Genomic DNA, 72,089 nt, shown 5'->3' with positions numbered 1-72,089 from the left:
TCCTTATTGAAACTTGTTGGAGAATTAAAAATTTTCGCTCGGGCAAAATACCGTTTTCCTTCTTTTTTCAAGGATCTTCTTTAGGGCGACTCTGACATCTTTATTCCTCAGGCTGTAGATCAGGGGGTTCAACATGGGCACAATGATGGTATAAAACACAGAGGACACTTTCCCTTGGTCCATGGAGCTCACAGATGACGGCTGCAGGTACATGAATGCAGCAGATCCAAAGAAGACAACAACAGCTGAGATGTGAGAGCTGCAGGTGCTGAAGGCTTTGGACCTGCCCTCAGTGGAGCGGATGTGGAGGATGCTAGAGAGGATGAAGATGTAGGAGGCAAGGATCGTCAGGCTGGGGACAAGGATATTAACTGCACTGAAGCACAAAACTACCACCTCGTTGATATAAGTACTGGAGCAGGAGAGCTCCAATAGTGGGAAGAGATCACAGAAGTAATGGTTGATTCTATCAGCCTTGCAAAAAAGCACTCTTAGCATGCAGCCTGTGTGAGCTGTGGCACCAGTCAAGCCCATGATATACACCCCACCTACCAGCCAGGAACAGACCTGATAAGACATGATGACATTGTAAAGCAATGGGTTACAGATGGCAACATAGCGATCATAGGCCATTGCAGCCAACATGTGACATTCTGATATAACAAAAACAAGGAAGAAGTAAAGCTGAGTCATGCAGCCTTCATAGGAGATAAAATTCCGCTCTGTCACAAAGTTCATCAGCATTTTGGGAGTAACGACAGTGGAATGGCAGAGATCAATGAAGGACAAGCTACTGAGGAAGTAATACATGGGCGTGTGCAGGTGAGCACTGAGCCCTATCAGCATGATCATGCCCAGGTTCCCCACCACCGTGACCGCATAGATTCCTAGGAAGAGGAAGAAAAGGGGCAGTTGGAGTTCTGGTTTCTCTGTTAGCCCAGCAAGGATGAAATCAGTCACTGTGGAGTGATTTCCTGCTCCCATTTTCCTCTGGGAATTTTATGTAGAAAGAGAAGAAGAAAATTTGTGGTAGATATTTATTATCCTATTGCGTAATGTAGTATGAAACAAAATCTGTCTTTTCAACCAGGTAGGTCCAGTTCGATGTCTGTCCGTGATCTCTATGTTAGTGCTTAAAGACATGGATGGATCTAGAGAGTATAAGACTGAGTGAAATAAGCCAGTCAGAGAAAAGACAAATACCATATGATTTCACTTATATGTGGAATTTACAAAACAAATGAACAAAGGGAAAAAATGAGAGTCAAATCAAAAGCAAACTCTTAACTATAGAGAATAAACAGACAACAGAAGGGGAGGTAGGTGGGGGATGGATGAAATAGGAGAAGGAGATTAAAAGTAAATTTATCTTAACGAGCACTGAATTATATATGGAATTGTTGAATCACTATATTGTACACTTGAAATTAATATAACACTGTTACACCAGAATTTAAAAAGATAATAAAGTGGGTCTTAGTATTGCCCAGTCCATGAACATCCAAAGAACTTTTTTGTTAACTTTGTTATAAAAATCTCCATGATTTGTTTTTGTTTTTGTTTTTTTACTCTCAGCTCTTATGCAGAACAAATACTAGTATGCCTGGTTTGCATATTAGGTAACCGAGGGTTATAATGGTTGGATATTTGCTTATCCTTAAGTATGTAATAAGTAAATGATCAAGGATATGATGTAAGACCTGTCTCTCTCACCTTCCCTATCTCATTTTAGCTACTTATGTCTGCCCCCCTATCGCTGTCTCTTTGTCATATCAGAGAAGCCAATTAATGTGAAGGAAAAAATTATGTTAAGTACTACAATAGTGCATTGACAACTGGTCCAGTCTAGACTCCCTGTAGTACCTTGTATCCTATACTCCCTGAGTACCTTGACTATGGGCACCTCTTCAAAAATACGGAAATAGTGGCTCTGAAAGTAACTGGAGAGCTAACAATAAGTCTATCATCAATTTGAATTCCACATCCAGGAAGGACATAAGATTTCTAATGAGGATTTCAGAAATCTGAAACATTGAAGCCCAAATTAATGTATTCCAAAAACATTTATAGAATATTCAGTGTGAGCTAAGTGTTGTGTATGATTTGATGTGGTCTGTGACCTTTGGAACTTATTTTCTGGGGAAACAGAGCTGCAGAATGTCAATCTTGCAGGATACATTATATAACAACAATGTGCACATTGTCTTGCTGTCTTTGTACTCCACTTTGAACCAGAGCTTTTAAGAGCACTCCTTCAGGGGCACAAGAAACCAGAGCAGAAAGAATATGTATATCTTTCTGTCTCTGGAATATAGGTTTGGAAAAAAAACTGATGATTTGCGGCAGAGTATGCTGTGATGATTGTTCCATCTCCAAAAGAAAGAGATGCCATCACAAATTATTCATGTATCAAAAACAAGGGTATGCATATTTAGATGAAACTTAAAAGGCTTACGATAGCCAAATTATGGAAACAGCCCAAGTTCCAAATATATATACTATATATATATAGTATACTATATATAATAATATATATACTAGTATATACTAATATATACTAATATATATACTACGTATAATATACTAATATATGTAAAAAAATCACATAACATGAAATATGTCATGTCATCAGTTTAAGTGTACAATTCAGTAGTGTTATATATGTTCCCATTGTTTTGAAACAGATCCTCAGAATTTTTTCATCCTGTAAATCTGAAACTCTATATCCATTAAACAAATCCCCTTTTCTCCCTCTCCCTCAGGCCCCAGTAACTCCTATTCTACTCTATTTCTATGAATTTAATTACTTTAGATATCTTCCATAAGTGTAATCATACAACATTTATATTTTTGTGACTGGCTTATTACACTTAACATAATGCCCTAAAGATTTCTCAGACATAAATTATTTAAAGGGCCACCTTGATTTAAAAAAAAATAAGAGGTTATGATGCAATTTGAAGAGCGTATGCTCTGTCAAAAAACATTGTTTTATTTTTTAAATAACCTCAGCAGCATCCATAAAAAACAACACAACTAGCATCATCCTTAATGATGAAAGATTGAATATTATTCCCTAAGATGAGGAACATGGCAAAGATGGCCATCCTACCACTTCTTCTCAGCCTTATACTGAAGATTCTATCAACAGCAATCAAGGAAGACAATGGAATAAAAGACATCCACATTAGAAAGAAAGAAATAAAACTGTCTCTATTCACAGATTATATGATGTAACATATAGAAAATCTTAAGGACTTTATTTTAAAAACCTTAGAAATAATTAACAAGTTCAGCAAGGTTGAAAAATATATCAACATATAATGCTCAATTGTATTTCTACACACTAGCAATAAATAATCCAGAAAAAAATCCATTTGTAATAGCAACAAAAATAATAAAATACTTGGGAACAAATTAAACAAAGAAACACAAGACACATACACTGGAAATTACAAAACATTTTTTGAAAAAAATTAAGGAAGACCTACGTAAATGAAAAGACATTCCATGTTAATGAATCAAAAACCTTAATATTAAGATGTCAATACTCCCCAAATTGATCTATAGATTCAATGCAATCTCTATCAACATCTTAGCTATTTTTGCAGATATTAACCAGCTCTTCCTAGAATTCATGTGGAAATATAAAGGATTCAGAATAGCCAAAAAAAAAAGAGGGGGGAGAACCCCTGGGTGGCTCAGTGATTTAGCTCCTGTCTTTTGCCCAGGGCCTGATCCTGGAGTCCCAGGATTGAGTCCCGCATCGGGCTCCCTGCATGGAGCCTGCTTCTCCCTCTGCCTGTATCTCTGCTTCTCTCTCTCTGTGTGTGTGTGTGTGTGTGTCTCTCATGAATAAATAAATAAAATGTTAAAAAAAAACTGGAAAAAGAGGAACAAAGTTGGAGTACTCAGACTTCCTAATTTGAAACCTTGCTACAAAGCTACAGTAATTAAGCTGATGTGTTGCTGACATAAAAATGGACATAATGGACATGTAGATCAAAGAAATTGAAATTAGAGTTAAGAAATGAACACATACATCTGTGGTGAATTGATTTTGACAAGGATAACAAGACAATTCAATAGGGAAAGAATATTTTCAACAAATGGCTATTCAATAACTGGTTAGCCACATGCAGAAGAATGCAGTCAGATCCCTTCCTCACAACATACACAAAAATTAATTCAAAATAGGTCTGAGACCTAAATATAAGAGCTAAAACCATAACAATCTTTTTTCTTTTTTTTTTTTTTTTAGTAGGCTCCATATCCAGTGCAGAGACCAACACAGGGCTTGAACTCACAACCCTGAGATCAAAACCTGAGCTGAGATCAAGAGTAAGACACTTAACTGACTGAGCTACCCACTCAGGTGCCCCTGAAACTATAACACTCTTAAAAAAATATAGGAATCGGTTTTTGTGCCCTTGGAATGGGCAATATTTTCTTAGATAAGACATCAAAAGCACAAATAACTATAGAAAAAATAAATAATGTCATAAACACTTGTATTTCAACAATATCATCCAGGAAGATGAAAAGACAACCAACAGATGGGAGAAAATATCTGCAAGTCACATATCTAACAACTTGTACCCCAAAAATATAAAAATTCTTACAACTCAGCAATAAAAAGACTACACAATTTTAAAATAAGCAGAGGATTTGAGTAGATATTTTTCCAAAGAAGATACACAAATGACCAATAGGCACCTGAAAAGAGGTTCACCATCATTTGTCATTAGGGAACTGCAAATCCAAACTACAGTGAGATAACACCTCATACGCATTAGAATGGCTATATTCGAAAAGACAGACAGTAACATTTAGTGGTAAGGATCTGGAGAAATTGGAACCCTCATATAGTGCTGGTGGGATTGCAAAATGATACAGCTGCTTAGAAAACCAGTTCAGCAGTTCCGGAAAGAGTTAAACATAAAGTTTAACATATGACCCACAGTTCACATACTCATAAAAATTGAAAACTAATGTTCACATAGAAATTTATGCATGAATGCTAAGCAATATTACTTTTAATAATCAAAAACGGAAAACTATCCAAATGTCTATCAAATGATGAGTAGGTAAACAATGATGAGTGGATACGCATAAAGTGGAAAAGTATTCCACAATAAGAAGTAATAAAGTTTTGAGTCATGCCACATCATAGATGAACCTGAGAACATTATGGAGAGTGAAAGAGACACAAAAGGCCACATACTGTATTATTCCATTTATATGAAGTGTCTAGGAAAGGTAAATTTATGTAGAAAGAAAGTAGTTTAGTATCCTCCTGGGGCTGGGAGCAGGGAAGAAAGGAAGTGACTCCTGATGAGCACAGACCTTTATTCTGGGGGTGGTGGAGGGGGCTGAAATAATAAAGATGTTCTGTAGGACGTGGTGATGGTCATTCAGCTCTATGAATATAATAAAACCACTGATTTGTACACATTGCATGGGTGAATTTTGTGGTGTGTGAATTACATCAGTAAAGCTTTTATAAACAAGTAAAACAACCACAACAAAATAATAATAATATCATACTTACTTTTCAAAATATTCCACCACCATCTGCTAATTTGCCATGGCCTTCCAAGCCTTCCCCCCTGTAGGTTATGCCAGTGTATGTCTCTTTATTTATGCCAAATATGCCCATTAAATGTTTCTTCAAACAGTGAGATCTTTTCTTTCTCTCCAAAAAATTGTGCAATATTGGCTCAAAAATTATAACTATATTTTACAATTATAATATTCTCTTTCTGATTACAGATTAAAGAAATATACTCTATTTAAAATGCTTTCTCCTTTATCTTATGTCTTCATTAGACAAAAAATCGACAAGTACAAAAAAAGTAAGCCTGAAATACCCAGGAGACTTAAGTGAGGTACCCAGTGATTTGCTGCTGCCTGGTATCTGCCTTCCTTTTACTCCCAGATAACCAGAAAGTTTGCCATCTCCAGCAGAAACCAACCATCCCTGGCTCTGGGTCAATTCTATATCTTACTGTGAGGAATTTAAGTATGTCTAATGCACAAAACTGTCAACTCATGATCAAGCCAAACCTATTGCCAGTTTCATAAACCCCAAATGGCAGTCTCCCCCCCATTATCTTTTACAAAATCCCAATTATTTATTTTAATCCATCCTCTATTTTTTCCTTACTTGTAATAAAGGGGCTGAGTTGGGGTGTCCTTCCATATTTCTGACTCTTTACAACTGTTTCTCCTGTACTCCTAGCCCTTCACAAAAGTGACCCACTAAAAACTTTTGGCCATCACAGATGTTCCATTATACCTTGTCTAATTTTTATAATTTTTACTGTGAGTATTAAGCTCTTCTAATGGGTGACCAACTCCCTCTGCAATGTGACTCTGACACATGATCAGAGTTTCCATTATTTCCTGCTACCTGTCTGTTTGAAGGCCCATAACTGAAACCCCTAGAGAATTCCCAACATTGCATCAATGGTCTTCCCTTTTCTTAGTCTAATCTATCTTAGAGATGAAGGGGTCCTGAGGAAAACATCAAAACAGTTTAGGAAATGAAAAAAAATGTTGAGTTCTTAAAATAGAAATGTTATGATTTATAGCCAGAATAAGATCATTAAGGTAGCCCAGATTTTTTTCTTTAGTTTTACTAGATTAATAGACAAAAAAAAAGTCAGTCCTAGATTATCTTGATTTTTAAAGTGTTTGCTAAATTTCTTGTGATGGTCTATGGACATGACAAAGTTATGTGTAGTAGGTAAAAATACAGAACAAACATCATAGTTCCATGAACTCAATGAACATCTAAAGATTAATGACAAAGTGAGAAATTTTAAGTTCTTATTCCATAAGACTGTATACTTAGTCTTGTCTTGAAAAACATTCTATCAATAACTTGGATGATGCCATAGAAGACATTACGGAATTCAGAGATAATGTTAACATAGATAAGACTAATAAAGACTTGTATAATGATAATAATCTAAGAAGAGAATGTTAGGTTGTGAATCTAGGCTGATATTAAAATGAATTTAGAAATCTTGCTATTTGCAGTACATGGATAGAGCTAGAGAGTGTTATGCTAAGTGAAATAAGCCAGTTGAAGAAATACAAATACCATGATTTCAGTCATATGTGGTATGTGTTCACTCATATGTGGTGTAGTGTATGTGTGTTTAAGAAACAAAACAAACAAGCATAGAGGGAAAAAGAGGGAGGCAAACCAGAAAACAGACTCAACTATAGAGAACAAACTGATGGTTACCAGATGGGAGGTGGGGGGGGTGAGTGAAATAGGTGTTGGGGAATAAGGAGTGCACTTGTGATGAGCACCTGGTGTTGTATAGAAGTGTTGAATGGCTATAGCGTACAGCTGACACTAAGATTACAATGTAGGTTAGCTAACTGGAATTTATAAGCATAAAGTTTGTTGTGAGCACTCAGGTTAGAGAGATGAATGGGATAAAGTTCCTGCTCTTCAGAATGTTACAGTGTAGAAGTGGGGAGGCAGACAAGGCAATGTGATTAATACATGATTGCACAAGTCTTACAGGAACACAGTGAATGTGGTGCTAACCCCAAATGGGAGTCCAGGAAGGCTTCCAAAAGAAACCTGAATCTTAAAGGATAAGTAGGAATAAGCCAGGTCTGCAAACATTCAAAATTGGGAACCATTGGCCTTGTGTTGAAAAGATCAGGATCAAAAGACAAAACACCTAAGAATGCTATTTAAATAAAAGGAACATAGAAATCTAAAATGAGCAAAGTGATAGTCACACAAGATAAACTTCATCTGGTAAATTGTGTTGAATTCTGAGGGCAGTATTTCATTATGGCAATTTATAAACTATAGTATAAAATCTGAAGATTTGGATCAAAATAATTTGCACCAAGTGGCTACATGACTAGTAACAGGAATTGGAATCAAATTTCTTGTATGTTACTTTAAAGGGAAGAGCTATGGCCAGTGAACTACCTGTTTTAACATCAAATATCTCTCTAACCATCTAAATGTGCCTGAAAGTGGTATGGGTTGAATTATGAAAAAGCTAATTTTCTTTTTTTTTTAATTGGAGTTCAATTTGCCAACATATAGCATAACACCCAGTGCTCATCCCATCAAGTGCCCCCCTCAGTGCCCGTCACCCAGTCACCCCCCACTCCCGACCCACCTCCCTTTCGACCACCCCTTGCTCGTTTCCCAGAGTTAGAGGTCTCTCATGTTCTGTCTCCCTCTCTGGTATTTCCCACTCATTTTTTTCTCCTTTCCCCTTTATTCCCTTTCACTATGTTTTATATTCCCCATATGAATGAGACCACATAATGTTTGTCCTTCTCCGATTGACTTATTTCACTCAGCATAATACCCTCCGGTTCCATCCACATCGAAGCAAATGGTGGGTATTTGTCGTTTCTAATGGCTGAGGAATATTCCGTTGTATACGTAGACCATATCTTCTTTATCCATTCATTGAAAAAGCTAATTTTCTGTCTTTGGATGTGTGATAGCAAAAGATGTGTTATAGCAAAAGAGTAACCATGTTCTAGAAGCTTTAGGAAATTCCTATAATGTGAGAAAGCTAGACTCCTTCAACATTCTGGGATTAAAATTCCTACAATATATAGAATTCAGATACTCACCCTTTACTTGGAAACCTTAGTCTGGGTTATATGTACTATTTAGACCAAGTATCCTCTAAGGGAAATAACTCTTGAGAATCACAGTAGAGGCTGTTCAAAATAGAAATTTCTGGGCTCTCTTCTACTTAGGGGATCTCAATTACTGAGAAGTTCACATAAGTATTATGTATCAAAAACCATGGTTCCCTACTGTAGCTTCCTCATAATGCTACCAGAGCCACTCGCCAAAGTGACTTGTTTTTACCTAGGGTAATATATAAGTAATAGCATCAAAAATATATACACAGAAGCTCCCGTGAGACTTCCTTTCACCAGGGATAAGTTACTGGGGCACAGAAGCAATTAAAATTTGCTTTCTAAAAATTTTTTTGTTGATGCTTTCATTAGTTCCCATATGTATAATATTCTCTCTCAGTGTAGGAATAGTAGACAGTCATTTGGTTAAGAGCTAGAAATTAAAGCTTTGCATACATTGACCTAGAAAGTCTTTATGACAACAGCTTCCTACCTGAATATAATTTCTGAAATATTTGAAATCATGATTTTAATTTTTTGCTGCTAAAGTTTGGAGAAATAGTTAAATATGTACAATTATTAGTGGTGGCTGTTCTTTATAGTTTTCAAAATACCATATTTTTGTGTCCATAAATCATTGTTAGTGATGATAATAGCCAGGATTTATTTATTGAATACTTAACCACGTACAATTCTCATCTTGTTACTTTTACTAATTTATTCATTTTTCACAACAGCTCAGTGTAAAAGATAATATTAGGCTGAATCAGGTAGCAATTTCGTATGATTCAACCTCACAATATATTTAATACTTTAAAAATAAGGAATCTGAAGCAAGAAAAATTAAGTCATTTGTCCAAACTTACCAACACAGTAAAAAAGAAAGTGGGCATCACCAGGACATGATTAACAAGAACATCATTATACAGTGATATAGCATCCCTATATAGTTTAGACAGGAACAGATAAAAAATGGTAGGGATGTGGACTTAGTAAAACTTTGAAAAAGAAAAGGGGGTTGGTGAAATGTGAATGCTTAGTGTAGTTGCAGCAAATAAACTAATGTTTAGAATAATTTTCCTAGAAATTCCTTTGAGGTTGTAGGCTTTAGAGGTATAGGGTTAGAACTTAGAAAGATTTTTGCTCGTGCCTTTAGTTTGAAATGTTTCTTTGAGGTTATTTGCTAAGGACTCAGATGTAAAATGTGTGCTCAGGGCAGAAAATAGATCCCGTGCTTTGAAGTTCGGTTAAATCATTTTGACCTTGGTAAAAGTTAAAATGTAGCTTCCCTGGGAGCCCAGGAAGAGGGCTCAAACATTAAAAATTGAAAATTTCCTTCATCAGGAAATAAACTCAAAAAAATGCAAGCTGTATGTTTTTAAATAAGTCTACAATTGTGAGCTTACTGCATAAAGAACAGTTTTACAGCATTTATTTTGTGTCAAATAGTTTAAGCACTCTCCTGCTTCATACTTATATATTTATATCTATTAGAATTATTCTTTTTTTATAAATTAATTTTTATTGGTGTTCAATTTACCAACATACAGAATAACACCCAGTGCTCATCCCGTATTCTTATTTCAAGGCTGATGAAACTGAAGCACAGAAAGATTTATAAAGACTTCATAAATAAATATGCTACAACCTTGCACATACTAAAAATTTGTAATTTTCTGAAATGTCCTTTGTCATGATGATTTGTAACATTTTATGAAACAAAAAACATATATGACCCTGTATTAAACATTCCTTCCCCTGAGCACTCTCTTCTTTGCGAAGATTGTGTATCCTGGGTAGCTGTCCTCACTTGGGCTCAAATAAAACTCTCTTCCTTCTAACGCAAACGTCTGCTTCCACCAAATGTTCCTCATTTATCATTTCATGGAGTATTTCTCAAGCTTTCAACATTCTGACTGTTTTGGTGGGTCCGCCCTGACTTGGCGATATCAATTTCCCTTTAAAAGGAAAAGGTGTTGCAAGGTAACATATGTAGCTTGACTAGCAATTCACATTTTACCTATAAACTGATGCCTTCAGGCTTCTCCTGACCTTAAAGTGGTCAGTCATATATATCAATCATAGGATTTTTTCTAGAATACTTTTTTTATCTCCTTGGGAGGACCTATACTACTCATTAAGAACAGGAAGTTTGGAGTCACACGAATCATGGTTCCAGCCCTTCTTCTACTTCTTACCACCTGTGTGACACAGGGAAAGTGGCCGAATTTAAAAGTAAAAGTCAGTTTCTTAATGGTTAAAGTGGTGCTTAATAACATGGTACTTATATCATGATTTTATAGCCAGAATTGAATCACAGGACTGCAAAGATTAAATAACACTGGAACATGACAAATGTGCAGAAAAATTTAGTTGTTATTTTATTCAAGCACTTTGGCTAACACAGACTTGATCCTGAGACCACGGGTCACACCCTGAGCCAGGGGCAGGTGCTCAACCTCTGAGCCACCCAGGCATCCTCGCACTTTACTTTCTGTACTGAACTAGCCAACAGCAGTTGTGAAGATTTGTATGATAACAAAGGGTTTGAATTAGGACATGTAAAGAAACTGAAAGTTGTCATTCCTGTCTGTGCAAGAAAAAAACTAGGAAAACTAAAAATTAATGGCTTTTCTTGGGCCCATCAGAGAACAGAGGTTGCAGGGCAAACTGCCAGCCTGAACACTAGAGACCAATGTAGCAGAGAGAAACAGCCTTCATGATGTGCTTACCTGAAGCAAAAGTTCATAACTCCATAAGCTTGTAAGAACACTCGAATATTATTTTAATGAACTGCAGGAGGCTGAGTGAAGACTAGCATAACTGTGAGAAACTTCTGGGGCCCTCAGTCATATGGGGACCCCATATTACAGGCTTGCTCTGTAGCAATCCACAAGGTTCTCCCGGTAATGAGATGAAACAGATCCTCTGTTGGTTCTGGCCAGAAATCAAGAGTCCTCATCCTGAAACCCATCTAGTTCGTTTTCCCTAATGAAGACCTAACCTTCAGGGGGAAAGCACTTGATAGATAGCAAATCTGAAACATTTTCCAGTCAGAGACAGGAATTATGCCCCAGTTTGGTCTTCCTTTCTCATTAAAAAAAAAAAAAAAAAAGCCAACATGGTAGAGATCTTCCAAAATAGATTGAAAATGATGCCCCTAGGTAAGAGAGTGGGAGACAAGGGGAAAGAAAGTTGTAGCGACTGATAGAAGGACATAAACAAAACACTTTTGAAGGCCACATCCATGAGATACAGGCCCACTAAAGGACTGAGACTCAATTAGAAGATTATAGGACATGCCTTCAGCCACTCCACCAACCCTGAAGCACAATAACAGTGGGCTACAATTTAAACAGCTTCAAGACAGCTTATCTCTGAGCAGGACATAGAGAAGACCTAAAGCTCTGGGAAATGAACAAGGGGTGGTAGAAAGGGAGGTGGGCAGGGGATGGGGGTGACTGGGTGACGGGCACTGAGGGGGCACTTGATGGGACGAGCACTGGGTGTTATGCTATATGTTGGCAAATTGAACTCCAATAAAAAGAAACTAAAAAAAAGAACAAGGACAATAGAGAAATCTGAAGTCTGATACCTAGAACTACAACAAACATTAAACACAATCTCATTTCCAGCCAGATTCATATAAATCTTCACACATGAGGGCCAGTTTATTTCAGTCCCTATTAAGAGATAAAACATGAATCACTTTCAACAAAAGTCATAAGACATGTCAGGAGGCAGGAGGAAAACATGAAGACACCAAACAAGCATGAGAACCAAACTCAGATATGATAAGAATACTGGAATTATCAGACAGGGAATTTTTTTTTTTAAATTAGGATTATTTCCTCCAGCCACAGCTGTTTTGGTTTGATTTGGTTTGGTTTTAATCTGTTTAATAAAGGTCAGAAGCAGATGATTTCTTGAGATCTTTCAATTCTATGATCTGTTAAGATCTGTGACTATGAATACCTAGAAAACTATGGTTTATCTGAGCCCATATTATATTTGTGGAATTCATCTAATTGGCTTTTATTGATAGAAGCTATAGAAATAACGATCAGTGAAGGTGAGTCAGGATAATTCTTACAGGCACCAACCAACAACTTGGTGGCATCTAGACATTCCATTATTTAAAAGATACAAGTTGACATATCGAGAGTGAAGCTGACCCATGATTTTCTGTTAACTTCTAGGTGGGTTTAAGAGTCTCACATGTATGGTATAGAAAGCTAGATTGTTCAAAAATAACAGGTCATTAAGTCAAGGTAGATGTTTCCAGTAGGAAGTGGTTGGTCCACTGAAAGCCTTGCAAAGCCCAGTGATCTAGCCTGGGCAGGGGCATAGCAAAGCCATTCACCATTGTTCATAATTTTACGTAAAGACACCAAGAGGAAGGGAGAAAAAACAAAGTTTCAGTCTGGGTTCAATGTTCTTTATTGTATTCTTTATTGTATATTGCTATCAACATAGAAAAATGAACTATATTAGCTCCAATGTTCTTTCCATTTTTTTCAAGTTTTAAGGAAATTGCAATGTACAGAAAAAGAGATTAGATTATATACTTAAAGACTATCACATACGGATCTAGATGCTAACAGAAAATATAAATGTATTTCCTGAGAAGCTTGAAAAGATTGTAGTTAATGACTTAATTTTCATTTCTGCCTAGAGATAATGGACTGGTTTTTGGACGCTTCTTGATTTTGTGCCTCTAAGAATTTTTCTCATATTTTTGAGGTGGGGTCTTTCCACACTCCTGCTCTATTTTCCTGCATCCAGTCTCAGCTCTTATTTCCTTGGACCAAAAATATAACCTATCCAAAACCCACAATTCACCTGCAAGATGTGTGTTTCAAGTGGTTCACTGCAGCACTCTGGCTTGTGCTCTCAGGCGATGAGTAATTTGAGGTTAATTAAAAAGTTGTGCTGTCTCTCTTGAATTCTTAGAAGGTGCTAAAAGAGTTCATCATTGAGAGAAAATAAATCTGGAGTTTTATTAGTCATAAACCCCACAGACTTTATTTAATTGTCTCAGGGTCTGAGTTCAAGTCAGGAAAGGGTTATTTATCCTGATCTAAATTATTGTCAGTGGCTATCATTATATAGCAAGATGTCTTTATTTTGACTCAATTTCTGTTCTTGAGAGCTAATTTATTTATTTGTTTATTTTTAAAGATTTATTTATTTATTTTTAAAGATTTATTTATTTATTTTAGAGAGAGAGAGAGAGCAAGAGGACAGGGGAGTGGGGGAGACAGAGTCTTAAGCAGACTCCATACTGTGTGCATAGCCCCACACGGGGCTCGATCTCACAACCCTGAGATCACAACCTGAGCCAAAACCAGGAATAAGGTGCTTAACCAACTATGCCATCCAGGAGTCCCAAGAGCTAATTTAAAGTCAGTTCCATTTGTGACCATCTAATTTCTACATTTAGAACAAACATCAGCATATCCATCCATAGTAGTAGCAAATTTCCTCTTTCTTGCTGTTGCAGGCATTAATTTCCTCATTACACACGAAGAGGGAGACTCTTTCATGCTGTTATTCTCAGTTTTAGGAGGATAATGGATTAGCTGAAGAAGCCCAGAATCTGCATTTCATGTCCACTTCAGGCCACAGGCTGGCCTCTACATGCTGAATTACCGTGTTCAGAAACAGGCTTGTCGGTGAGAGGGAGGGAGAAAACATATTACTGACATAGTATATACTTCCAGGTTCTGAGGATGTTCTGCTTCTCCCAAAAGGCTGTACATGTGTGACAGGCTGTCCAGTTACTTATTTTCTCTCATTTCTGCACAATTTGCCACTTGTAAAAACACATTCTCATGCATTATTTAAAATTGATGAATCCCTGTGAAGTCTTGGTATGAATTGTGAGTCCTGTTCTATAGATGAAGAAAATGAAACTCAGTGAGTATTAGTGATCGTTTTGTCTCAGTTGGGCTTGGAAATCCCTTTTGTGGATTTTTTTTTTGCAGACTTAATTTCTTTAATAGATATTCAGATTGCCTATCTCTTCTCAGGCAAATTTTGATCATTTATAATATTGGTCTTTTTCCATACAGGTTATTATAAGCTTATGCTTGCCTTCTGTGGGTTATGGCACTAAGTTCAGTTTTGGAAGCATCTGCCTTGTTATTTGGGTCTGTCCCTTATGTGAACCACCTCATGCAAGTCTGGGACCTGAGCAGTGTACCCCATACTTCAGTTATCCAAAGATTTGATGTGCTATTTTTGTTTAGAGTCATGCATATACATCCAAGGGATGAGCCCAAAGAGTTCATATACAAGTTTTATTTGATTACCATGTTTTAGTTTTCTACGTGCTTAGAGAGCTGCCCTTTTAGCTCTAGTTACTCATTTTCCAACTAGAAAATTGGAACTTTAGTTTTCTAAACTCTGCTGTGTATTTCTGTGATGGCATCTGCCTTTCTGGAAAGTGGCAGAAAGAGAGAAAATGAACCAGAGATTCTTCCCACATTCTTGAAACCAGAGTTCTGTCTTCTTGCTGGGCTGCCACTGCCCTGTCACTGCTACCATTACCTCTGCCTCAGTATCTCCTGGGAACAGAGGAGTAGGAGAGAATAGAAAACAGGGCAGCCCAGGTGGCTCAGCGGTTTAGTGCCCCCTTCGGCCCAGGGCCTGATCCTGGAGTTCCAGGATCGAGTCCCATGTCAGGCTCCCTGCATGGAGCCTGTTTTTCCCTCTGCCTGTGTCTCTGCCTCTCTCTCGCTCTGTGTCTCCCATGAATAGATAAATAAAATCTTTTGAAAAGAAAACACACACACATAGCAGAAAAATCCAGGGACTTACCATCCTCTCCCTGACCCTTGGAATTTCCCTTCCCACTCTTCAAATCAGAAAGTACTTCTCCAGTTCTTTCTGTCTGTAAAATGATGTGATTCGGGTTTCAATTTGCCTTAAACCCAGGGTAGAGGACACTGGGAGTGAGGGGGACAGGAAATTCATTGCTGTATTAGTCTCAGTTTCTGTCCCCCATCTTCCTGCTACCATTTACTTTTCAGAATCTTCAGGCAGCAACTTCATGCATTCAGTTTGAGAGATTAGATGGAGTATGATTACTTCATCTTAATCAGAATCAGACTCTTTTAAGTGATTCTGATGAGCAGAAATATTTGCTCTTTTTTGGTTTTTTTTGTTTGTTTGTTTGTTTTTGTTTTTGTTTTTTTGAGAGGGGGAGAGGATCAGAGGAAGAATCTTAAGCAGTCTCCACACCCAGAATGGAGCCTGCCGCATGGCTCTATCTCACAGCCCTGAGATCACTGCCATAACTAAGAGTTGGATGCTTAACTCACTGAGCCACCCAGGGACACCTGGTATGTTTAGCTTTCTAACTGTAATTTGACTTTTCCAATAAATTTAACAATTTAGACAAAATTTACACATTCCCTAAAAAGCATAACTTTCAAAAACTGACATAGAATAAAATAGAAAATCACATTATTTCTCTAACCATCAAATGCATTGAATTTGTAATAACAAACAAACAAACAAACAAAAAAACTGCTGTAAAGGAAGCTTGAGGTTTAGATAGTTTCCTAAAAGTTTTAAGAAGAAATAATGTAAAACACATACCAATCTATTTTATAAGCCAAGTATAACTCTGTCTACAAAACCTGACATATATAGAAATCGGAAACACAGTCCAGACTTCCAAGGAGCTTAAAGAATACAATAAAATGTGACACGTAATATTATGGCATTCAGCATCTAAAATTAGAGCAAAAAGAGAACATGTAATTTGTGGGAATCAGGTCAGATTTTTTACAGAGAAATTTTGACAAATGAAAAAGGAGTGAATTGCATTTCACAGAGAGGTAACAGCATATGCGAAGGCACCACATTTTGATAGAATTCATTTCAAAGAAATGACAAATAGTTCGGCAATTTGGACTGAAGGAGAAATAAAGGGACAATGAGGCTGGACATTTAGGTACAGCCAGATTATAAAAACCATTATGTTCATATTAAAAAGTTTATTTTAATTTAAAGTTTATAAATGGACAGACACAAAAAAATTTTAAAACACAGGAATACTTTTACATTGTTAACATTAAATACAAAATGAAGACTAGACTTGAAAATTCCCTGAGCAGACAAAACTATTTAAGCAGTGAAAGCAAAACTAAATCTAGCTTATTTCAGGAACTTAGATTATTTCTTATAAATGTTCTGATAATCATAAAAAAAACCCCTAAACTTCCCTTTCTAAAAATGGTATGAAATAATCATTGTTCCTCAATCTCCCACCATCTGGAAACCCCCTTTGTAATTACCAATCATTGTCAAGATTAAACAGCTTATTTATTTTTCAGTTGGTAAGTCATCCTATGACTTCATGCCCCTAATCTTCATATCAATCTTTGAATTTGAAGCTCCTAGTTTGTGGGCAGTTCTTACATGCACAGTAAACTTTCACTAAATGCTATTTATTGATTTGATGGTTTTAATTTTTTTCTATTTCTGGATTTTTGACAAGATAACAGATAAAACCAATTTTTAAAATATTTTATTTTATTTTATTTGGCAGTCTTATGTAAGGAAAGCATTTTTCAGATTATAACAATAATCACACATATTTATTGTAATTAAAATAATTCATGTCAGAAATGCTCATAATCCAATTAATTGGATATAATTATTTTTAACACCATTGTTCAATATTTTGATTGCAATTTTTGAAAAAGATCTTTTAAATAACGTGATGCTGGAACATCTTTGTACATAAATATTGACGCAGAGATTGTCATCTCCTCCAAACTATCAAGTAATTCATAAAACACGTTTCCTCTAGTTTTCTTGCCCCTCCAATGTCAAATATCCTGATGAGTGCTGGTCAAGAACCTTCAACTCAGGGTTGATTGGGAGATGTTTCTACATCCAGCAGAGGGCGACAGAGCACACTTTGCCAAATTCAAATGTTTTGGTGGTGTCCAGACTGGAGTAATTTATGTCTAGAGTTATGGACTTAGTAGACTGCACCACAGATCCAAGATACTGCCAAAATCCCTGTTATCTGTAAAGCTAATATATGTCGAAGAGGAGAAAGTGACCACAGCTGCCATCTTCAAGCAGGGAGAAATCCGCTGAACAGGTCAAAAGATCCAGGGATGATTTAAAGAACTAGAAGAGACTCTTTATGCTTCTTCATTCTTTTTTTATCACAAGCCCAAAATGCAAGGAGAGTACAAAAGTGAGTTGCCCATTCTTCCACCTTTCGGAGTTACACATGGAGGGTGCACCCAATGATGTATTTTCATTTTGATGAAGTAGGTCACAAGTGGGATTACTGTGACCTTGGAGCTACAACTTGTTGCATTTTACATTCCTTTGATTTTTAGACTACCTAAATACAGCCTGGAGGCACACAGCCTAATGCGTCCAACCCTTTGCTTCCACTACAGTAACTAGAGACTTAATAGAAGGAGGGGATTAAATCCTATTACTATGGATTATTATATGAACTATTACATGACCTATTACATATTGGTCAAAGGAAAATTCCAAGTTCTTCAGTTCCTGACATTGCTAAGAATCGAAACATAAAACTTTCAAACTCACCTCGTGAATTAGGTATTTGTAAAGATTTCCTCCCCTGAGAATCTCTATCTCTGTATATATAGAGAAATAAGTCGCATCTTTATAATAGTCATTCTATATATACAGATTCATATATATACACACACATATACATACGTATGCCTGAAAACTATAGATATATGTTCCTCTTTATCTTTAAAAAAGATACATCCTTAATATAAATAAATAAATAATATATATCTTATTTTATTCAACTATCCAAAAAATAATGGCTTTCAGAAGCTTTTAGAGATTTCATCTTTCAAAAGGAATGGTAAATAATATGACATCCACTGTGTCTTAAAGCTATATATTTTAATAACCTATGACATGAGAATGCATATCCTAGGATGGGCGTGAGGTCAACCACAGCACTGCGTCTTTGGGAAGTGAAATCTAATTCCTCCTTTTCAATTTTCTGTCATTATCGTCATGTCATAAAGAAACATGGTTTTTGATTTTTCACCTAAGTACTTTCAAGAGTTGAGTATTTGCTACGCTACTTAAAAGCCACCCCAATTTTCTCTAACAGGAGAATCATTCTCAGGGTCATCTCCATAGTAAATACTGCGTCCAGTGCGTAGGGTCACAGCACATGCATTCATCAGTGCACTTGGAACTGATAGTGACATTTGCAACAAAATCAGAGAGGTTTAATGGAGAACTTGTGATTTAAAGAAGGAAATTTCTATGTACCTGTCTGTCTCCAAGAGGTACCAGCCTCATTTGTGTCTCTGTTCTTGGTGCTACCCTGAAGTTAAGTTTTGCTCCTACAGTTATTAGTGGGCCTAAATACAATGGAAATTTTTTTGACTCGTGTCTTGTTTGGAATCATTTTCCCCATCCTGAATTTAAAGAATAAGAGAAATTTGAGACATAAAAGCATTTCAGCTTTTCCACATATTTAAATTACCTGAATTTTGTTCTCCAAAAATGGAAACAAAGTAATATAATTTTTATTACCATCTTATGTAATTAATTATTAACTGTACCTACTCCATAAGTAGGACAAAGCTCTCAATCAGGAAAGCTCTCAGAATGGGATGAGTGGGGAATGTAGCTGCCTTCTGCTATATTCATTAGTGGCCACAAATAATGGTAAAAAGATAGAAATTAAAATTTGTTGATAGAGTTCTTGGACCTCATTCTGAATATTTTCATTAAAAGAAATATGGACCTGAGTTTGAAGTATTCAAACTTCCCACCAAACAAAATTACTCTATATTTTCCCAAATAATGGCAAGGTAGATGGAATGTTGTGTTATGTATTTAAAGAATTGTAAACTATGTTAATCTTATAGGTGGTACAAATATCCAGTGAGAGATTTTTCAGTGAAATGTGTAGGATATTTATGTATTGGGAATGGTGATACTTTGGGTAAATTTGGCATTACATGGTAACTGGTTACTTTTTACAGTGGGTTTTTTTGAAAGTGTTCTTTTCTTTAGCAGATGAGTGAAGATATACAGAAGAATTTTCTTCATTAGAGTATTGAATTTTGTTTCCCTTGTTTTCTCTTTATTGTTTAACTCTTCATCTGATGCTCATTTGGATACATATTGAGTTTAGATGTTTTCCTCAAAAAGTCCATTTTCCACATTTCGGAATAAGCCTTTCCTTTTCATTGTTTCAAGACAAGCATTTCTTTAAATATTAAGTTCTAACAAATGTTTGGGTTTTTTTTTAAATTGTTATGAATCCTTTTTAAGTGATTGGTGTGCTGATTTTCAATCAGTAAATAACGACCTCTGGTTTTAACAAATGATGCTTGGGATCTTCTGAACCATGTGGAGGGTGTGATAATTCTTTGTTAAGACTTCTTCATATTCTCTCAGAGCCAGACCTCTGGCACTGAAAGTACAAGAGTCTTGTGAGGCTGAGGAACGTCTGCTCAAGATCAATGTACAATTGCAATTCTGGGGCAGGTGAGAGCTAAGTGTTTATCCTGGTGTCTTTCTAGGACTTGTCCCATTGAGCATCTAGGGTTTCCATCCCCCTGTGTGCTTCTAGTCCTATGTACCAATATTCTCTGCAAGGCTTATGTATTTACAGGATCTTATCAGTCCACATATTCCTCAAAGCCTAGGTCTCACAACTTTGCTCAGGAGAGCAGAGTCCCAGTGAAGCTTCTGAATCAGTGGTGAACCTCAGAGACATACCTCTGCATGGGTTTCCTATTGCTGCTGTAAGAAATTGCCACAAATATGAGTGCCTGAGTAGCTCAGTCAGTTAGTTGGCCAATTCTTGATTTCGGCTCAGGTCATGATCTCAGGGTCATGGAATTGAACCTCACATCAAGTCCCAGGTGGGGCTCCACCCTCAGCATGGGTTCTGCTAGTCCCTTTCCTTCCCACCCCCCCAATTGCTTATGCGTGTGTGGATGCTCTCTCATAAATAAATAAATAAATAAATAAATAAATAAATAAATAAATAAATTTATTTATTTATTTTAAAATAGAAATTACTACAAATGTAATGGTTTAAAACCATGCCAATTTATTGCCTTATAACTTTGGAGGCTAGAGGTCCAAAATGAGTCTCACTGTGCTAAAATCAAGGTATTGATAGGGCTGGGCTCTTCCTTTGCTGCCATTTCTCTGTTTTCCTCTTCTGCCTCCCTCTTCCACTTGTGAGAACATCTGTAATCACACTGGGCCTACTACCATCATGTAGGAGATTCTCCTCTTCTAAAAGTCAGCTTATCAGCAACTAACTCCATCTACATCCTTGATTCCCCTTTACCAGTAACCTAACATATTCACAGACTCTGGGGATTGGGACATGGGCATCTTTAGGGAGCATTATTCTACCTGTCATATCAGCTGACAGGTTTCTCCCCTGATGAACATTCAGAGCCAGCATTAGTCAGTTCTTCCTGGACAGGAATGTTAAACACACTCCTGAGGATCATTAGGAACACTCGATCTACCCAAGCAGGGTTTCTGGATTTCATTTGTAAATACACCTCTAATTTTATGTCCGTCAAGAGAGGGTTTACCAAAAATGTCACCTTGACTTCTCATTCACAAATTGAGGGATCTGAAAGTCAACAGATTTCTTTAGCTGCTCAAAAATATTTGACAAGTCTTTCATATTAATACATTTTGTTTCAAAAATTGAGGGACACATGGGTGGCTCAACGGTTGAGCATCTGCCTTTGGCTCAGGGCATGATCCTGGAGTCCCGGGATTGAATCCCATGTCAGGCTTCCTGCATGGAGCCTGCTTCTCCCTCTGCCTATGTCTCTGCCTCTCTCTCTCCATGTCTCTCATGAATAAATAAATAAAATCTTTAAAAAAATATTGATAGTTGAGTTGTTGCCAGAGGTGAGGTAAGAGGCATGAGAACATAGAACCTAAGAGTAGAAGTCCAACTCTCTTGCTTGTTTTAAATCAGACAAGCATTTCTATTTTACAGGCAATTGAAATTGATGCCGGAGCATGTTGCCATGATAATTTGCACATGTTGCTATAACAACAGACATCTTTTTTACAAAATGGATTTTGTAAAAAGAAAGAAATGAAACAAACAAAAACATTCACTTGATTAATCAAAATCAACAAAATATCTTGACTACCTACTAACTGTCCCTGCACCAGACCATGGGGATAGACTGATTTTAGAAAAATAGCTAAATTTTTCCTGTTCATATGCAGCTCTGAGCCTGGTAGAGAACATGATGTACTCCTGCATTAAGCATTTTGCTCAAGAGAGGAAAAAGCAATAATCTCCCATAAGACAAGTATGAGTCAAGTCCTTGGAGTGAGTCTAAAAGTCAGACAGAGCGAACAAACAAAAAAATTAATTCTAAGGGAACTGAAATATTGATAAACAGAAAAAAGATCAAAAGGCTGGAGGCAGGCATTGGTACAGCAAGTAGAAATGGATCTAAGGTGTTTGCATGAAGAGCATTAAATGCCTGCTGTTTGTCTTATTACAGTTGTTGTGGACTCAGTTTCGAAAAAGGGAGAGGGATGTGCTCACACATCCAAGCCATTCTCTGAGATCAGCTGGGTGTCCTACAATCCAACTCAGTTCTGACACTATCTACCTGGAGATAACCTCAGACCCCACAATTTAAGCCCCCCCACATATACACACTTCAGATGCCAGTTGCAAGTCCAGGTTGTCACTTGGCCTTCTGACCTACTGGCTACAGGTGAGAGGTTCCCATGACCTCTTCTTTGGGTTCAATTGTTTTATTAGAGCAACTCACAGAAGTCAGGGAAATATTTTACCTACTAGATGACCAGTTTGTTATAAAAGGATATAATTCAGGAACATCCAGATAGAAGAGATGCATAGAGTAAGGTGTAGGGAAAGAGCAGAGTTTCCACACGCTCTCTAGGCAGGCCACTCTCCTTGAATCTGCATGCATTCAGTAACCTGGAAGCTCTCCAAACTGATCCTTTTGAGTTTTTGTGTCAGCTTATTACATAGTCATGATTGATTAAATCATTGGCCAGGTTTGTTTCCACCTCCAAGCCCTCTTCCCTCTGTAGAAATCAGAGGGTGAGACTCAAAGTTTTGACCTTTTTTTTTTAAGATTTTATTTATTCATAAGAGACACAGAGAAAGAGAGAGAGAGGCAGAGACACAGGCAGAGGGAGAAGCAGGCTCCATGCAGAGAGCCTGACGTGAGACTCTATCCCAGGTCTCCAGGATCAGGCCCTGGGCTGAAGGTGGCGCTAAACCACTGATCCCCCTAAGTTGCAACCTTTTATTCATTGTCTGTTCCCCTGGTAACCAGTCCCCATCCTTAGGCACTTTCCAAAAGTCATCTCATTAACATAAACCCAGGTGTAGTGGAAAGGGGCTTGTTATGAATAACAAGATGCCCGGTTCATCTTTCTGCTCTGAAGTGACCTCAGGAACTGTGGACAAGAAACCAAATATTATAAGAAAAAATGGTCCCATTGCTCTCATCTCCCAGGAAATTCCAAGGGTTTGGGGACCAGTAAGACAGGAATTGGAGACAAAGACCAAATACATATGAGAAAAACCAAAATATATTTATATTTCTTATAAATCACAATATCATGTCATGCTAAGTCGTTTAGTAGGCAAGTCACTCATAGAGTAAATGAGGATATATTCAGATACATTTATTCAATGGAAATCTGTATAAACATCACAAAAGCAAAAAAGTATTATTAAATAATAAATTTGAAAATTTTATCAGTCTAGAAAATATTATAATATTCTATTAAGGGAAAAATAGGATTTCACAGTTTGTCAATTATGAAAAAAATTCACATTAAGAGGGTATGTGGAGAAATTGGAACCCTTGTGCACTGTTGGTAGGTTTGTAAAGTGGTACAGGTATTCTGGAAAACAATACAGAGGTTTCTCAAAAGATTAAAACTAGAACTACCATATGAACCCAGCAATTGCCCTTCTGGGTATATACCCAAAATAATTGAAAGCAGAGTCTCAAAGAGATCCTTGTACATCCATGTTTATAGCAGCATTATTCACAGTAATTAAAATGTGGAAGAAATCCATGTCCATAGACCAATGAATGGAGAACCAAAATGTGGTACGTGCATAGGATTGTACAGCCTTAAAAAGGAAGTAGGTTCTACTAGATGCTGCAACATGGGTCATGATGCTAAATGAAATAAGTCAGTCACAAAAAGACAAAGACTGCATGATTCCACTTAAATGGGGTACTTAGAATAGTCAAAGTCATAAAGACAGAAAATATAATAGTAGTTGCCAGGGTCTGGGCGGGGAGGAAAGATGGGGGCGTTACTGTTTAATAGACATGGAATTTCAGTTTTATATGATAAAGACTTGTGAGATAGATGGAGGTGATGGTTTCCCAGTGTGAATCTATGTAATACCACTAAACTGTACACTTAAGTATGGAAACATGAAAGAGTTTTATTGTGGTGGGGGGGAGAGTTTTTTCTTCTCTTTTTCTATTTTTCCAAGAATGGAATTATAATGGTTTCTCTCTTCTCCAAAATTGATCTTGTGTTTAAATAGCAACTCTTACTCTCTGTTTTTTGTTATGAAACCAATGCATGCAATAGGGAAATATAGACAAATGCAAAGAAAAAAATATTTCTTTCTAATATCACATCAGCCATAATTAGTTTCAATATTGTACTTAAAGTTCTTTATTTTGCAAATATGTGTGTACATACCTTTTAAAGATATATTTATTTATTTGAGAGAGACGGCATATGCAAGGAGGGGAGCGCAAAGAGAGAGAGGGAGAGAGAGAATCTCAAGCACACTCCACACTGAGCATGGGCCCTGACTTGGGGCTTGATCTCAGGACCCTGAGATCATGACCTGAGCCAAAATCAAGAGTCTGTCACTCAACTGACAGAGCTACCTGGGCAACCCTGTACATACTTTTTTTTTTTAATGTTCAGAACTGATTTCATGATATAGGCCAGAGAAGCTTTCTTGGGACCAGTGGATGAGAAAAGGATAGATCAGGGGCACTGAGTTGCAGGGCAAAACCTTCAACCATTTAACACCAGACTGGAAGCCCTGAAGACTAGGTGAGGAAGATAAGGGAATAGGTTGGAGTATGCATGTAGAAAGAGACAGAGAAAGACAGAAAAGGAAAACGGAAAAAAACAAATTTCTTTTAAAATGACCACATCAAAAGGAAACAACACAAGGTAAAGCCCTGCTTTTCAAACTATGTTATGTGGACAAGGATTAATCCAAGGTGGGCTTGGGGTTCTTGATGTAGAAGGATTTATAGGATTTACCTTTATGAAGTCTGAATGAATTGAAATTTTGAAGATGAAAAAAATAGAACTCATTTTGGAATAGAATATAAAATATTCATTTATCAGATTTTTAAATGACACTTAACATAAAATGGAAGCCTAGAAAATTTATTTAGAAGTTAACTGTCCTCCCCCACCATCCCCAGTTCCCTCCCAACTTCATTTCATCCTATAGAATCTTCTCTTCCCACCCTTTAGAGTTGCTTCAAAGGAACAGTTGAAACACCAGCTAATAGCATATGATGAGGACCAAGAATCAGAAGACTTAGATTTGGGAACCAGACCCAACCAGATTATTTCATTTCCATGCCTTGGTTGTAATGCCTTTGTGTGATTTTTTCCTCGTCAGTATAAAAAGGCTAAGAGTCTGGAACTCAGCAATCGATATTGATGCATCACCGGGAAAAAGCCAAGCAGCTGTTCCAAGAGACGACAGAGACTGATATTTATGACCTCAGTGAATTTCTCACAGTCTAGACATCTGACCTTCGGTTCGGTAGTCTTGAAAACTTAATTTTCTCTACACTTGGAGGGGGGATTATCTCTCACAGGGGGCATTTCACATTAACCAGCACATAAAGCTGAGGCATAAAAGCAGAATCCTAATTTATTAATTTATCATGAATCCAGGATACTTACAATTGTTAAGGAAAATACTGCTACACATGGGAAGTCTGAATGCCCAAAGTTCAATTTAAAATGTGAATCCTAAATGTCACACTACCTAGCAAAATCTAAAGCCTGCAGTATCTCTCAGCAAGATCTTAGTAAGAAGCCAAATTAGAAGGAAAATTGATGGATTGGATCAAATTGTTGAACAGAATCGGCTTTACTCCAGTTTTGGATTTTATTTGTCAGCAAATACAAAAAAAATTCAATTAGGGCTACATATGGAGTTACCTCCTTATTTTGGCAAGTAAAGGCATTAAAAATATAGCACTAGAACTACCATCTTTTAAAAAGGGAGGAGAGACATATAATTTCAGAAGGAAAAAAATGTATTCCTTCCAAAGAAAGGAAATGCTAATGTTAAAATCTCATTTTTTCCATTGACTGGTAGAAATTTTATTGTACTTTTATGCTATTCCCTAGGCCAGAGTTAGTAAATCACCAAACTAGATATTTTAAATAGGTGTTGCATTCATCTCTCTGTATTCCAATGGGCTGGTAACACCTAGAATCAGCTGGCTACCACTTCTTTTATCCCTTTCTACAAGAGGGTTGGCTTGGCTCTGAGACCAGAATATTTGGAATATATCAATTAATTTGTTTAGATTTTTTACCTCTCAGGTTTATCTTAGCTGTATTTGTCTTAAATATATATTTTTTAATGGTTCTGAGGTCCTACCCAACTTCTACACACTGCCCGGGTGCTGGGGGCTGAATGTTTGTGTGTCTCCAAAATTCATATGTTGAAATCCTAATTCCTAATGTGATGGTATTAGATCTTGATGCTAGAGCCCTCATGAATACAATTAGTGCTGTTATAAAAGAGACCTCAGAGAACTCCCTTGTCCTTTTCACCATGTGAGGACACAGTGAGACTATAGCCACCTATGAATCAGGAGGCAGGCTCTCACCAGATGCTGAATCTGCTGGCACTCATCCATCCTTCAGAACTGTGGAGAAAGTGCTTATTGTTTAAGTCACCTTGTCCATGGCTTTTTGTTGTTGTTGTTGGTATAGCAGCCCACATGAAGTAAGATACTAATTAACACATTGTATTTTGGATAAACACAGTTATTCAGATTATACTCAAGTCCAGATGGACCAAAATACATTGTTTCTTAAAGTTCATTTTTCTGATACACATTTTGATTATGAAATATTAGCTTTAGAGAGTGATCTATTTACCTTCCCCAATTATTTGTGAATATTTTTCTTTGGCACCTGGTTTTAAAAGCAAATAACAATATCTACTTTATACTTCACCAACCTCACAGGTTTATTTTGAGAATAAAATAAAATAGTTTGTATATAATAACTTTGCAAACCACAAATGACTGTGCAACTATTTGGGTTTATTATCATCACTTGTAATAAGGGCCAGAGATGCCAGTGATGGGCATCTTTTTTAATTTAAATTAAATTTAAATTACTGGATCAAGTCTGATATTCTTCCCCAACAGACCAACTTGTATCCATTTTATGTATCATTCAGGTTCTACCTCTTACATTATCCTGGTTCATATGACCCTTTTGAAGCATCATCATTATCTTCTACATTGACTAATCTTATGCCAATGGCCAGAGAATGATCTACCAATTATAGGAAAGGGAGACATGGGGAGAATCACCAACATATGAGGAGAAAAAGATCTTAAACAGGTGGTCCTACAAGGAACAGAAACTGGTTTCTACCACGAATGTTGGAGAGGATGTGGAGAAAGGGGAACCCTCCTGCACTGTTGGTGGGAAAGTGAACTGGCGCAGCCACTCTGGGAAATTGTGTGGAGGTTCCTCAAAGAGTTTAAAGATAGATCTGCCCTGCGACCCAGCAATTGCACTGTTGGGGATTTACCCCAAAGATACAGATGCAATGAACCGCCGGGACACCTGCACCCCGATGTTTATAGCAGCAATGTCCACCACAAAAGCCAAACTGTGGAAGGAGCCTCGGTGTCCATCAAAAGATGAATGGATAAAGAAGATGTGGTCTATGTATACAATGGAATATTCCTCAGCCATTAGAAACGACAAATACCCACCATGTGCTTCAACGTGGATGGATCTGGAGCGTATTATGCTGAGTGAAATAAGTCAATCGGAGAAGGACAAACATTATATGGTCTCATTCATTTGGGGAATATAAAAAATAGTGAAAGGGAATAAATGGGAAAGGAGAAAAAATGAGTGGGAAATATCAGAAAAGGAGACAGAACATGAAAGACTCCTAACTCTGGGAAACGGACTAGGGGTGGTGGAAAGGGAGGTGGGCGGGGGGTGGGGATGACTGGGTGACGGGCACTGAGGGGGGGCACTTGATGGGATGGGCACTGGGTGTTATTCTGTATGTTGGCAAATTGAACACCAATAGAAAATAAATTTATAAAAAAAGTTAAATCACAATAAAATAAAATAAAATAATTAAAAATCTTTAAAAAAAAGAGAGAGAGAGAGAGAGACACTGGTTTCTAGTTTTGGCGTCACCATTTCCAGAGCTTTCTACAGGTAAACTTGAGGAATCCGAACAAGAATTGAAAAAAAAAAAAAAGGGCAAGAGAACTCCCATGACCTCCACCTGTAGCCCTTGATAATTTGTCACTCAAGTTATGAATGTATGTATGTTTAAATGCATATACATATAAAGGTATGTGTTTGTGTGTTTCTGTTTTTCTGGATTTGTATGCTTCTATAGGACTAAGATAAATTATTTTATATTTTACTTATTGAGCTTGAATTGACTTGAAATCATTAGACTCCAAAAATGACTGGAAACCATTTAACAGGTCATGAGAGTAAGCATTCCTCTAATCATGCCTATACCGCTACTTGTTTGGTGTTAGGATGTCTCGATCTCTCTGGTTCTCAATTTCCCTGCCTATCAATGTGTCTAAAATAATTCTCATGTCCATTAATCTTGTACATTATAAATCAAGACATTCTACACAAATATAAGACACACTAAATCTTCTAGGTTTTAATCTTTTTCCTTTTTTCCATGTTACTCCTCACCCTTCTGCCTTTTCTTTTGTTAATTACAGAGCTTAAATCTTTCCCTTAGTGATCTGTTCTTCCCAGGTAAAAGCTAAAATAAGGACAAGTTTTAGGAATTGTGTCAACTTCAATGTAATCATTTTTATTGAAAATCTATAATCTTCCCTTGAATAATAAATTTTAAATTATATTTTATATAATAGAATAGGTGTTCATATAATAAATTCAATAGATATATAGTTTAGTTAATATTTTATATGATAAGTATTTGGACTCACAACTCCCTTTCTCTAGGTCTCAAATTTCTCGTTTGAAAGTGAGTAAAGATTAGTAGATGTTCTTAAAAATCTTTAAGATTCTCTAGCAGAAAAATATAGCTGATATTGCTTAATTGTTTAATATGTTCCAGGCACTCTGATAAGTGATTTAAATATTTCATCATGTGATCTTCACAATAATCCTATAAGGGAGGTAGAGTTACTATCCTCATTTCTTCTGTAAAAGAACAGGACTTGAAACCTGCTTTTTTTCTTTAAAAAATTTATAATTTATCCAGAGATTCTGCCCATGAGCTCAAGGGGAAAAGGGCAATGGCTGAGTCACAACTAAGCATCATGGAGAGTACAGTAGTTTTAATCTAGCTAGCTTGATGAGCATTAGCTCCTGCCGTCCCTCACCTGGTCCAGATGTGTTGACTTGTGTTAGAGGAAGAATGCGAGGTTGACCTGGTCTATTTTCTGCAGTTCCCTGCCCATACCATTGTCCTCCTTGGAGTCAAGAAGACTGTGGCTCAATGAACCTCTGATGGAATCTACCACAAGTATCATAGCTCTTTGGAGAGTACAAACATCACCTGGGAGAGTACAAAGTCTCAAGATTTTCTGATATGATTCATGGGAAAAACCTTCTGACCACTCTCACTACCTGATTCAGTCTTGTTTCTGTGTGTTTCAAGTCATAGGAAAATGATGTCTTCAGAAATCACAGACACCTAGGGGCAGACTGTTCAAAGCAACCTATGTCTCCAGCTTTGGTCCAAGTCATCATATAACCTAGGAGTCTAGGTTATAGACTAGAAAGGAATCTAGGCCTAGTTTCACCAATCACTATTACACTGTTACACTATATGGTAACACCTCAATTCTGGATTTTCACACAGTACAGTGACTAAGGCAGGAATGAAGCCCAAGATCAATTACAGATATCATTGCTACCTGGCATATCATGTAAACCAGGGAATGAGAATAAGGAAAACTCCTGGAATGGAGGAGTAATATGGGTTAGGGTAACTCAACAGAGTTATAGTTAGAATATAAAATGTAGAGCATACATACTAAGCTGAAGAAATCACTCCCTTTGCTCTGCTCAAGTTTCTACAATCAAATTAATTGCATTCTTCATCTGTTGGAATATTGGTCTTCAATATTTAATAAATTCCTTAAAAGTTAGAATACATTATCACTCTATAAATGAGCTCATCACCTGGGCTCTCTCTTAGTGGTCTGCAGGATATAAGCAAAGGTAGAAATAACAAAGGTAGAGTCCAGTGTGATACTCTTGATAGACTTAGGAGAACTTGACACAAATTCTGCAACATGGGAGATGGTCTAGTTTCAGTCTTCTGCATGTGACTGTCCAATTTTCCCAGCACCATTTATTGTAGAAACTGTCTCTTTTTCCATTGGATATTCTTTCCAAAGATAGAGAGGTAGTGAAATGAAGGGACGTCTGCACCCCCATGTTCATAGCAGCAATGTCCACAATAGCCAAACTGGAAGGAGCCAAGATATTTTTTGACAGATAAATGGATAAAGAAGATTTATATTTACACATATAAATTCCACCATGGAATTATTACTGAACCGTCAGAAAGGATGAATACCTACCACTTATAATGACATGAACTGAACTAGAGGGTATTATGCTGAGCGAAATGAGTTGGAGAAAGACAATTATCCTGTGGTTTCACTCATATGCAGAATATAAGAAATAGTGCAAGGAACCATAAGGGAAGGGGGGTGGAGAACTGAGTGGGGAAAAATCAAAGAGGTAGACAAATCATGAAAGACTTTTAACTCTGGGAAACACACTGAGGGTTGCTGAAGGGGAGGGAAGTAAGGAGATGGGGTAACTGGGTGACGGGTATTGAGGAGGGCACATGATGTAATAAGCACTGGGTGTGATACACAATTGATGAATTATTAAAAATCACATCTGAAACTAATGATGCACTATATGTTGGAAAATTGAATTTAAATTTTAAAAATTCTGCCACATGGGAAAGGTACTATAATACCTCAAACCCAGCTTCAAAAAATAAGCTTATACAAATAATTCATCTAAGCAAATCCTTCTTTCTACAGTGCAATACCTTTCACAGCTCTCTACCAGTTCTTCTCTTTACCTTTACCTTAAGAGCTCAAACCATTTGGGGGCATTACTGAGAGAGAGTGGTGTGTTTAAGGAGTCACATCTGGTGATCTTCCCATTCTTTGGGGGCTCTTGACCTATTTAGCATACATCAGCATCAATCCATAAAAGTTTTCCCCAGTATTTAGCATCTAAACATCATAAATAAGGGAAGCAACAAAATGTCCTCAGTACGAGCTAGAAAATATGGCCAAAATACGTAACACTATTATTTAATCTTACTGTAATGATAAAAGATGACTGAAATGCAATAAAAACCAGAGGGAATATACAGCTCACTAAACATAGGTGGGAAATATAAAATTTCAGAGCACTAAAAGGTCATCCTGAAGGTTAAAAGAAAAGAGGCTCAAGAAATATAGGAATATTTGAAATACTCACTAACTATAGGGATCTTCCTCTTACATTTGTCCTTTTTTTAAAAGATTTTATTTATTCATGAGAGACACAGAGAGAGAGAGAGGGAGAGGCAGAGACATAGGTAGAGAGAGAAACAGGCTCCATGCAGGGGCCTAATGTGGGACTCAATCCCAGGACTCCAGGATCATGCCCTGGGTTGAAGGCAGATGCTTAACCACTGAGCCACCCAGGCATCCCCATTTGTCCTTTACATAACTCAATTCAGCTCTAATTGATTACCTTCTTTTAAAGTCACTTCATTAGATGGGATTATTGGGGGAAATGATTAAGTAGTGGAATATGGACCAAATCTCCCAAATAGCTAATCTAGGAGAAAGAAAATCTCTGACGAGAGAGTTGGAAGCAAACCATCATAAAGTAGTGTCACAGAATCTAAAAGCAAAGAGAACATTGGGATTAGCCTTCATATCTGTTTATTTGGATGTTGCTAGAAAGAATAATTTTGATTGAGTAGAAAATGGTGATGGATAAGTAGATCTGGAGATTGCAGACCCATGACTGGAAAAGTTTGGAAGTAGAAAGATCAGTGGTAATGATCAGTGGGTCTGTGAGCAGATAACTTGGAGTTTCTCATACCCTTCTTGGTCATAAGCCTCGTGAGCCTAAATGTCAACCACATCCTACTGACTATGAGATGTTTCACTTGATAATGCAAAACATCTCCTTATCTGATCCTTTGCGATGGTCGTTTTGATTTGGGAGCATATTTTCAGAGAGGCACTCAGTTTTACTGTGTCTTATCCCTCAACCTCTAGTCACAAAGACCAACTCATGTGGATGAGCATGCATAGATACTGAAACACGATTTGCTTTAGTTTGGAAAATTAAGAACCTGTGATACATATAACTCTATATAATAATATAAAAAAACAGAACATTATTCACTCACATTTGAGAAAAATCTAAGTGGTTATACTTGACAGGATGTAGGACAGAGGAACTAGAAGGCTTTGATCCAGTCCTACTTAGACCATGAAGTTGTTGCATGAGCTCAGATGAGGGAGGACAAAGGGTCCTGGGGAGATGAGTCCCTGAGTGGGACAACCTACATCTGATGATGCAAAGATTAGTGAGTGGTAAGTGTTAAATGACTCACATCAGAGTGTAAAGAGAGCAGAGTTCTCTCTGTTAATGAAGTGGCCTGCCTGCGATATGCCTGGCACTGGCTGGACTGGCAAATATTCTTGGTAGACTTAAGTCATACTAAGCCTCCACACTTTGATTGGGCCTCAGTGTCCACATGATTTATTTTACAAGTCAGAACACTATTGAGAGCATAGGTATCATTAACAATCATGCACAAATTCCCCTGGTAAACATGAACATAGGCATTCCTACATAGATGTGAAATCCAATAACTTGCTTAATCTCCTTTTCATCATCCCCTTTTGTCTCCTAGTGTCCTCTCTCCTCACTTCCATTCAGGCTTCCAATTATTTTACCAATTTAGTTTTCCCAGAAAATGGTGTACAAATCACACATCCCTGCTTCCATGAAATGTCCCCTTCTTTCTTACCCTATGTACTTTCCGACCCACTGTCTGACATTTATTCATCCTCCCACATCATTCATCCTTAAAAGCCTGGCTCACAGGCTACCTTTTCTGCAAAGCCTTCCCAAAGACTGTTAAGTAGAAATAGTTACCCACTCCTCCAAGCTTTTATAGTTTCTCTGTGTTTATGGTGCTCATGTCATTAAATTATTTTTTTTAATTTTTTATTCATTTATGATAGTCACACACACACACACACACACAGAGAGAGAGAGAGAGAGAGAGAGAGAGAGGCAGAGACATAAGCAGAAGGAGAAGCAGGCTCCATGCACCAGGAGCCCAATGTGGGACTCGATCCCGGGTCTCCAGGATCGCGCCATGGGCCAAAGGCAGTCGCTAAACCGCTGCGCCACCCAGGGATCCCTGTCATTAAATTATTAAAATAAAGGCCACTGGAGTCAGATTGTAGGACTTTTAATTCTCATTTTGTGACTTACCAGTTGGGAAAATTACTTAGTGTCTCATGTATAAAATGCAGTATTACTACTACTACTTAATACGATTACAGTGAGGGTCAAATGAGTTAATATATGTAAAGTGCCTATGAAAATACCTAGCATGTAGTAAGAAGTGTTTTCTGTTGGCATCATCACATTTTATCATGGACAATTCTATTCTGATTCTAACATGAAATGGTGGGATCCTTCAGGGCAGAGACCTTTTTCATCTTTACAGACTTAGCATGAGAATAGCATCTGCTGCAAAACTGATGTTTAATAAATATTCACTGAATTACTTCTCCAAGGTTTCTTGCTGGAAAAGAAATTTGAGGGCATTTGGCTGAACTTTAGCCAAACTGAAACCTAGAGACCTGTATCCATGAATTTTCTTCCTTGCCTTTTTGTTTCTCTTTCCCCTCAACCGTGGACATCAACTCATTTCTGTTATTTCCAGGGGAATTTGCTTTTGAAAAGAGAATATAGAATTTGGGAAGAAAATTATTTTTTAATTTATTTTTTATTAGTTTCAGAAGTAGGATTTAGTGATGCATCAGTTTCATAGAACACCTGGTGCTCATTTACATCAAAGGCCCTCCTTAATGTCCATCACCCAATTCATTTTTTAATGGTAAATTCCTGGCATGAAAAACATAAAATACTTTGGAGCAGGCGCTCTGATCAACATGATTTAGAGGACAGCTTTATGGAGACTTTAAAGGTGGCTTGATGTACACAGTTTGTGCCCCCCCCCCTTGTTATAGTAGTAAGAATATTGATGAGTTCACAGGATCTGAAACCTCTTTAAGGAGCATGACTAGGCTACATTTTATTGTTTCCATCATAGACTGTGAGGCCTCAGGCCTCCCACCATCTCCTAACTGGGGGTTCAGAGAAGAAATTCTTGAATAAGCTAAATAAATTTATCTTGTAAATATTTTATTAACATTAATTTTAATATTCCTGAAGCAAAACTTGTTTTTAATTTAAAAGCTTTCAGATTGCTTGAGCATATTTTGAGAGGGAATGGAGAAAATCTCTGGGTATTGCTAGGTCCCATTCTTCTTTATTAAATAATTATTGAATAAAGTGAACAGCTCAGCTGAAAGGAGAGCCAAAGTGGTGGTTGCTACAGAAAACTTTATTTCTAATTAAGAAATACAGAGGAAGGAGAGGTCAAAGCATAGAGTGTCACTCTCAAGCAAACTGAAACAAGGAACACAAAGGAAGTCTTCTGTTGTGATTGTGAACAACCTCAAACAGATTTGTACAGGAAACCTAGCTTAAGAGAATGTTGCAGGAAATATGTTCCTTAGATGTTTTAACCCTAGTAACACCAAGCTACTAATTAATGATTCATTAATAAGAAACTTTTAAAATCCCAAAGGCTTCTACTGTTGAAAATGGGATCAAAATTAATTGGCACAAGGTGTGAGTAAAATCAGAGTCAGTTAATATAGTAATCGAAAGCAACAGAGATGTGATAATGGATTAGTATTCCTTTAAAAATGGATGTGGCATTTATCTTCACTTTTTCATTTTGTATTAAAATAGAGGAAGAGGGGAAAATTCAGTCCCATTGTTATCATTTCTCTAGGGCCTTGAGTAAATTTGAAGCCACCATGGGGTTTCTTGGATCTTCTAGGGCATGTTCCTTTCCCCAGTAATAGCTTTGGGGATGTTTCTGAGATTCCTCAGAAGGTGAATTCATCAGGCTCAATGCAAAACAATATTGTTGTTCGAAAGGAGGGTTGTGAGCTGCTAGGCCAAAGGGCCATGGCCCAGATCCAGTGAAAAATCAATACTAGGAAATTAATATCCATTTCTTTTCATGGTTCAGGAAAATTTCCCCAAAAGAGGATTGAGGTCACAGATGATAGAAGGAGGCATCAGGTAGATGTTCAGAGACTTAGCTTTCTCTTCAGCTCTTGCTTCTCTTATAACTTCAATCATCTTCTCTTTGCAAGTTTGCCCAGATGATACAATCAAAGATTCCTGTTCCTTCATTTATAGTCCCTGCACTCCTTCTATTCCGGAAAAAAGTTGTGGAGAATGATGTGGAACTTCGAATTGCTCACTTTTCTGTTGCTGTGTCCCAGCTAGTCCCTAATTGGCATATGCCAACATGTCTCACTATGGGCCAGAGATCTTCGCTCATCTACCACCTATGTCCTAGTGCTAAACCAGCACTGCCTATCTTGGTTACCATTTCTTTTATAGGGGTAAGACAAAAAATGTCCTTTTCTGGGATATCCTATCTTTGTGGGTTGGCATTAACAAAGGTAAGTGCTCCTACTTAGCACTTTATCTGTTCTTACCTGGAAGACTCCCAAGCATTTGAAAAACAGTTTCTTAATATTTTAAGAGCAAAATGCCATTGTTTCATAACCTGGCCTCATCATATTCCAGCTGTGAGATCTTGAGTGAGGAACTTATTTTTTTTTCTCTAAGCCTTAGGAATTCATCAATACAATGGGAATAATAACACAAATGTCGCCAGATCATTTTGAGGATTAAATGAGATCATTTTTTGTATGACATTTGGCATAATACCTGACAATAAGTAAGAGCTCTATAAATAATAATCTTCACAATACTGGCCCAAAGACAAAAATTTGAAGAACAAATGGGTCAAGAGGTTATTTAAAACAATTATATACTGATATTTCCAATGATTCAGAAAGTTCTAGAAGGAATCTTTGCTATTAGGAGCTGAACTTGTATAATATCCTAGTGAATCAAGACATTTTCAAGTTGGAATTTTAATAGTACAGTGCTTAGGTCAGAGGTGCAAAGTGTAAAATGATGTATATTCTAGGCAGTTAACATGATGGACTCAGCAAAATCAAATCTGAACTCTTATCTTCAGATCTAATCAGTGTCTTACACAGAGCTTCCATGTAGACACTTGTGAGCCAAAGTAGATCTTTGATGTATATCAAATAATGAAGAGATCACATAAGACCAAGTATAATAATACATATTTCATTTGTAATTGTCTTTATTGGAAGAGCAGAATTGTTTGGGAGGTGATGGCATGAACCTTGGAGCTCTACCAAATGTAGCAAGTCCATGTGAGTGTTGAAGACGAAAGTAAAGGTTCAGGTGCTAAAGAAGCAGCAACACCTTTAAAGCTACGGGTAGAAGAAAACAACACACATCTTGTTTGTTGTCCTGGAAGATGCCATGGAAATTGCATACTCCGGAGGCTATAATGCTTTTTTCCAATGAAATTTTGTGCTTAAATCTAATACACAGAGCAGGAATAAGGGAAGTCCTCACTATTCATAACTTGGAAGCCTTAGAATAAATTCACTGGAGCCCTTGGGCTCTTTGAGTCTTTCTTAGAAAACCACTGGTTTAGTCTAACAACCTGACCTGATAAAACCAATTGCTTTTTCACACTCAGAATCACACTATGAGCTAGTAGTGAAATGGACACCTCTAGTTTAGGACACTAGTCACAAAATTTTCACTTTCCTTACACAGTTGGGAGGTAATCGTATTTGCCTAAGGACCTACAAGCAGGGAAAACAGGCATGAAGAAAATCATGGGATGGAGAGGAAAATATCTTTGCTGATAAATTCTAAGTTATTCCTTTTTTGTACAGTTGAGGATAAAGAGAAAACATTTGATTTTGCTTCTGACATTCAGTCTGTTAATATTGAAAGAGAGAAGATCCTATCATACTCTCAGTTATTTACAATCGTTTTTTTCTGCGGATTGCCTTCCTTATAACTTGGTCTGACACATAGTTTAGAGGGACATGAGCTGAAAAAGGTAGACAAATGCTGCAGGAGCAAGATCATCTTTCTTCCTTTTAGTGGCAGGAGGTTCTCCACAGAAGAAAAACAAAACAACAGCAATCCAGACTGTTATCTGGAAGCTAGGAGAGTGTACTTAGGTAAAACAAAAAAAAAAATAAAATAAAATAGACAAAAAAATGAAGTATGATAGAGTCAGCCATGCTCTTCATTGTGTGCTGAAAAGTTACACATGAGGATTCCAGAAGGGTATTTTGCATGTTGGGCCAGAAAGAAATTCCATGTTGTATACCTATCCATCCACTCTTACTGGCTCTCAAGAACGTGGCTTGTCCTGTGCAAAATTATTTTCAGGGCTGTTTTCACTTCCTTATTCCTCAAAGTATAGATCAAAGGATTCAGCATTGGTCCTACAAGATTCATCAGAATTTGCACTACAGTTCCCAGCATGGGGTTAGGCGTGGGCTGCAAGTAGACAGTGATGATGGGTCCATAGGCACAAAGGATGGCAATGAGGTGGGCACTACAAGTGGAGAAGGCCCGGCGGCGGCCTTCGGTTGAATGAATATGCAAGATGGAGATGGTGATTCGAGTGTAGGATAAAAGGATTAGGAGAAAGCAGAGGAGAGACACCAGGCCAACGTTGGTGAAACTCACCCTCTGGGCTAAGGATGTGTCAGCACAGGCCAGTGGCAAAAGTGCCGGAATATCACAAAAGAAGTGATCCACTTCATTGGGACCACAGTATGGCAAAGTGAAGGTGAAGAAAGTCAAGATACTGGAATGGATACACCCTAACAGCCATGTGCCTGCAGCCAGGGCCCCACAGATTCTAGGACTCATGATGACTGTGTACCGCAGAGGGTAACAGATAGCAGTGAAGCGGTCATAGGCCATCACAGTATACAAGAAGCATTCAATGCTGCCAAGGAAATGGAAGAAGAAGAGCTGGGAGATACAACTCTTATAGGAAATGAGTGGGCTCAGTCCCATGAGGTACAACAGCATTTTAGGACAGGTCACAGAAGAGAAACTCATGTCAAACACAGACAAGTTCCCCAGAAAAAAATACATGGGTGTGTGAAGGCGAGTGGAAGAAAGAATAGCCATGAGGATGGACACATTTCCTAGCAGGGTGCACGCATAGAAGGGTAAGAACAAGACAAAAAGCATAGTCTCCAGCCCCTTTGTGTGTGGAATCCCCAGCAGGATGAATTCAGTCACCACCGAGCAGTTCTTCTTCTCCATGAGAAAGTGTCCTAGGGGAGGAAAAGGAAGGAGAGGACATGGACAGATGTCCTGGCTTGATGGCAATGAACATACTGGGCAAATGAAATATGCCATTGAAAGGATAGCATTCTGGTTCAAAGTTAAGAAAAAGTTGCTTATGACCCATATTACAGGGCATTTTAACTGGAATGTAGTTGTCATAGAAAATTTAAGTTTTGTGCCAAATAGTTTTGTTATACCAATTCTAAATACAGACATCTCTTATTAAAACAATACTTTTTTAAAAAGAAAAGCATCTTAGAGGAAAGATTTTTCAAAGGGAAGGACAGAGCCCACACATATGTGTGTTCCTTCAGAGAGGAAGGATCTCAAATCTTCAGAATCAACCAGGGGCTTTTTCATTTGGCAAGATAGGAACTACAACTTAAGAATCACTATATTTTTTTAATCACCATATTTGTGGACCACTACTACTGACAACATTGTTTCTTCTCTCTCTGACTTTTCAGAGAGACATAAGGGTTGAACAATCAATGCTTTACATTGGAAATGCTGATACAACATGATTTCAGTTTAGTAACCCTCACAATAAGTTTTTGAGATAAATCTATAGAAAAGTAAACAGCCACGCATTAAAAAGGTGAAGCAACTCTCCTAGATTGAGATAGCTAGAATGGTAGAGCTAGGGATCTACTTTTTTTTCTCCTGACATCATCAGTCTTTCCAATGTATGCATCTATGGTGGACTGTGACTTTACTAGCCTTCTCCTATTTTGCCTCCGTGTTATTCATGTTTTTTTCTTGTTGATGTCACCAGGCTAGGAAAATATTCCTTCTCCTCGTTAGTAAGCAATGGAAAGCCAACCTGTCCTTCCCCACCCACACCACCACCACCACCACCACCACCACCACCACCATCACCACCACCACCATCACCACCACCACCACATACACATGAAGTTATAAAGTTTGATGTGCACTGCTATATTCTAGTGTAGAAAACAATGTCTGGCACAGAGCAGGTTCTTAATAAATGCTTGATGAATGAAGTAGTCAAATGACTCATTCAATGACTGACAAAACTGGATAACATTCAGTATTTTGTCTTATATAAGGACTTAGATGATACTGTGGGATAGAAGTCTTCATCCACAACCTTGTAAAGAAGCATGATCATCCACTTGTTCCTGTTTGGCCTTATTCTTCTGAATCTTTAGAGTTTCTCTCTTTACCTTCATGGCATCTGTACCCAGGAAGAAGCTCTGCACTGTACTCTAAAAGGTGACCAGACCCCAAATTAGAACTACACGCAATCTACTTCCCCCCACCAAAAGCCCTGGATGTTTTATGAAGAGGAGTCACACATTACAGAAAGAATTGGCCCAGTATATCCAGGTGAAGTCTCATTTGGAATGTCAGGTCTTTTAATCATTTTGAATCAAGTCCAAATCCCTGGGTATAAAGGACAATAATAAGAAAGGAGTTTTTGAGTTGGTTGGCCAACATGATGAGGTGAAGGGCAAACAAAGCAAATAACATCCTATTCTGTGTTTAGTAGCTCCATGCTCCTATTCACCCTAGACTCAGAAACCATTTGTAAACCAAGACTCCAAGTTCTCTCCATGAGGCATATGAAAAACAAAAACAGAGCAGAAAGAAAAAAGATGAAGGTGGCACTCACGTGACTTACAAGGAGGAAATTTGATCCTTTCACCATCTGTCTCTATAGGATCTTTTGCCTCGATTTGCCTTTGATGTCACATGGTAAATAAGGGTCAGGGATCTCCTCCCATGATCTGGAAAGCTCTTTCTTAGTGAAATAAACTCAGGCTAAATGAAGTAAAGCTGAGTGTACCTCTGTCTTCTCCAAAGATTGCTTCCAAGACACTAATAGCTACATTGTTTTCTTTTATGTGGAAATTTAAATGCCCTTGGAGGCCTTTGGGATCCCATTCCTGAGTGAATTCTGATTCAAGGGGGTTGTTGAACAAAGGGAGTAATTACAAGTAAGTAAATGATCTAGTTGAAACAGAATATGCTAATGTTCCCCCTTGTGGCATTACTACAGCCTGAACAAGATTGAACCATGTCTACACTTTCTATTTCTGTGGTTGATCTAGAGAAGTGAGACAAAGGCTGAGAGGTACAACTCAATCCTAGGATATAGGTAGAAAACATTTTCTTAGTTTCAGGATATAATATTAGAATGAGAAGAACAACTATATATCTCATGCTTTTAAATATCCAATTTCAAACACTTTATCTCAAATTGTTCTCCATAGCTCTTCTCCTACTTTTGAGATGTAGTATTTTGATTTGGAAACATAATTTCCATGATTAGATTCTCCAACAAGCAGTTTTGTCAATTGGCAGAGTTGGCTTTTCTGAACTAGGACTTGTTCTCCATGTGATTTTTCCAGAATTGTATTAATATATAAAACAAAACATATTTATTAAGGATATATACAACTATGCACAAGACATGTTTGCTGAATCTGGAATTTCTTTCTTTCCTTTTTTTTTTTTTTTGAAGGGTGTCGAGAACCTTGCCACTTGAGACCAGATGTTTATAATGTTAGAATTGTTCATCTTTCATGTACAAAGGGTTATAGTTTTCAAAGAACCAAAATACATTAATTAATGAATGAAGTAAAGAAGGCAAAAGGAAAAGGGCTTAACAGTGCAAAAATCTGGCTCTCTGAAAAGACTAAGGGGTATTCCTTTATAAAGATGACTGCTAAAGGGGTGTCTGGATGGCTTGGTAGGTTAAGCATCTGCTTTGGCTCAGGTCATGATCTCAGGGTTCTGGAATCAAGCCTTGCATCCAGCTCCCTGCTCAGTGGGGAGTCTGCTTCTCCCTCTTCCTGGGCCTCTCCCTCTGCTTGTGCTCTTTCTTATGCACTCTCTCTCAAAAAAATTAATAAAATATCTTTTTAAAAAGATGATTATTGGACAAAAGAAAGTACATATAAAAGTTTATTTTTAATAAATTTGAAAACTATGATAAACTGGATAAATCTTAAAAAGATACAACTTATCAAAACAGACTCAAAAATATAGAAAATATGAATAGATATATGTTTTAGTTTCTATGGCATAATCAATTATTCCAAATCTTGGTGGCTTAAAATAACTGACATTTGGTTTATTTGGGTCAGGAATCCAGACACAGCTTAACTAAGTGCCTCTGGCTCAGAGTCTTTCTTGAGGTTGCAAACCATTGTCTGGGGCTACACTGTTTTTGAAGGCTTGACTGGAGAAGGATTTGCTTCCAAGGTCCTTCACATGGCTATTGGTAGATCTGAGACCTGTCCATAGGACTGCCTTGCAATATAGCAGCTGGCTTCTCCCAAGGCAGTCAATCCTAAAGACAGTAAAATAGAGCACATTCACCCAAGGTTGAAGGCATAGTCTTTTATTTTTAAAGATTTTATTTATTTATTCATGAGAGACAGAGACAGAGAGAGAGAGAGAGAGAGAGGCACCAGCAGAAGGAGAAACAGGCTCCCTGCAGGGATCCCAATGCGGAACTCAATCCCAGGACCCCAGGATCATGACCTGAGCCAAAGGCAGACCCTCAACTACTAAGCCATCCAGGTGCCCCAATATAATCTTTTATAATGTAATTTTGGAAGTGATATCCCATCACCTCTGCTATGCTGTATTCACTAAAACAAGTCACTAAAACTAAGGACCTGATTGCACGAAAGCATGAATCCTAGAAGATGGGGGTCATTGGAGGCCATATTAGAGAGGCATTGCAGGCCAGTAGGGGATGTTGAAATAGAATATAAATGATGCTGGGACAATTAATTGGATATTCATATTTTTTTTTAAGTAGAAGGCAATTGAATTCTTATCTCATCACAAACAAAAGTCAATTCCTGATGGATTAAAGACTTAAAAGTGAAAATCAAGACTGTGTGAAAGAAATCTATTCCAAGTCCCTCCCCATCCCACGGCAGGAGACAAAACTCACAGTTGTCTGCACTTGGCTGTAACTCTTTGTTTTTCTAGGTCGTGGTGCCCTATAGTCTCAGTAGACTCCAACTACAAAACATATTCTTCTCTAGCCTGCTCACAACCCACATCCCAGTGCAGCCCTGGACAGAGTCCCTTAAGAAATCTGCCATCGCTTGCTCTACCTGGCCAAGAGTCTATGCCCTCCACACCGCCCTCATGGGGTCAACTGCAACCCTCTCATATCCTTAAAAACCCTTTAAAAGGCCCAGCCTAACAGAAACTCAGGGCTGACCTTTCTCTAGATGTCTGGCCTCTCCCATCCCTTGGAGAGTGAATAAAGTCTGTCCTGCTTGTTGCTCCACTCTTCATGCAATTATTTGCCGCCCATGTCACCAGGCACCCTAACTCTATGAAAACCCTAAAGACACAAATTAAGTATAATATATGATTTCTAAACAAGATGCAATCATCTCTGGAAGAGATTATAAAGGAAAAGTTTGATAAATTATTCACATTAAATGAACACATTGATTTTATTTAAAAAAAAAAAAAGACAGAGGAGCCGCAGACTAGGAAAAGATATTTGGAATGCATATTATCAATAAAAGACTAGTATCTAGAATACATACAGAACCACTGTGAATCAATTTTATAAAAGTCAAAATACTAAACAGAAAACTGAGTTAAGAAAATTACATAAATCTCCCAAAGGAGGAAACCCAAACTGTCATTAAACAGATACGAAGTTGCTTAAATTTATTAGTAATCAAGTACTGTGATTTCAAAATACAGTGGCCACAATTTCATATCATCAGATTGGCAAATATTAAGAATAAGATCATTACAAAGTGTTGACAATCATGAGATGTGCCATGAATTCTCATCCTCTGAGGATGTGGCTTTAATTGTTAGAATCATTCAGAAAGCAGTCTGGCATCACCTAGCAAATCTGCTATTTGAATTCCCTCCATTTCAGCCATTCTGCTCCTGAATGCATCTTCTAGAGAAACCTCTTTGACCTGTGCTCTAGAGACATGCAAACGAATGTTCATAATAACAAATTAGGAGCCACCTATGTCTTAAAACAATAGAATGAATTAAAAAATAATAAAATGTAAAATTTCAGCCATATGCATCAAAATCAATGAATTTCAAAAACAAGTTTGAAAGGAATAAAGGCAATCATGTATGAGTCTATTTTAACAAATTTCAAAAGCAGAAAAAAACTAAATAATATGTTGTTTAGGGATTCATACATAGTGCTAGATCCATAAATAAAATAAAGATATTTCCTTAACAAGAACAGCTTGCTAATAACTACTGTGAGGATACGATGACAGAAGCACACAAAAGAAACTTCTAGATTATATTCTATTTCCTGTACTGGTTGAAAAGTACACAGGTATCTATTAATATTCTTTAAATTTTATAATATTTTTAAAATATGAAAGATTTCACAGCAAAAATAATTTTTAAGACTGCAATAAATAAGAATGTATTATTAAATTTGTTTTGAATACTGTAAAAATATAAATAATAGATAATATATATATTTACTCACAATCAAAAAAGAATGCAGTCAGCTTAATTTATTGATTATGGAAAACAACACATAATTTATTGATACATAATTTTAACAGGATTTATTATTTTTGATTTGTTCACCAAATATATTTTAAAATACAGATTAAAATTTCATTATATGTTAGGGCATAGAAATGGACAAAAACAGCTTAGGGTAATTACAGATTCTACATAAGCCCAAAATGGCCATGATTCATGACAACCTTTCTAGAAAAGGTCAAAATCAGTAGTTGATGTGATTATGCTGAAGTATGCTGTAACTTTTGGCTCTGTCCTTTGAAATAAATATGTATTTTACATTCATCCAGGGAATTAGAAATGGCAAAAGAAGAACCTCATTATACTAAGTCCTTTGAAAGTTCTGGAGGCTTGGCACATGGGGATTTAGGGGGTTGCTTTTATGGGTAACTAGGAAAGGAGAAGTTAGCCCAATATAGCTAGAAAGAAGGTGATCTGTCTATCCATCAGGCCAAGGACAGCTCTAGTTGCTAGTACTACTCTAATAGCCCAGTTGGCCCAGTTCCTTATTAAGAACTAGTCAGGGGGACACCTGGGTGGCTCAGTGATTGAGCGTCTGCCTTCAACTCAGGGCGTGATCCTGGGATTGAGTCCTGCATCGGGCTCCCCTTGAGGAGCCTGCTTCTCCCTCTGCCTATGTGTTTGCCGCTCTCTCTGTGTATCTCATGAAATTAAGAAAGAAAAAAAAAAGAAGAAGAAAGAAAGAAAGAAAGAAAGAAAGAAAGAAAGAAAGAAAGAAAGAAAGAAAACGAACTAGCTGACTAGAGTCAGTTCCCAGAGTAGATAGGAAATAATTAAAACATGCAAGTGGATGGTCCCACCCAGAGAACTATCACCACTGCCCAACAGAGTTTGTTTCTCTGTGAAGATAGGAGGAGCACAAAGCTCCATGATTTCTGGCACTATTCTCAGAGGGTCTGGTCCCACCACTGAATGAGCTGCAGTCACTCACAGGCATACACACCACCCATCATGTCCTTTAGCACTGAGCAGTCAGACCACAGGCAGCAAGAGGAGATTCACTCTGTCTAGTACCCTGCTAAATTGATGCAAAATCGATGCAATAATCATATCTTGTGACAGATTTTGGTAGACTTGTCAAAATCACATTCCAAGGTGCCTACCCAATTGCTCTTAGCAATTGGGTGTTTTGTGGATGGAAAACGAATGCAGTTACTGATGCTAGCAGGGGGAAGCTGAGTAACTTCGGAGGGGAATGGAGATTGCTTGAATGAGCAAGAATAGTGTTCGTTTACCTTCATGCCTTTGGAAACTGGCCATAAGGATATAAGGAGCAGAGGTATCAGGACATGTCTAGGCATCCGCATGGATCACATCCAGATGGCCCTGCTGCAGTGAAGAGTTCTCAGAAGATGTACTCGAGGTGCTACACAGTCCTCTCACAGATGTGCGTACCTTGTCCCTTAACATCCGTCTTTTCACCACTTACCCCTGATCAGAAATTCACCTTGCACCGTGGTGAGACCCAGCCCATGTCAAATTCCACTCTTAAACCATTATCAACATGTCCTTGAAAAAACTGGTTCTCAAATTCAACTAACCTCTGTGATAGGAATCAGCAAACTATGGCCAGTGGGGCATTATCTCATTTGCTACCTGATTGTGTAAGTAAAGTTTTCTTGGAACAGGTCTCATCCATTTGTTCGTATATTTTTCTATGGCACTTTTCATGCTACCATAGTAGAGTTCAGTATTCACAATAGAGACTATACGGTCCTCAAGGCCTAAAATATATACTATCTGAACGTTTAGAGAAAAATGTTTGCTGATCCCTGGTCTATTAAATGGGGAATATGTCACAGGTTTGTATCAGTTGAATTGCTGCTCAGCTGTCTTCATGGCAGAAAGACAACGGTCATAGATACATGTTTTTAAATTAGTTTAACATACAAAGGAGAAGACAAAAACATCAGCTTTACCCACAAGGGGACTAGTGACCTGAAACTATCTGGCCCGTACCCAGTTTTTTCAAGGCTCCTTTGACATCTTTGTTTCTCAGAGTGTAGATTGTGGGGTTCAGCATGGGGGTGACTACATTGCCAAAGATTTGCACTGGGGTTACGAGTACCTCGCTCAAAGATGGCTGGGTATAGATGAGGGCACAGGGCCCAAAGAACAGTGTGACCACCGAGAGGTGGGAGACACAGGTAGACGCTGCCTTGCGCCTCCCCTCAGCAGAGTGCATCTTTAGGATTGCAATGACAATGCGGATGTAAGAGGCAAGGATGAGCAGAAAACACATCATGGGCACAAGGCCGATGTTGGTGAAGCTCACTGTCTCAATGATGAGGGTGTTACCACACGCCAATTTGACTACAGGAAAGATGTCACAAAAGAAATAGTCTACCTCATTAGACCCACAGTAGGGCAGTTGGAAGGTCAGCGTGGTGAGAATTGTGGCGTGAAAAGAGCTAGTAAACCAGGTGCCAGCAGCCAGCAGGGCACACACCCGGCGGTTCATGATGGTGGTGTAACGCAGTGGGTGGCAGATGGCAGCAAACCGGTCATACGCCATCACCGTGTAGAGCAGACACTCAGTGCTGCCGAGGAAGTGGTAAAAAAAGACCTGAGACATGCAGCCCCCCAGGGAGATGACTCGGTTCCTCACCAGCAGGTTGGCCAACATCTTCGGTGTGCTCACAGAAGAGAAGCCAATATCTAGCACAGAGAGGTTACAAAGAAAGAAATACATAGGAGTGTGGAGGTGGGAGTCAGACATCACAGCCACAAGGATGAGCAGATTTCCTAGTAGGGTGCAGAGGTAGAAGACGGAGAACACAACAAAGAGCATGGTTTCTTGCCCTTCTGTGTGTGGGATGCCCAGCAGGATGAACTCTGTAACCAAAGTGTGATTCCTCACCTCCATAGAAGTTAGACTTTATTCTGGAAAGGAGGAAACAATAAGTTAGTGGCCCAAGGAATGAAATCGCACTGCTTGCTACCAGTAGATTGACAAAAGGAAATGTAATCATATGCTCTGTCAGTGAAAAGATAATGCGTATAGTTATTTGGACTGGGGGCAGCAAATGCCTCAGGAGGACGTGTGGTCTCTGGGGTGAGGACACAATGCAGGCAACTTGACTGGTCCATAGACAGGTATTATTTTATTATTATCAGATGGAGAAGAACAAAATACAAAGAGCATAGAAGTTTTGAGAACTGAGAACAAAGAGGAAAGACGAAAGAAGGAAAAGAAAATAAGATAGAGAAAAGAGGAGGAAACAAATTAGACACATTTATAGTTTACATAGAATATTCACAACCATTTGCTTCTGGAGCTTTAAAAGAATCCTCGAAGTCAAGTGTAATATCTCCATTTCATAGATGATAATGGAATGATGATTCAGGGAAGTTAAATAACTTGCTCAGATCCTCAGATACAGATCATGACAGATCCAGAATTGGGACCCAAGGATTCTAAATGCATTATACCATAACTGGAAAAAAGGAAAAAATAACTATAGAAATGCAGATAAAAGAAAAATCAATGTATTCTCTGAACTGAAAGGGTCTTAGTGATAATTTAGCTCAATCACTGACTTTTTAATTTGGATTTCTCCGTAAATGTCCTTGCCAAGTGGTCCTTGAACTCCTTTCTAATCATTCTTAGGTTAATTCTATCCTTTTGTCTATTATTGTTCAACAGTTCAGACAGCTATGCAACAAGGAAGGTTGTCAATGCTTCTTTGTTTCAGTCAATGTGCTCAAACATCTCAAGAACAATCAAAGCAACTTTGAGAACACTCTGACCTAAAATCGAACTTTTTCATATGTCAAACTACGAGGAAGAGTTTCATCCTGGTTTCTGCTAAGTGCTGGAACCATTCTTTTTTTTTTTGTTTTATTTTGTTTCTGCAAAATCACAGATCCTTACATATATGGCTTAAAGGTTTCCAGTTTCATCATTTTAGTATTTACACATCACCTGAGCCTATTAAAGTATCTTTGTGTTGGGACGCCTGGTTGGCTCGGTCAGTTAAGAGTCTGCCCTCAGCTCAGGTCATGATCCTGGGGTCCTGGGATCAAGCCCCGCATTGGTTTCCCTGCCACTCCTCCTGCTTGGACTCTCTTTCTCTCAAATAAATAAAATCTTTTTTTTTTTTTTTACATAAAGCATTTTTGTGGATTTTGATTCTGTCATCCAGTATAAACTGTGTTCTTTTCCTCCAAAAGCAGAACAAAGTAGCCAGGACAATTAAGCAAAAAAACAAAACAAAACAAAAATAAAAATGGACAAAAACATAAAAAACAACAAAAACAACAACAGCAAAACATTCAAATTGGAAAAGAATAAGTAACATTTTGTAGATTACATGATCTTCTGTATAGAAAACCTGAAAGACTCCACACACACACAAATAGCCACCACAAGTGAATGGATGAAGAAAAGGTTGTACATACATGCAATAGAATATTCTTCTGCCTTTAAAAAACGAGATAAGTGTAACATGTGGCCACATGATTGGACCTTGAGGACATTAGGCTATGTGAAATAAGCCATTCACAGAAGGACAAACAAACAGATTCCACTTTCATGAAAATCTAAAATAGTCAAATTTATAGAACCAAAGAGTGGAATGATGGTTGCCAGGTAGGGAGAAGGAAATGGGGATTTACTAATCAAACCACATCAAGTTTTGTGTAAGCAAGAGGAATAAGTTCTAGAGATCTGCTGTACAGCGTTGTACCATACTCAATATTCTGTATTACACACCTGACAATCTGTTAAAGGGGTAGATCTCATGATAAGTCTTCTGACCACAATACAATAAACTTAAGGGAAAAATATTTCTAAAAATGAAAACAAAAGGATCACACAGGAACACCTGGGTGGCTCTGTCAATTAAGAAACAGTCTTTGGCTCAGGTCATGATCTCAAGGTCCTGAGATAGAGCCCCTCATTGGGCTCTCTGCTCAGGGTGGGGAGACTGCTTCTCCCTCTCCTCTGCTCCTCCCCCCGCCCATGCTTTCTCTCTCTTTTTCTCAAATAAATAAATAAATAAATAATCAATCTTTAAAAAAAAGGATCACAGACTAAAGGGAAAATCAATGCAAACAATTAAATTAATATGATACAGTGTAATAATTATAGCATTAAAGATATATGTCTATTATAGTTAAAATATGATTAATACTTCCTGTTGGAGTTTTGAGGAAAGTCTTCACACAGAGTATCCAGGGTGTGTACTGTAAGAGGCACTATATGAAGGAATAAAATCTTCGGATTTTAATCAGCCATGCAAATGTATGAGCTTCGTGCTTAAGATAAATGACTTTGATAGCAATGTATAGGGTTTTACAGGGGGAATAGTTTAGACCTAGAGAGACAAGATGAAAATCTAAAGCAACCACTCAGGCAAGGGAGGAAGAAATAATAAATTCACATATACTTATGAAGTGAATTAATGTCTTAGTAAATAATGGAAAGACTAGGGACACCTGGGTGGCTCAGTTAAATATCTGCCTTCTGTTCAGATCATGGACCCCAGGGTCTTGGGATAGAGCCCCATGTCAGGCTTGCTGCTTAGCAGGGAGTCTGCTTCTTCCTCCCCTTTCCCTTCTGCTTCACACTCTCTCTCACAAAACAAAAAATACAATCTTTAAAAAAGACTATGTGGATGGTAGTGCTATTAAACGAAATATGGAATTAAGTGAATTATAGAATTAAAAACTGATGATGTTCAAAAGCAGTTGGATGTATGACTCTGAAACTAAAAAGAAGCTCAGGGGTAGACATGTAACCAAAGAGTGGAAGATTACTCCTTGAATGTACAAAGTAGAAGAGTGCTAAAGATAAAACACAAGAAAAGGGCTGGGAGCATCTGAGAATTGTGGGGAGTTCTGAGGCCATTTTTCACTTCTTCCCCTTACCACTCCCCAGATTATCCTGTAACTCAAATGAACTGTTAAAATCAGTGTATTACAGGGCAGCCCGGGTGGCTCAGCGGTTTAGTGCCCCCTTCAGCCCCGGGAGTGATCCTGGAGTCTGGGGATCGAGTCCCACATCCGGCTCCCTGCATGGGGCCTGCTTCTCCCTCTGCCTGTGTCTCTGCCCCTCTCTCTCTCTTTGTCTCTCTCTCTCCCTCTCTCTGTATCTCATGAATAAATAAATAAAATCTTTAAAAAAAATTAGTGTATTACATGGCCAACAAGCACAAGAAAAAATGCTCCACATCACTTAGCATCAGGGAAATACAAGTCAAAACCACAATGAGATACCACTTTACACCAGTTAGAGTGGCTAAAATTAACAAGACAGGAAACAACAAATGTTGGCAAGGATGTAGAGAAAGAGGAACCCTCTTGCATTGCTGGTAGGAATGCAAGCTGCTACAGCCACTCTGGAAAACAGTGTGGAGGAGCCTCAAGAAGTTAAAAATAGAGTAACCCTATGACCCAATAATTGCACTACTGGGTATTTACCACAAAAATACAGATGTAGTGAAACAACAGAACACTTGAACCCCAGTGTTCATAGCAGCAATGTCCACAATGGCCAAACTGTGGAAGGAGCCACGATGTCCTTCTACAGGTGGATGGATAAAGAAGATGTGGTCTATGTATATAATGGAATAGTACTCAGCCATCAGAATAGATGAATACCCACCCACCATTTGTTTCGACATGGATGGAACTGGGGAGGGTATTATGCTGAGTGAAATAAGTCAATCGGAGAAAGACAATTATCATATGGTCTCACTCATATGTGGAATATAATAGTAAAAGGGACTATAAGGGAAGGAGGGAAAACTGAGTGGGGAAAAGTTAGAGACGAAGTCAAACCCTGAGAGACTCCTCACTCTGGGAAACAAACAAAGGGTTGCAGAAAGTGAGGAGGATGGGGGGATGGGGTGATTGGGTGACCGGTACTAAGGAGGGCACTTGATGGGATGAGCACTGAGTGCTATATGTATGTCGGCAATTTGAATTTAATTTTAAAAATCAGTGTATTGGGCAGCCCTGGTGGCGCAGTGGTTTTGCTCCGCCTGCACACGAGGGTGTGATCCTGGAGACCCGGGATCGAGTCCCACGTCGGGTTCCCTGCATGGAGCCTGCTTCTCTCTCTCTGCCTGTGCCTCTGCCTCTCTCTCTCCTCTTTGTGTATTCTCATGAATAAATAAATAAAATCTTAAAAAAATATTATCAGGCAGTAACTTCTGGAGTTAAATAGAGATCTTATGAGGTCTTGGGCTAAGTGTGAGTCATGTGATTATTGTTGGTCTATTTTAGGATATGATTTCTTTAAGCTTTTTAGAGCTCAGTCCAGATTCTGTGTTGGAGAGGAAAAGGAAACGGCTTATACAGTTGTATGGCTTCAGCTTCACAGGGTAAGTCAAACACTTCACTGGACATAGAAGACTATAAGATGAGTGTTAATTTCATGTAAGATAGTATTGAAGTGAATTTCACAAAATGACACATTAAATAATGCTAGTCTTGTGCATGACTTTCCAGAAATAAGGGCTGTAAATATGTTATGACAGTGACTTCAAATTTCTTCTCTTCAGCAAGTACCCAAATCCATGAGAACAATTATGTACACCAAGGGATAACAATCCAGGAGCCTAAATTTTAAGGTTCCAATGGTTAATCCTATAGTACAATTCCTTAACTGTAGACATGTCCTTACCATCATGAGACAAAAGAGGACCATGGAGTAGGCTTATATATTGGAACTCATGCAGAATAAAATCTTAGATTATTCACTCTGGAAGGAAGCAAAAAGATGATCTCAGCTTGTGCCTCAAATATTACATGAAGAGGTGAAAATCAAGAACAAAAAAATTTGCCCAATGTCATAGATTCAGGATCAGAATTTAGGTCCAAGGTAGGTGTGATTCTGAACCAGTTATACCTAATCCCTTGACATCATTTCCAGAATTATTATGAAGGAGATACATACACAAACATACACACACACACACACACACACACACACACTTTTCTGGGGAAATATTCAATAGTATTCTTTTGTTCTTAAAAGAGTTCATAACCATCAAAATGGTAAAGAATCACTACCCAACCTAGAAAAATGATAACAGGACATCTGTAATTAACCAGGTTAATGCCCAAGTGAAATTTTTGTTTACATTTTTGTTTACATTTTTCTTTACTATTTTCTATAAAGGAATAGTGAAAATATTGTTACTAGTTCACTTAGAGCAAACAATGAACAAAACAAAGAAATGGCAGAGAGGAGAGAGCAATAGGGAAAGATAAAATGAAAGAAAGAGAGAAAGCAAAATATGTAATAGAAATATAGGCTTGGAGCACCTGGGTGGCTCAATTAAGCATCTAACTCTTGGTTTCAGCTCAGATCATGATCTGAAGGTCGTAAAATCAAGCCCTGAGTTGGGCTCCACAATCAACAAGAAGTCTACCTGGGGTTCTTTTCCCTTTCCTTTCTCTTCCCCTCTGCTCCTCCCGCTGCTCATGTGCTCTCTCTAAAAAAAGAAAGAAGGAAAAAAAGAAAGAGGAAGGAAGAAGGAAGGAAGGAAGGAAGGAAGGAAGGAAGGAAGGAAGGAAGGAAGGAAAGAAGGGCGAGCCAAAGAAACAAAGAAAGCTTACAGCCAGCATGTAAACAGTCTTCTGGTCCAAGTCAAATGCAGGCTTTTCTTCTGTTCTTCTGGAATCACTTATGGATGTTTCTCTTATTAGGAAAGGATCCTAGAGGGCAGCGCTCTAGCTCAGTGGTTTAGCATCGCCTCCAGCCCAGGGCCTGATCCTGGAGACTGGGGATGGAGTCCCACATCTGGCTCCCCGCGTGGGGCCTGCTTCTCCCTCTGCCTGTGTCTCTGCCTCTCTCTCTCTTTGTCTCTCATGAATAAATAAATAAAACCTTAAAAAAAAGAAAGAAAGAAAAGGAAAGGATACTAGAGGCTGGCTTGGTCCTGGGGTCTTTAGATTTACTTTATGTTTCCATGTTTTTACCCTTGAGCTAATCAGTGTCTGTGAAAATAAACTCCCAATCACAGGCTTAAACAGTTCCCTGGAGTCTGTGTGGAGTCCCTAAGACTTAGTCCCTAAGTCACAAAAATGATGTGATGGTAACATCATTTTCTTACTAATTAGGTTTGGAGAAAGTAATAATTATTTATTATCTTTTAAATTATTATTATCTCAGAATGGAACATAACCAACTAATACTTGTACACAGATGATGAAACTTCTTCCCAAGACTATTCTGGAAGAGCTATCAGATACCTTGGAGAACATTCCACATAGAATCTCTGAAAACCAAAGAGATAGTGCTACTTAAAAATCATTTATTCCTGACACTTTAATAGAATTCTCAATGATTGTTTCTTCCCAAAACCGACCACAGGGTTCATGATTTCTGTATGAGAGCCAGAGCATGATATTTTGAATTATAAAGACTGATTTCAAGTCCCAGCCATGCAATGACATATATGAGAATGAACAATTAACTTAAACTGTCGGATGATCACCAGATTTCTTGATCTGTAAAATTGGATGATAATACCTTTCACATTGTATATTTATAATTTTTTTAAAGTGTATTTGTTTATTGTAGAAAGCATGAGGGTTGGGGAGGGGAAGAGGCAGAGGGAGGGAATCTTCAAGGAAATTCCGTGCTGAGCATGAGCCTGATGCGGGGATGGATCTCATGACCCATGAGATCCTGACCTGAACCAAAACCAAGAGCTGAACGGTCAATCGACTTAGCTACCTAGGCACCCTTCCCTCACATGATATTTTTGCTAATTTCAAATGAGATATTGTGTGTGCAAAGCAGTTTTTGGAATGTAAATCTCTCTGTAAATGTAAATATGAAACATTAACACTACTTGATATTTTTCTTTTAATAAATACTATTAGAAATGGTGGGTATAACTCTTAAAGGGACCTAGACTTTTGGCATTTTTAATAACAAGTTTATTGAGATATAATTCACATATCACAAAATTCATCCTTTTAAAGTGTACAATTCAATGATTTTTAGTAAATTTGGAGAATTTTGCAACCAATACCTCAATCCAATTTTAGAACAATCCCAGCACTTCAGAAAGATCCCTCATGCCTATTGGTAGCCAGTACTAGTTCTCATCCTTAGCTCCAGGAATCTACTGGTTTGCTTTTTTAATCTTTGTGCACTTGTCTTTTCTGACAGTTTATGTAAATAAAATCATATATTATGTCATCCTTTGTGTCTGGCTTCTTTCAGCTAGTGTAATGTTTTCAAGGCTCATCCACCTGACTGTACTATGTCCAAAGGGACATTATGACCAATTAATAGTCCACTGTGTGGATATACCACATTTTGTTTATCCATTCATGGGAACCTGGGTAGTTCCCACTTTCAATTATTAGTAGTAATGTTGCTATGAAAATTTATGTACAAATTTCTGGGTGAACATATGTTTTCAGATCTCTTGAGGATATACCTAGATGTGAAGTGTTAGATCTGGACAACTGGTATTTCAACTTGATTTACTGGTGATTCAACTTGATTTCAACAAAAGGGAAAAATATTCATGTGGACTCATACATTTCTTATGTGTTATATTATCTCAAGTATAAAACTGGATATGGACTCTTGCTTACAACCTTTTTTTTTTATGATAGTCACAGAGAGAGAGAGAGAGAGAGAGAGAGAGAGAGAGGCGCAGAGACACAGGCAGAGGGAGAAGCAGGCTCCACGAACCGGGAGCCCGACGTGGGATTCGATCCCGGGTCTCCAGGATCGCGCCCTGGGCCAAAGGCAGGCGCCAAACCGCTGCGCCACCCAGGGATCCCCTACAACCTTTCTTCAGTGACAAAAAAAAAAAAAGCCCATAGAACAGATACGATTCTAATAACGTTTATTATTCATTTGTTCTTAAGGATTATGAGGTTGATGCTGAATTAAATTAAATAAAAACATTAGATTTTCAAATCTTAAATGTTTTGTCAGCTTGATTCTAAAACTCCGGGTATATTCAAACATCATTTAAATCTTTCTTCTTACCTTTTGTTGTAATCTTACTTCTTTTTAAAATGACCTTTTAAAATGATCAACGTATTGTGTTCACTGACTCATTAATTAAATTTTAAAGTAACAATGACAATTAAATTTTGAAGGAATGTCATCAAGCCAAAGCAGTCTCTGCATTGGATGTCATTGTGGAGGCTTCTGAGGAACAAGATCAGCAAGCCCCACACAGTCCCTTGTAAGGTGACAGGTTGCTGTGGCTCTGTGCTGGGGCTCCTCATCCCTGCCCCCAGAGAAACAGCATTGTCTCAGCCCCCATGCCCAAGAAGCTACTGATGATGGTCTGTATTGGCAACTGTTATACCTCGGCTATGGGCTGTACTGCACCCTGGGCAGCCTCGCCAAGGCTACTTCTGATGTCATTGTCAGGACCTAAAGCCATCTCACCCCTGACCTATGGAAAAAGACTGTGTTCACCAAGCCTCCCTATCAGGAATTCACTGACCATCTTGTAAAGACCCACACTAGAGTCTCCATGCAGAGGACCCAGGCTCCAGCTATAGCCATCACATAACTTTATTTAAAAAAATAATAATAAAGTGACTTAAAGCCTGTTTAAAAAAAAATCGGTAACAGGAATGAGTCAATCTCAGCAGATATGGAGACAGATATAGATGACAAGTGCCATCACAGGGCATCATGCATATTCGAGGAGACCAAGAGAAGGTGTATCAAAGTGGGGGAGTGGGCCTTCCTCCCACCGATGCTGTAGTGTTAAGTAACTGGGTGATGGGCATTAAGGAGGGCACCTGGTGTAATGAGTACTGGGTGTTATATGCAACTGATGAATCACTAAACTCTACCTTGAAACTAATAATACACTATATGTCAACAAATTGAATTTAAATAAAAATTAAAGAAATAAAGAAAAGAAAAGCTGGATTTGGAACTTTAACATAACAATTTTGTAACTCAAATATAACAAATGTAACTTGAAACAGACTTCTCTCCAAAGAAGACATGCAAATTGCCAACAGACACATGAAAACATGCTCAACATTACTTGGCATCAGGGAAATACAAATCAAAACCACAATGAGATACCACTTCACATCAGTCGGAATGGCTAAAATTAACAAGTCAGAAAACGACGGATGTTGGCGGGAATGCAAGCTGGTGCAGCTACTCTGGAAAACAGTATGGAGGTTCCTCAAAAAGTTGAAAATAGAGCTACCCTAAGACCTAGCAATTGCACTACTAGAGATTTACCCCAAAGATACAAATGTGGTGATCCAAAGGCTCACCTGCACCTCAATATTTATAGCAGCAATGTCCACAATAGGCACACTATGGAAAGAGCCCAGATGTCCATCGACAGATGAATGGATAAAGATGTGGTATATATATATATATATTGATATATACAATGGACTACTACTTGGTCATTAAAAAAAATGAAATCTTGCCATTCGCCATGATGTGGATGGAACTAGGGAGTACTATGCTAAACAAAATAAGTCAGTCAAATGAAGACAGTTATCATAGCATCTCACTCATATATGGAATTTAAGAAACAAAACAGAGGATCATTGGGGAAGGGAGAAAAAAATAAAACAAGATGGAATCAGAGAGGGAGACAAACCATAAGAGACTCTTAATCATGAGAAATAAACTGAGAGTCATTGGAGGGGCAAGGGGAGGTAGAGAGGGTAACTGGCTGATGGACATTAAGGAGGGCATGTGATAGAATGAGCACTGGGTATTATATAAGACTGATAAATCACTGACCTCTACCTCTGAAACCAACAATATATGTTAATCAATTGAATTTAAATAAATAAATAAAATAAAAAATTTTAAAAACAAACATAACTTGAATGTCACTAACTTGAATGTAAGTAGAATATTTTTTCCTAGCATTTGGTAAAAATGGAGGTTCAAGATAAAAATAAGCTTAATTATGGAAAAATAAAGGAAGTGATATTTCACACATTCATATGCACAAAGGAAGTTTGTAGCATATGAACCATAGTTTACCCTCCATGTATCCTCTCAGTATGTTTGAAATCACCTTAAATTGTGACTCCACAAGAAACAGTGACATCAACCATATATATATATAGAAAGAGAGTAAATCAAAGGCCTGTGAGCATGATGGCTAAGCAGAGAATTACAAGGGAAGATAATAGGCCTAATTATGTTTAATGGACTTTGGAAATTGTCTGACCAGTGTGTTGTTTTACTTGCAACATTTTCACCGACCTTAAAGCTTATACCTCATTTCACAGGGTTTAGCAAACCAGCTTTGGTCTGTTGCTGACTCACAGGGTCCTCTCGAAAAGGTCTCCATGGAAACCAAAGGTAGAAAGAAGCACACAGAGAGATAGTCTAACAATTAATTTTAAGCCTGCTGGGGTTTTTTCCTTAGATTCTGACAATAGAGCCAATGCTGTTAGCATGGCTCACACCAAAGGAATATAATTATATTATATAACATTATGCTATAAACATTTTATTTTTATTTTTTGCTATAAACATTTTAAATACTATAAAAATACTGTGCTATATTTAGTATAAAATAAAATTATAATATTATTATATATGTATACATATATTGTATCTACAGAAATTCCACATATAATAATAATCCACATTATTTTGTAATGAGATACAATATTATAAATACATAATATTAAATATTATATATTACTGATTTTTTAGCTAAAGAAAAAAAGTGACATTTTTCTTATTTTCTTGACATTTGTATGCCTTAACCTCTCCTACATTCCCCTCCAATGGTTACCACATGCCCAAAATTTTAAATCCTTTTAGCCAATAAGATTCAGTTTATATGTTGTCTCCTCCTTTAGACTTACCCTAATATTCTCAGAACAAATTAACCTCTGTCATTTGAATCTACTTAGTATTTTAACTGTATTTTTCTTGACAGATAATTTATAATTTGTTTTATAAGTTAATTATATGAAGACCTCTGTCTCATTCACTTTTTTATTCTCATAGCATCTAGCTAAATGACTTAATAGATTTTCAAAGAATGTTTACTAAATTAATACCTCACTCAATTAAAAGGGTAGAAAACCTATTTAGGCTTCAGATCCCTGGATGGAGAACAGAACTCTCCATTGAATACATTCATTTCCATTCCATCATTTAGGTACATAGGCCTCTTTCCTCATTTTTGGGAAGAAATATTTCTACAAGGGATCTCTGAGGTACCTTCCAGTACAAAGTTTCTATTTAATGATGGTGACACAAAAATAAGATATAATTGTGATACATTTAGACTAGCTTTGTTTGTGGGGTCCAGTCTAAATTTTTCCTTTTAGTCTCACTTGCCATTACCTTCCACGTAGATAAGCTTAAGTCTGTAAATAATGGAATTGGCAGAGGACTGAGGATACACATGGATATCATTTACATGTGGATATCCAATTAAATATTACAAATTGTGAAAGTCTTTCAGCTGTGCTTAGGCCCATGCTGAACCACTGCAGGGGAAATAAAAATGGGATCAGAGATACAAGACGAATGGGGCATACAGAGCCTATTCTTAGGGACTCAGCAATCTATGAGATGGATGGAACAAATACAAAGATCATTGTAAAAGCTTGTTCTAAGGCAAATAAGATCAACAGAAGATTTAAATCCTAGATCAAACACCAATCTATCCCTTTAAATGAAGTAACTCTGTATAGCAGAGCACCTCACTTTGTTTTCACTTATTCTGTGTTATTTTATGTATGTCCTTTGGCCTCCCTGGATCCGGTTGTTTCACCATGTATAAAATGAGGTAATTACTTTATGTGATAGTTCAGGTCTCATCCCTGTCTATCCTCCGAAAGGGACATAAGAATTCATCTCTTTATTTTGATAGCAATGGTTCATTTACTGGAGGCCCTAAAAATATTTTGATGACATTTAGTTAAAAATGTCATTTAGTTATTCCCATCGATTATGTTATGCGTGTGGACAGGTATGTGTTTCTTTGTGTGTGTTTAGGAAATTAAATATTCCTTAGTGCCCTAAAAATAACTAAGAATGTAAAGCTCTCCTAAATCTTGGATTTCAGAATTGGCAGGACAGTGAGGCGAGCCATGAAAACCCATCACAGCATGCACTGATGGAAACAGCAAGTATTCAGTTAATTTAAGCCATGAGAACTGTCATGGTTGCTAAATTGAGCCTCCCACATTCCCGCTGGAAATTCAGAGTCTCTAATTGCTTACTCTGGTCCTGCTGTTCAGTCTAACTGCCTTGTTATAATTCATGCTTCCTCCATGTGCTGGGCGAAGGTGGCTCTGAGCCCTGGCATGTGATTGACAGATTCCACTGATGCTTCCCGGAGAAAGAAGATTCCACCCTTAGAATATGTAGCCATTTAATACCTGGACATTAAAAACCATGTTTTCACTGTTCTGCGAAGACTGTTTAACCGCATCCTAACTGGAAAGTGACATTTTATCACTAACTCTCACAAGGAAGTTGATGTCATACTCTCTCTCTCTCTCTCTCTCTCTCTCTCTCTCCTCTCTCTCTCTCTCTCAATGCAGAGAATTTAGGAAGAATCAGCCTCATGTTGGAAATGCTGGAAAAACAGATGTGAATCAAATTGTGCACGAGTGTGTGCTTAGAAAGAAGGCTGTAATTTATTATATGTGTGTTACACACATGTTACATGTGTGGTACTCAGGCTTGGTTTTTCCTTGGAATAATAATTGCAGAGGGAACCCAAGACTGTAAATACTTTAATAAGGCTTTTGCACTTCCTAAGCCAATTTCCAGTCTCATTAATTCACTTTGCCCTATTACACTGCTCACAACTGGGGAACAAAAATTAGAGAGCAGCAAAGCCAAAGTCATAATGAGCATGAGAAGCATCTCCTAGGAATGAATACCTTTGACATTAATTAGCTAAAAAGTTCTCTTCTCAATGACTCCCTTAGAGAAATCTCACAGCTTGAATGTAAGAAAAGTTTTATAGATGTTTCTTTTCTGGAACTTTCCATGACCCACTTTGAGAAGCAAGGACCATTTTCCGAGTTTCAAACAATGATGCTAATAGGCATGAATACAAAAAGCACATGCTATTTATTATCACTCACACAAATCATACAGGAGGGGCATTAGAGCAGAGATGGGCTTGGGAGTATATTAATTTGCCAGGACTATCATAAAAAAATACCACAGACTGGGTGGCTTACACACAGGCATTTATTTTCTCACAGTTTCAGAGACTAGAAACCTAAGATCAAGGTGTTGGAAAGCTTGGTTTCCACTGAGGGGACATAGAAGGATCTGTTTCACCCTCTCTCCTTGGCTTGTAGATGGTCATCCTCCTGCTGTCCCTTCCTGTGGTCATTCCTCTGCATGTGCATCCCTGGTGTCTCTGTGTCTCTAGCTTTCTTGTCTCATAAGGACACAGGTCACATTGGATTAGGGCCCACCCCTAACAGCCTCATTGAATTGAATCACCTCTATAAAGTCCCAGCTCCCAACACAGTCACATTCTGAGGTCCTGGGGGTTAGGGCTTCAACATATGAATTTTGGGAGAAGACAATGTAGCCCATGACAGAGATGTGGTACACTTAGGGCTGGAGCACGCGCACAGTACAAGTGTGATTTTGACCAGGTTGCTCAAGCTCTCAATTTCATATATCTCAACTATAAAATAGGGATAATAAGAAGCACTTACTGGGGTCCCTGGGTGGCTCAGTCAGCTAAGCCTCTGCTTTTGGTTCAGGTCATAATTCCAGGGTCCTGGGATCAAGCCCCATGTAGGGCTTTTTGCTCAGTTGGGGAGCTTGCTTCTCCTTCTCCCTCCACTGTTCCCCCTGCTTGTGGTCTCTGGCCATCTCTCTCTGTGTGTCAAATAAATAAAACATGGGAGGCCTGGGTGGCTCAGTGGTTGAGCATCTGCCTTTGACTCAGGGCATGGTCCCGGGGTCCCAGGATCAAGTCCTGCATCAGGTTCCCCACAGGGAGTCTGCTTCTCCCTCTCCCTATGTCTCTATGCCTCTTTCTGTGTGTCTCTCATGAATTAACAAAAATCTAAAAAATAAATAAACAAACAAACAAATAAAATCTTTAAAAAAAGGAGCACTTACTTCTTAGGTTACTATGAGGATGAACTGCAATGGACATGCAGAGGACCCAGCCCAGTGCTCAGCACATCAGAAATGCTCTATAAATCTAAGTTAATCACAATGAACTTTTATGTTTTCTTGGTATCTCAAACATTCTGATGGAAGTTTCAGTTTATCCTTCCCACCTATAGTTATATTGTAATAAGTTGATCAGCTCACTTCTTTAATCTAAGTCCCATTCATTTTAATATAACCTTTAATCTTGTATTTTTGATTCTTTAAATTGCTTTGGCAATTTCTCAATTTCTGGTAGTATTTAGAAGCAGCAGCAGCATTTCTGATATTTCCTGAGAACTTTGTATCTTGTTTACTCTTTGGGACAATTTAGGAACAGGATCGTTAGTTTTGTTTTGTTTTCTTTCCTAAGTCTTTTGTTTATATCTGCCTACAATTTGTTAGCTCTAGCTAAAGCACAAATAGATGTTAGGTTGAGATAAACTGTGTAATTCCAATATTAATTCTATCATCTATAGCCTTTGAGGATCATACATTCAAGGATTCAGCGTTTCAGTGATGAGAACTGTAATGGGAAACAGAGCCTCATCAATTTTGCCTCAATCCAAAATATTACATAATTATAAATTAAGGTATAAAATGAATGTATTAAATTAAAATGTCATATTATACACAATATGGGCTATTACTATGTACTTATTATACGATAAGCCTTGCATGGATAACACCATTTGATCTTCACGGTGACCCTGTGAGTTGGGTACTTACATCCTTCTCAAAATACATGTGAAGGGAGCTTGCCTAACACCATACAAATGACAAGTGTCCAAGAGGGCACTTAAACTCCAATCTGTCTGGCTACAAAGCCCAGCGCACTCTCAAACACTGTTCTTAAACACTGCTCTCTGCCACTAATTGTCTTGAAGAATTGTTCCCAAAGAAATATCTTCTAAACTGAACACTGCTTTTGTATTATCTATTTTTTACTTTAAAAAGTGCATTTTTTAAGAAACAAAAAGGGGAAGATAATACATTTATCATGTTCAAGATACAGTGTTAGGTGATTTAAAGAAACATCTAAGTCAATGTTTACAATTCAATGAAGTAGGCTTAACTATTTCCATCTAGGGCAGCCGGGGTGGCACAGCGGTTTAGTGCCGCCTGCAGCATGGGGTGTGATCCTGGAGACCCAGGATCGAGTCCCACATTGGGCTCCTTGCATGGAGCCTACTTCTCCCTCTGCCTGTGTCTCTGCCTCTCTCTCTCTCTCTCTCTCTCTCTCTCTCTCTCTCTGTGTGTGTGTGTGTGTGTCTCATGAATAAATAAATAAAATCTTAAAAAAAAACTATTTCCATCTACCTATTAAATTATAACCATTTAAATTAGTTAAATAACTTGTTAATACAGCGCATACATGTTAAGGTAAAAGTTAAACCACATCACCTAATTCTGTTACTTCTGTCAGCATAAATTAGTACTATTTTCTCAAAGCAGAGCATGAGCATTCCTAGCAGATGCTTAATAACATCTAACAACATATATACACTGAGGTCCTAGCCAATAATAAAATGTCATCCAGAGGGAGGCCTGGGTGACTTAGGTAAGTGGCCGACTCTGGATTTTGGCTCAAGTTAGGATGTCAGGGTCGTGAGATGGAGCCCCACGTCAGGTTCTGCACTCAGCTCAGAGTCCACTTGAGATCTTCTCTCTCCTTCTGCCCCTCCCCCGACTCACATGCTTACTCTCTCTCTGCAATAAAACAAGTAAATCGTCTTTTAAAAAAAGACTTTATTTATCTATTTGAGAGAGGAAGAGTACATAAGGCAAGGGGAATAGCTGAGCGGGGAGCCTGATGCAGGGCTCAATCGCAGGACCCTGGTGAAGCCAGAATCAACTGACTGAACCACCTAGGTGCCCCAAGATAAATAAATCTTTTTTAAAAGTGTCATCCAGAAGTCACACTTCAATTTATTAACCCAACAAATGAGAGGTTGGATAGTTCTGAGTTGTTAGTACCCAACTGTCTCCCTTTCTTCACCTCTCTGCACCTAGTTAGCTGTTTATCCTTTAGGGTCACTTTGTCAATCTTTTTTTCACATGATGAATTGATACTTTATGTCAATACAAAATTGAAACAGAGAAATAAGAACTTAATTGTGTCTGAGATAAAGAAATTTCACAAAGAAAACGACCATTCAACTTGGGTTTTGAAGGATAAGTAGAAGTTTTTCTAGCAGAGGAATCAGGGAAAGGCATCCCAAGAGGAGAGAATATATTTATAAAGGCACAAAATTATGAGTGAGTATATTTGAAATGTTTTTCTGAAAGCTTCTTGAACAGTTTTACAAAATTAATTATTTCTGTTCTCGTTTTACTAGTCTATTTTATATTTTTCATTAATTATGACATTTATTTTACTTTCTAATTTTTATTTACATTCTAGTTACTTTACATAGAGTACGATATTGGTTTCAGGAGTAGAATTCAGTGGTTCATCACTTACATACAACACCCAGTACTCATCATAACAAGTGTCATTAATACCCATAAACTCTCAACTTTTTCTCTATCATTAAAAATCTATTATGGTTTGTTTCCCTCTTTCTTTTTATACTTTAATCATGTGTATAGCTGCCTCCCATGTTTAGCTATAAGCTTCTTAAGAACATGACTTACAGATATTTGTAACTCCAGTGGTTAGGATAGTAAATACTCAATACATATGTGTTTGCCAAAAGAACAAGACAGTAAATAAATAGTGCAAAGAGATACCTTCAGGGAATGGCAAGGACAGTCTACCTAGAAAGGAGAGTGTATGTAAGAGAGAGGTATGTGTCGCTGGGTGAACGTATGGCTTTGAGGAGACTAAAGAGATAGGTTGGATCTGATTGTTAATTCTACAGATACTTTACTAAGTTACCAAGTTATTTTATTTTTTTAAGATTTATTTATTTATTTATTCATGAGAGACATAGAGAGAGGCAGAGACACAGGCAGAGGGAGAAGCAGGCTCCATGCAGGGAGCCCGATGTGGGACTCAATCTCAGGTCTCCAGGATCACACCCTAAACCGAAGGCAGGCACCAAACCACTGAGCCACCCAGGGATCCCCAAGTTATTTTAATTCAGCATATAAGCAACAAGCAATTGTTGGAGATCCTGAAGAATCAGAGTAGCTTCTCGGCCTTTTGGCTAAGATCAAGTGTAGAATCAGAATAGTATTGTGTGGTTTGAATTTTGGAAAGATACTAGTTTAAATATTTTATTTATTTATTCATGAGAGACACAGAGAGAGAGAGGCAGAGACACAGGCAGGGGGAGAAGCAGGCTCCCCACGGGGAGCCCGATGCCAGATTTGATCCCGGAACTCTGGGATCACGCCTTGAGCCCAAGGCCAACGCTCATCCTCTGAGCCACCCAATGTGTCCCAAGATACTAGTTTAGAAGTAAAAGAATTAGGACCATAACAGTGCTTAGGACCTTGGTCTGCATCCCCTCACCCTAATCCAAATATCACCTTCAGACAGTGTCCTTACGTCTTGTGGACTACCTATGTCTTCTTCCTGGGATTAGTCTCCGGCAAGGAAGTTTTTTCAGTCTATATATATGGAGCAGGCCAGACTTATCTGTCAATAAATGCTCCCAAGAATATCTACCAGCCAATGTGGGTTAGGAATTGGTACAAAAACACCCCAGATACTTTTGCAACTCACTAGGACAACTTGGAGGTTGCTATACACCATTTTTTCAGAGGCTCCCAGGTGCAATTGAATCCCAGTTCCTCACAGTGGTAACCTATTCATTGACACTTGCTTAATCATCCTTTCCCTGTGCCACTTTCCCTCTTTTTTTTTTTTATAATGATTCCTGGAATAAACTTCCAAAAAATTTGTTTGACCTCAAATCTTTGTCTTAGAGTCTGCCTATTAGAAAAATCCAAACTAAATAAAATCATCATTTTCTCTTTTTCCTATAGAAAGAGGTGTGTCTTAAAGGGAGGCTGCGGATGGTATCTTTGTGCCATCTCTCTATATATTGAAAGGTATAAAGAACTCACCAAAACACTGTGGCTGTTTAAAAGGATTCTTATATTCTGAAAATTCACATTTATTTATAAGTAAAAACAACAACAGAAGATAAACTTTAATAGAGTCACACAAATTGCGCTTTGGCAGTAATGAACTAATTTCAGACACATTGCAAAGACATAAATGTCAAAAGAGTAACACAAGGGAAAATGGCAAATTTCTATAGAATTAAAATAATATAAAGTTCAAAAACTTGCAATATGGTTTTGAGAGACACAAACATATGGGGTAAAACTTAAAGAGAAATAAGAGAATAAGCATAAAATTCAGGAGAGTGATGGAAATGAGAGTATGGAATCGAGCTGGGATCTAGGGAGGACATCCAAGCTCTCTTCCTTAAACTAGGTAGTAGGACCCAGGTGTTCATTATATCAGAGTTCATTATAATTTACATATTTAATTAACATATATTCTTATGGTTTACTATTTAATAAAAACACTGTAAAATATATATCCAACAGGGTGGTGATGTCTTTTTGATGTTGTCCTTGATGATGATGTCATTTGATATTGTCATTATGTTATTTCTCACCAATTTAGCATTCCAATAACCACAGGCACTGTTGTTCTTCTTACCCCAGACGAACTACAAAAACATAAATAATGCTATTCTTTTAAGCTTGAATAATTATTTTTGTAAAGGTAAATCCAGTGTTCTTGACCCACTGAAAATTCCAAATCAAGTGATGGAAGCATTATTTTCCAACCATTCATTCATTCATTCATTCATTCATTCCAATCAACTTAATTTAGAACAAATCAGCAGAGTACCAGGGAGAGCAAAGAGTACACAGAATGGGCCTCTACTCCAGTGAACACTCCCTTAAACACTTGTCCTCACAATCCCCCTACACTGGGTGAGAGCCATCATCTCAGCTCCACTGCTAGTGTCCATGTCATAGGTGTCCACTTTTGATGCTCACATCGTAGTTTCTCTCTCCATGAGCTGTATGTAAAACAACATACATAGGTGAAATTGAACACAAGCATTGGTCATATAACAAATTTAGAGAGGGGCCAAAAGGAACAGTGACTAGAGACAGGGATGCCACTGAAGAATCTAGAATCCACCTGGAGTCAGATCTTGGATGCCACACCTAGACCATACTTGAATCCAGTGTTTCTGGAGATGTTGCTGCTGGAGCCACTCTGCTCAAAATGTTCTCTGAACCTCTGCTTTACACTTGTTCCTCACTGGCCTCCCTGCTCTTGGATATCGAATCTCTGTCTTTGCTTTGCCCCTGTAGATTAAATACTCTGCTAAGGGGTCTACCCCATTTGGGGTTTCTCAAATTGACATTTTTTCCCCAATTCCTCTTACATTGTCCCTTTAATTATAGAATACAGAAAGGTCACATTCCACCATCAAACCCAACCTGGTCCCCCACCCCCAGGCTAGACTCTTTCTTAGGCAGAAAGATGTCAGACACTACCCAGAGACGTGAGAGCTGCCAACATCTCTCAGAAACCCTGGGACAACTGGAGAAGTCAATTGTTTAAAGAAACAGAGATAAAGTCCTTTTGTGCAAGGCAGCCCTCCAAGCTAGGAACGGAGAGCTGAGCTGGAGAAAGAACCCTAAAAACAGGTGAAATCAATTTTATTTTTCCTGCAAGAACTCATAGATGGCAAATAGTTAAGAGATACCCACCCAAGGAATAATCTCTCACCACCACCACCCCATCCCGACACACACACACACACACACACACACACACACACACACAAAACCAAGGATTGAGAAATGTATTGCTTCTCTTTGTAAAAATCATTGTTCATCGCAGGGGAGGTGGGGAACAAACAAACAAAAACCGCTTCGATTTCAACACCTCTTCTGTGAGGTCCCTCCCCAGTCCCAGGAAAATGTACTCATTTTCTGCCTAATTTCATATCCTGATCACAGTATTTATCATGGGATATTCTAATTAGCTGTAAGTCTGTGGATTTTCTCCAGCAGATTCTGACTTCATTCAGGTAGACTCATGTCTTGCTCAGCTCTGCATTCCATAAACCCCCCCCCACACACACACAGTTATCCCTCATATGACATCTGAATGAGTGAAAACGAAAGGGAACTGGGTCTCATCTTTTATTCTTCCAAGTTATTCTACTTTGACAATCTGAGCAGCTACAATAAGGAAACTGAGGAAAGGGAAGAGATCTTCAAATGAACTCAGAAAGGCTTGAGAAGGGTTTGGGACCCACTAGATTTGAAATAACTCCAGATGTATTACTACCTTCTCTTTTAGGCTCTTGTTTACTGAGAAACAGCACCGGGAGGGATTCTGGGAGCTTAAGAGAAGAGAGGTGACAAGAATTTGTCCCTGCTGCAAGAACAGGTGCTGGCTCACCCCAGTGATGGAAGGCAAGACCCAGCAGCCATGGTCTGGTCTGGCAAGTTCCTTGGCTGCTCCCTCTTTCTAAGGAGTACAGACAGGAGAAGAGAGCTGGTCTCTGCCTCACCTCTCCGTTACCTTGCTCCCGATGGCCTTCTCTATATATATCACTGTGAGAATAAATTTCATAGTAACTATATTCCCCAAGTGGAATATTGTCCTCATTGCATTCAGCCATGAAAACACTAGTTCACCATACAGAAATAGTATGTCCACATTCTCATCCGCATGCTGCTGTACCGCCGCCAGCGTCTGCTTGCAGGTCTCAGCCCAGCAGATAGGGTTGGTAGCAGACAGGACACCGGTCAATACCTCTACTTCACTCAGACACCTGCCTCAGCCCCCAGCCAGAAGACTTTCTCTTTCCACAACTTCATTATTTTTAGGGTGTCACTTGAAGCCTTGGGCTTGCGCCTCTCTCATTTTCTTTCAACAACTCCTAGACCAATAAAAGTCGGGCTTAACCAATGCAGACATTTAAGGAGACAATCACTGCAGCAGGGATGAAGAAGTGCCAGGATGAGGGGGAAGGAAGAAGAGGAAGGGAGGTAGGTGGAGACAGAAAATAAATACTGGGAAGCAGAAGGTGCAGGTCATTCTGCCTCCTAGAGGGAGATCCCTCCTTTCTTCATCATCAGTATGAGATTCTCAAGAGAGCACAAGTCCCAGAGTCAGAAAAACCACCCTAGAGTCTTCACTCTGCCGTTCACTTTTTATGTGTCCTTTGATAAGTCACTTGAAGCTCCTAGAACCTTTGTCCCCACACTGTAAAATAGAGATAATTGTAATAATACTTGTGCATTCTGATTCAAAAATATCTATGAGAACCACATAAAATTGTTATATAAGCTACAAAGTGCAGTTGATGCCTTAGCTAGTGTTCTCTCTCTACAACTGCTCAGGAAGGAAGCCCAAGTGATATAGCACCTTCCTCAGAGATGACTTTACTTCCTTATTCCTGAGGCTGTAGATCAAGGGGTTCAGCATAGGGGTGACCAGGTTATTCAGGACCTGAACAGTTGCATCCAGCCAGGGGCTTGGGGTTGGCCTCAGGTAGATGAGGACCACTGGCATGTAGAAAAGCAAGATGGCAGTGAGGTGGGCACTGCAGGTGGAGAAGGCACGGCGTCGGCCCTCTGCAGAGCGGATCTGCAGGATGGAGTAAACAATGCGACTGTAGGAGGTGAGGATGAGAAGGAAGCAACTGAGGGGCATGAGGCCCACGCTGATGAAGCCCACCAACTCCAGGGCTGAGGTATCAGCACAAGCCAGCTTCAGCATCACCGGGATATCACAGAAGAAATAGTCCACCTCATTGGCGCCACAGTAGGGCAACTGGAAGGTGAGAGTGGTTAGAAAGGTGGCCTGAATGCAGCCAAAAAAGGAGGTCCCCATGGCCAGGATGGCACACACTCTGTGGCTCATTATCACCGTGTAGCGTAGCGGGTAACATATGGCGACAAAGCGGTCATAGGCCATCACTGTGTACAGGAAGCACTCGGTACAGCCCAGGAAATGGTAGAAGAAGAGCTGGGACACGCAGCCTGCATAGGAGATGACCCGGCTATTCCCTGAGAGGTAGAAGAGCATCTTGGGGGAACTCACAGAAGGGAAAAATATGTCGCACACAGACAGTTGACACAGGAAGAAGTACATAGGAGTGTGAAGCCGAGTGGAGGAGATAATCGCCAGTAGGATGAGCAGGTTCCCCATAAGAGTGAAGATATAGAAGCACAAAAACAGGACAAAGAGCATAGTCTCTAGATCCTCGGTGTGTGGGATGCCCAGCAGGATAAATTCAGTCACTACTGACAGATTCCTCATCGCTTTGAGAAAGTCAGACCTCAAAAAGGAACCCAAGACACCAAAGTCTGAACACCAACATCAAATTATCAAGCTTTTCACTGATGAGTGTTTGGTTCTGTTTTTAACAAGCAATAGCAGCCTTTTTATGAATGGCAAGATGTATATAAAAATATCAGATAATAAGTAATGCCGACATCAGAGCCACACTTCATCCCACTCCTGGGAAGAATGTTTTGCAAGAGGCTGATGGTTGTCGTGTGTGACACGATCAGAAGTTTAAAGATATATCCAAAATATTCTCCTGTTGAGAAATATTTATACAGCTGTTCACTTCTCTCTCTAGAATTTCCTCTCTCTAGGCATCTTTGTACTTTGAACTCTCATGAAATCTTTGAGTAACAAACTTCCATTAATTCATTTTCCTCTAGAAAAGCCAGGGGGGAAAAATTGCATTAGAAATCAGAGCACTTCATTTGAATCCTGGCTTTGCCATTTATTGGCTAAACTAGTTAAAACCACTTTTACATCTTTCCTAGATGTAGTTTCATCACTTACAAAATGAAAATCATAATTATAACAACAGTATCAACAAGAAAAATACCTTGGTATCTTAGTAAAGTTTGTGAAATGTCTGTAGGAGTCTCTGGCAAAAACGTAAATCCTAATGAAAAGCGTTCCTTTATTTTATGCATCTTAAAGTTATTTCTTTAAGTGCTTTCCTTTAATGTTGGCATTCTGCAATTATTTGTAAATAAATGCTTATTAAACAAATTATTGAATATACTCTTAAGCATATCCTCTTCTGATTACATCCCTCCAGACTTAAGATGTCTTATATCCCCATCTCTATCAGGAGATATTGCTCTGGTTCTTCTGGTGCTTTTAACCTTTTCTAAGTAGACTAGAGGCAATCCTGTAATATTAAGCAAAAGAAATAATAAAAATAGGAAAGCATAAATTTCATGTAACTGTGATGAAGAAATATAGGGACCCTTATAGCAAGGAGTCAAAGAACAGCTCACACAATGCAAGAGCAGGATATGGTACCTGGAAGACACAGAGGCCTCTTCCTCCCATTACTTATTTAATAATACTAATATATATATATATATATATATATATATATATATACAGATATAGTATACAGATATAGGATATAGATATAGATAGATATAGATATAGATATGGATAGATACCATTTAATGAATGTTTACTATGTTCCAAGAACTGGGCTCAACACTTTCCAAAGATAATACATTTTTTAAGTAAACTTGTAAGAAGAAGCTACTACTACCATTTCCATCTACAAATTAGGAAATTGACGCTTGGAAAAATCAAGCTAGTTGCCCAAGTTTACAAAGCTTACATGTGATAGAGCTGAGACCCAGATCCAGCAGCTGACCTCCTGCTTTGTTCCATCCAGACTTCATGTTTGTGCTTCGTACGAGTAATCATTAGGAAAACTGCATTTGGCCTCTGTTTTCTAAGACAAGCCTGTTCCACTACTAGGCAATGAGACTGTTCTAGATGGGTTCATGTCATCATTTTATATTAAGATGGGAAACGCCTTCTTGTCTTCTTCCTGGTTACTTTCAATCTTGACTTCAGAGCACACCTAGTTAATATGTAATTTAGTTTTGGAAATCAGAAACAGGCTTTCTCTATCCATTTGACACTAGACCTTAATATCAACCCCAATATAGGAGCTTTCAAGTGATAGAGTCACATTCAATATGGGGATCCAATCATAAGCTGTGGCAAGTAACACTTAAAAAAGTCAAAGAGAATGACCAAGCCAAAATGAGTCACTGATACATTACCCTACAATTGAGCAAAATTGAAGACAGCAAAGAGAGAAGAGTCACATTCTGGGAGAGAACTGCTGCTGCTAACCTGCTTCTTGTTACTAATTCTAGTCATACCAGACTAGTGTCCCCAACCAAAGCAAATTTTTGTGAGCTCTGGATCACCTCTCCTTGATCAAAAAAGTTTCTCAGAGGTCTGTGGTCCTTTCCTACAATCAGATATTCTATAATTCTGTAATCCTGTTTGATTTATAAGTCTATTTCAGGAAAAAGAAGTTCCCAGGGACCAGAAAAACCCTTGTGTGTGGACCTGCTGGTGTGTGAGAGGCAGAGGCTAACAATGAGACACAGGCAGTAGTCTGGACGTCACACAGTCCATCTGAGAGCACAGTCAAGTTTTCCAAAGTGTTGTAACAAGACCTCACCTTTACTGTCTCTGAGCAGAGCACAGAGTGCTCTAGCCAAAGGAGCTTCAATTCTCCTACTTATAAAGAACTGAGTCCCATATGATTTGTACACTCAAGACTGGTACATACTCACTCTCTCTGGATTGCTTCCTTGGAAGTTTTTTCGGACTCCCTTAAGCCCTACTTGGGACACAGAGGTAGCTCTCAGGGAGCAATTAGTTTTTCAATCTTATTTATCATCCAGCTATGAAATAATAGCAATAAGATCATCGGAAAGGGATGCTTTAAAGCAGGAAATACCTGTTCCTTCAAGATCACTCACATGGTAGAATGAGCTCCAATTCTATCCCTTTTTTTGGTTGCCTTATACACCTTCAAGGCTTTGCTTATGATATCATCTGTCATTTGCTTTTGAAGTCATCTATACATTCATGCGACTACATAGTTAC

The 72,089-nt window shown here is 38.2% G+C and overlaps 4 protein-coding genes across 4 annotated transcripts; all 4 read right to left on the bottom strand.

Moving 5' to 3' along the window:
• Positions 1 to 24: 24 nt before the first annotated feature.
• Positions 25 to 990, bottom strand: LOC129496952 (olfactory receptor 8G1-like). Its single transcript, XM_055305299.1, has one exon. It carries the CDS (start codon positions 982 to 984, stop codon positions 25 to 27), a length of 960 nt encoding a protein of 319 aa, XP_055161274.1. The 5' UTR covers positions 985 to 990.
• Positions 991 to 37,578: 36,588 nt separating this feature from the next.
• LOC129496951 (putative olfactory receptor 10D3) lies at positions 37,579 to 38,520 on the bottom strand. The gene has a single exon (XM_055305298.1). It carries the CDS (start codon positions 38,518 to 38,520, stop codon positions 37,579 to 37,581), a length of 942 nt encoding a protein of 313 aa, XP_055161273.1.
• Positions 38,521 to 46,018: 7,498 nt separating this feature from the next.
• LOC129496950 (olfactory receptor 958-like) lies at positions 46,019 to 46,954 on the bottom strand. Its single transcript, XM_055305297.1, has one exon. It carries the CDS (start codon positions 46,952 to 46,954, stop codon positions 46,019 to 46,021), a length of 936 nt encoding a protein of 311 aa, XP_055161272.1.
• A 21,556-nt stretch (positions 46,955 to 68,510) lies between these two features.
• LOC129497168 (olfactory receptor 149) lies at positions 68,511 to 70,043 on the bottom strand. Its single transcript, XM_055305825.1, has one exon. It carries the CDS (start codon positions 69,444 to 69,446, stop codon positions 68,511 to 68,513), a length of 936 nt encoding a protein of 311 aa, XP_055161800.1. The 5' UTR covers positions 69,447 to 70,043.
• Positions 70,044 to 72,089: the final 2,046 nt, after the last annotated feature.

This window comes from Nyctereutes procyonoides, unplaced genomic scaffold (assembly GCF_905146905.1).
Source record: "Nyctereutes procyonoides isolate TBG_1078 unplaced genomic scaffold, NYPRO_anot_genome, whole genome shotgun sequence".
In the NCBI taxonomy this organism is placed as follows: Eukaryota; Metazoa; Chordata; class Mammalia; order Carnivora; family Canidae; genus Nyctereutes; species Nyctereutes procyonoides.
The sequence above is the reverse complement of the archived record's forward strand: the minus strand, read 5'-3'. Positions and strand labels throughout refer to the sequence as shown.

What these genes read in the sequence shown, in the direction of transcription:
- LOC129496952 (XM_055305299.1), bottom strand. Translation starts at nt 984, where the DNA reads ATGGGAGCAGGAAATCACTCCACAGTGACTGATTTCATCCTTGCTGGG.
- LOC129497168 (XM_055305825.1), bottom strand. Translation starts at nt 69,446, where the DNA reads ATGAGGAATCTGTCAGTAGTGACTGAATTTATCCTGCTGGGCATCCCA.
- LOC129496951 (XM_055305298.1), bottom strand. Translation starts at nt 38,520, where the DNA reads ATGGAGAAGAAGAACTGCTCGGTGGTGACTGAATTCATCCTGCTGGGG.
- LOC129496950 (XM_055305297.1), bottom strand. Translation starts at nt 46,954, where the DNA reads ATGGAGGTGAGGAATCACACTTTGGTTACAGAGTTCATCCTGCTGGGC.